This window comes from Neltuma alba, unplaced genomic scaffold, assembly GCF_004799145.2.
Source record: "Neltuma alba isolate B1F8T4 unplaced genomic scaffold, ASM479914v2 tig00002515_pilon, whole genome shotgun sequence".
Lineage (NCBI taxonomy): Eukaryota > Viridiplantae > Streptophyta > Magnoliopsida > Fabales > Fabaceae > Neltuma > Neltuma alba.
In genome coordinates, this window is record NW_021632893.1 from 1 (window position 1) to 72089 (window position 72089).

At 32.4% G+C, this 72089-nt stretch overlaps 5 protein-coding genes and 1 long non-coding RNA gene across 8 annotated transcripts; 4 read left to right on the plus strand and 2 right to left on the minus strand.

Moving 5' to 3' along the window:
• The first annotated feature begins 3304 nt into the window (after window positions 1-3304).
• LOC114730813 (caffeoylshikimate esterase-like) lies at window positions 3305-9346 on the plus strand. 2 transcript variants are annotated; one of them, XM_028917928.1, is made up of 8 exons: window positions 3305-3606; window positions 4697-4726; window positions 4910-5036; window positions 5131-5277; window positions 6118-6248; window positions 6688-6825; window positions 7152-7250; window positions 8790-9346. In XM_028917928.1, the coding sequence occupies exons 1-8, from the start codon at window positions 3463-3465 to the stop codon at window positions 9000-9002; spliced, it is 1029 nt and encodes a 342-aa protein (XP_028773761.1). In that variant the 5' UTR covers window positions 3305-3462; the 3' UTR covers window positions 9003-9346. The 2 variants fall into 2 exon arrangements, with proteins under 2 accessions (XP_028773761.1, XP_028773766.1); XM_028917933.1 differs by lacking the exon at window positions 4697-4726.
• Window positions 7868-13669, plus strand: LOC114730827 (protein ABA DEFICIENT 4, chloroplastic-like). Of its 2 annotated transcripts, XM_028917943.1 has the most exons (7): window positions 7868-7872; window positions 11295-11359; window positions 11693-11852; window positions 12081-12181; window positions 12962-13090; window positions 13193-13281; window positions 13380-13669. In XM_028917943.1, exons 2-7 carry the CDS (start codon window positions 11309-11311, stop codon window positions 13528-13530), a joined length of 681 nt encoding a protein of 226 aa, XP_028773776.1. In that variant the 5' UTR covers window positions 7868-7872; window positions 11295-11308; the 3' UTR covers window positions 13531-13669. The 2 variants fall into 2 exon arrangements, with proteins under 2 accessions (XP_028773776.1, XP_028773774.1); XM_028917941.1 differs by lacking the exon at window positions 7868-7872 and having other exon boundaries at window positions 11252-11359.
• Window positions 13670-16258: 2589 nt separating this feature from the next.
• LOC114730851 (uncharacterized) lies at window positions 16259-17205 on the plus strand. The gene is made up of 3 exons (XR_003738861.1): window positions 16259-16367; window positions 16719-16953; window positions 17034-17205. It is a non-coding gene; the product is annotated as an uncharacterized LOC114730851 (long non-coding RNA).
• Window positions 17206-32640: 15435 nt separating this feature from the next.
• LOC114730844 (40S ribosomal protein S7-like) lies at window positions 32641-34630 on the plus strand. Its single transcript, XM_028917954.1, has 5 exons — window positions 32641-32739; window positions 33498-33656; window positions 33746-33869; window positions 34057-34239; window positions 34328-34630. Exons 2-5 carry the CDS (start codon window positions 33508-33510, stop codon window positions 34445-34447), a joined length of 576 nt encoding a protein of 191 aa, XP_028773787.1. The 5' UTR covers window positions 32641-32739; window positions 33498-33507; the 3' UTR covers window positions 34448-34630.
• A 934-nt stretch (window positions 34631-35564) lies between these two features.
• On the minus strand, window positions 35565-39124 carry LOC114730802 (mannose-6-phosphate isomerase 1). Its single transcript, XM_028917920.1, has 5 exons — window positions 38660-39124; window positions 38400-38567; window positions 36709-36921; window positions 36212-36478; window positions 35565-35952 (listed from the first exon to the last, which is right to left on the minus strand). The coding sequence occupies exons 1-5, from the start codon at window positions 38951-38953 to the stop codon at window positions 35626-35628; spliced, it is 1269 nt and encodes a 422-aa protein (XP_028773753.1). The 5' UTR covers window positions 38954-39124; the 3' UTR covers window positions 35565-35625.
• A 7796-nt stretch (window positions 39125-46920) lies between these two features.
• On the minus strand, window positions 46921-47964 carry LOC114730793 (uncharacterized). The gene is made up of 2 exons (XM_028917908.1): window positions 47368-47964; window positions 46921-46989 (listed from the first exon to the last, which is right to left on the minus strand). Exons 1-2 carry the CDS (start codon window positions 47962-47964, stop codon window positions 46921-46923), a joined length of 666 nt encoding a protein of 221 aa, XP_028773741.1.
• Window positions 47965-72089: the final 24125 nt, after the last annotated feature.

Consider the following 72089-nt stretch of genomic DNA (forward strand, 5'->3'; position numbering starts at 1 on the left):
AGAGGGGAAGAGAATTTGTTTAATGTACAGAAAGGTGAATCTAAGCCTTGGCATTTCATTTGTCAAAAAAAGACCTTATTGAAAAGGGTACAAGGTGGCAAGTTAGGAGTGGTGAGATAGTGAGCTTCTTCAATGACTACTGGTTGTTCCAAGATACAAAAATTGGAGATATGTGTGTGAGACCTCTTACTATAGAGGAGGAAAGAAGCACAGTGGCTGAATGGGTGCTAAATGGCACCTGGGGTTATAATAGACTTGCAAATACAGTGAACTCCCAAGTTGTATAGCGGCTTATAGCCATTCTACCTCCTTTTGCAGCAACTGGGAATGATGTTATGACTTGAAAAGCGATTGCTCATGGTACTTTACACATAAAAAGTGCTCATGATTTAGTTGATTATAAGCCCTCTAATAATTTCACCTCTGTCTATAAATCTATTTGGAGTTGGAAAGGTGCAGAAAGAATTAGGGTCTTCTTGGATTGCCTTTTACAGTAAATTACCTACCAATGCTTGGAATTCATGGTCTTCTACTTCTGCTAATTGTTCTTACTGCGACAGAGGAGTGGAAAATGCTTTGCACATTTTACGTGATTGTTCATATGCAAAAAGGATGCGGTGCACTCTTGTCAAACCCAGGTATTTGTCTGTTTTTTTTCAGCTACTCTACGTGATTGCATAGCTCAAAATCTGTCAACTGAGTTAGCTGTTAAAATGGACTTTGGCTGGAACCTACTTTAGGGTGTATCAGTTTGGCTTCTTTGGAATTGGAGGAATAAGTTTTGCTTTGAAGTTGATTATAATAACCTATTGATCCTGTCTTTACTGTTCCGAGCTGTTGGAAGTCTTTTGTATGCATGAATGACCCTGTTCTTCTTAAACCAAATGATTCTATTTTAAAAGTTACCTCTTGGCAACCTCCACCGAATCAATGGGTTAAAGTAAATGTAGATGGTGCTGTTTCAGCTTCACGATGTGTAGCAGGTTGTGGGGATTAATTAGAAACCAAATGGGACAATGGATTGTGGGATTCACTCAAAAGGTTGGTTAATGTAATGTGTTTGAAGCTGAAGAATGGGCTGTGTTCAGAAGCCTCAAGTTAGCTTGGGATTATGGATTCAGGAGGGTCATTTTAGAAATGATTCCAAGACTCTAATAGACATGCTACTGAAAAACAAGACCGAAGAATCTTGCACTCTTATTTTTATGGACATACGGAGATTAATGTGCTTCTCTTAGGATCTGAAATTTCAGCATATTTCTAAAAAAATTAAACCATGTTGCTGCTGTTAGTTAAAGAGGTATCCACTTCTTTTAATTGTATTACAGCGCGGTGCATTTTAGAAATTTTGCTTGAAAGATAGTTTGGGAGATCCCTCTTTTAGATTAATTTCTTCTTTTTGTTTAGGTGTGTTGCTTTTTTTCATTGTGTCAAAAAAAATTATTTAAAAATTTAGTTATTAATTAATATAATGGCGTCATGCCCATTTCAAAATTCCTTACGGAAGGAAGGGCTCAAGCATTGCGATGCTTTCAAATCTTCCATATGAATACAGGTTGTAATTTCAAAGAAAAAACAATCGTGGAGACCGAATTGAGCAGCGAGCAAGATGCTACTTCCAATATGCATCTTAACAAGGCAGTCTTAGTTTTAGGGTAGTTTGGCACGAAAGGAAATAGAGCAGAGGGAGGAGAGAAAAATTTTAATAGGTTGATTTGAAAAATAAAAAAAGGGTTTAAAGCTTTTAAATATTTTTTTTACTTTTATCTTATATCTTTTTTTATTAAAATTTTATAACCTTACTTTTCTAATTTTTTTTAAATCAATTTATTAAAATTTTTCTTCCTATCCTCTTGTCTCCAATTTCTTCCTACCAAACATAGGCTATAGTCTTTCTTTTTAAGAAGTGCTCAAATTATATTGTGCTTTTCTTTAGGCCTAAAATATATGCAAAATTTTCATATTAACGATAACAAATTTTAATTTATTTTAAACTTTTTGAAAGTTGATATATTTAAATATCATAACTATTATATAAGGAATAATTGAAAAGGAAAATCTCAAAAAAATATCTTTAAAATTTTAAAATTTCAAATTAGGAATAATTACAAAAATGTGTTGTCATTTGTTTTTCAAATATTGTCAATTACTATTCCGGTATATAAACAATGTTTGATTTGAGAATTTGAGAAATTTCATAGTGATGTTTTTGGGATTTTCTAATTAAAAGTTTAACCCAAATAAATTCATTCGCAATTTAGTTTTTTGTAAAATTTAATTGTAATACTTTTGTTTGTTGCTTCGAGTATTCTTTCACCCGAATGGTAAATATTATATCTTAGGTATTATCAGGTGATATATTAAGGATACCTCCAATAATTTTTTCCATGCACACCGATTGAATCGGGATATGATGTTTAAAGTACCCAATTTATCTACTTAAGACCAATACTTGTTTTTTATTGCAAGAACTTTTAAAAGGATTAAAATGTTATTGGGGTTTTTACATTGTGATGTTTAATTCCTACAATTTCAAACTTCAAACTGAGGTTTAAAAGGAATTAGTTTGAATATAACTAATTATTGAATTTGTGATTTTTGCTCTATAATTTTAATATTTTTGATTTTTTTTTTGACCAAGTAATAAGTTTTGATTTGGATCTTTATATTTTAATAGGTTTTGATTTTGATTCCTATGCTTATTAAAAGTCTTATAGAAAACACAAAAACCACGATATGAAATTACACGCACTAAAATTTGATCAATTTTAAATGTAAAGAGAATAATATTAATTAAAAAAACTTTGAAGGGGAAATGACCCCACTCCGCGAAACAACCATGCCATCATCCTCTGTTGCTGTCGTTCTGGAAACTAGACTCCGGAGCATGATACAATTGATTTGAGCCGGACGAGCCAATAGAAAACGCTGTGAGCCTTACTCTGCGTCAGCAATGCATGACTTGTGGGAATCAGGGCATTCAATTTCCACTTAAAAAAACATAAAGCAAAGAGCCACACGCTTCTCACTTATTCTCGCAGGCAGCTCTCTTGTGTGAGACTATGACTGTTCGCTGCTGAGTCATCACCAGCCCCTTTATCATCTATCTTCTTTCCCACTGTACACGCTGCTGCTTACACACTACGTCCTGCTTCCCTGGTAAATATCTACTGTGGGGGAAGAAAATTCGTTTCTTTCTTGCTTGGGACCCACAAGACTTTGCTGGCGCGGGCGCCACCACTTGCTCGTGCTTTCATTAATTTGTTCTCATTGCTTCTATTATGATTCCCCAAACGCGGTGAAGTTGCTTGCTTTTTCTTTCTTTTTCCTTTCTTGGCTGTGTGTGATGTGACTTTCTTTCGATTCTGTTTCTGGGTGTATTAATTAAGCTAAACCCAAGTCTTGGAATGGTATTGTATAGTTGAAGGCTATTGAAGGAGCAAGCCGAGGAGAGAGCAAGTAATGGCCCCGAGGAAGAGGCTACCGGGAGTAGACGATGAATTGCAGAAGATTCTGGATGCTAAAATGGATCAAGTTCCCTCTAGAAGAAGGGCTCGTGAGGCCTTCAAGGATATTCAGCTTGGAATTGATCATATATTGTTTAAGGTGAGATTTTGGTTTTCTTTCCTTTTTTCCCCAAATATTTTAGAATTGATCAATAATTTGTTTCCTATTTTGAATCTTTATTTTTCATCTTTCTTCCTGGGGTATGAATACTGATATCTTTTTTCTATGATGAACTGTATTGATTCTATTTCTTTACTAATTGGGTATACTACTGATTGGTTCAGTGATGTTTAGTTGAACACCTGACATTGACATTGCAACTCTGAAAAGACTATTTGTGGACCTCAATATTGATATTTAATGTAGATATAGGTTGATAGATGAAAGGAGAGTTCCAGTCAATGCGTGAGTAAATGCCATACAACTGCCCAATAGTTTATGGAAGATTTCGTTGTGTTCTTGGGTTGATCCTTATAGTGAAAATAGGTAGGCCAAACCATAATTTTCTTTTTGTAGGATCCACATCTTATATACATGTGCATATATCTGTAAAGTAGTCTACATCAATCGTAATAAAGTAAGAATAGCAAAAAAAAAAAATTGTGGCCATGCAGCATTGATCTATAGGTAGGAAGCCATCCAATGACGTGCAAAGACGGAGTTGTACTTGTATGGTCTTTTGTGTGTCCTGATTTGTGGTACTACCAACATTCAGAATAATTTAGGAAATTACTGAGACGTTTCATATTTCTTGAAATGATCGGGTCCTTGTTTGCTCTTTTCCTGTTGACTTTAGTCTTATAGCCTTGTTACTCTGTTTTGCTCTCTGCATGATCACATGCAGAATCATGTGCAGTGGAGTTTGTACATTTCCCCCCTTGGCCATGCATTTAAAAACCCATGACGTCCAAAAGGATTAAACTTAAAGTAAATTTGCTTAGTTGTCTACTATCAAGTTTTCCAATGAAAATATAAGGCTGGAATTTGTTTAAGCATCCAAGTATTTGTTAGAGAACCTAATAACAAACACCTAAAGTCTATACCAATGTTTTGTCCTTTTTAATATCCCATGGTTTTAAGATTTCGCTGCAACTGTCATTATATCTAAGGGGGTTACAGCTCATGAAGTTGGCCATGTTTTATTTTATTAGAAAGTTAGAATTGATTTCTGTATGTTTGGCTGTTGCAGACTCCATGTGATCAAGTAAAAACGAAGGAGGTAAGGACTCTGGATTAGAGCAGTTCCATGAAAATTTGGTTTGTTTCTACAGCACTCTTAAGGGGGGGATTGGTATATATGTAATCTTAATCAGTGTAAACCCTAGCATTGTCCATTTTTGCTAGGCTGATTTTTTTTCCCCTCTTGATGCATGTGATGATCACCTGGTGTGTTTGGTAACAGTCATATGAGGTGAACTCAAGGGGTATAGAAATCTTTACTAAAAGTTGGCTTCCTAAGGCATCTAAGCCAAAGGCAACAGTGTTCTATTGTCATGGCTATGGAGACACTTGCACTTTTTTCTTTGAAGGCATGTATCTGATATTAAAAACTTGAAGATACGGGTATCTTTTCACATTTACATTGTAAATTACCAACTTGTGTTTACCATGAAATATTTACAGGAATAGCTAGAAAGCTAGCATTATCTGGTTTTGGAGTTTTTGCTATGGATTATCCAGGCTTTGGTCTTTCAGAAGGTCTTCATTGCCATATCCCTAGTTTCAACAGGCTTGTTGATGATGTCATTGAGCACTATTCGAAAGTCAAAGGTAATCAAACTCAACATTGATACCCTAGCTCAATACTTTTTGATTAACTTTGTCAGGAAATTCAAGTACTATTGTCTGTGTAGCTCGGCATTATGTTTCTTCATGTGAGTGCAACTTGGCGTTTTGTAGCATAGTAGACAGAAAGTTAAGGCATAGTGCTGTCAAATAGCTTCTGTGTATCTCATGTTTTCCTTCTAAAAATAGTTTATATGATTTGACTCGCCTTAAAATTAGAATTATGACATTAAAGGGATGGGAAAAAGACTTTTTTTGGTGATTTCGGTGGGAAAAGTAAATGTTTGACATTGAAAGTGTTGGCACACAAGGGAATTTTCTTTTCACTTCTGTTTTGTTTTTCGGTTGAGGGTGTGGGGAAGGAGGGGAGTTGTAATTCAGCAAATGTATGGTGGCTAAAGGGTTTGTTGTTTAACTTCTGGAAACTTTACCTGAAACTTTTTTAGGTTAAACTCGTGGTGATCTCAGTCACATTTTATGATAATCTCTGACAATGAATGATTGATGTTACTCCTGTAATTGCAAGAACGTAAAAGAGTAAGCAAGGAAATATTTTGATGACCCATTTAAAATCTTCTAGTTGTTTCTGATAATTTAATTATTTGAGCTTTCTTCCCAGAACTGTCATTATCTGTATTAACATGGAACTTGTATGATAAGGCCTGGAATTATAATCTTTACGCACAAAACAGTTAGTCTTCATTCTTCCCTAATGTTAAGCAAATGATCTGTTTATGTTTTCATGTTACACTTTAATCAACTTAAAGTGATTGGAGTGCGAATGTTTTTGTACTGTTGGAAAACTGTTCGCTTGCTTGATGACAGAAAACCCAGAGTTCCGTTCTCTTCGAAGCTTCCTTTTTGGACAGTCTATGGGTGGAGCCGTTGCTCTAAAGATACACCTGAAACAGCCTATGGCATGGGACGGTGCCATTCTTGTTGCACCTATGTGCAAAGTAAATTTTCCAAGAAACTCAGCTAGCTAAGGAGTTCTGGTGGGATCTTTTGTTTGGGGGAAGTACATTTATCCTTTCGAACTAAGGCCAAATGGGATAACTGGTGCATAAACTTAATGTAGAAAAACATCTCCATGAACTTTAAACTAAAATGAAAACATTAATCATAAGTTGAGGTTAACTGCTAGAGGCTGCCTCCTCACTTAAATTATTTAAAGACCAGCATTGGATTGGGATAAGCATGCTGGCATTGGAGGCTATGTGGCCTCTTGCAGTTAATTATAGCTGAAGTTTTAACATTTTCATTGTAGTCTCGGGTAGGTGTTTTGTTGAAGATTGAAGTTCATGTACCATTTTTCTATTTAGGCTCTAGTTCAAGGAGATAAAATGGAATATCCCCTTTTGCTTTAATCTCTTTTTGACCAGAAGCTCTCTATAGATTGCAGATGATATGGTTCCACCATGGTTGCTCACTCAGATTTTGATTGGCATGTCTTATATCCTTCCAAAGAGTAAGTTAGTTCCACAAAAGGATCTAGCTGAGGCAGCATTTAGAGATGTGAAGAAGAGAGAACTGGTTTGTACTTTGAACTTGAACAATCTCCTAAATTAACTAAATTTTAAGACCTTGATTAGTCTTATCAAGTCATCTTTTAATGCACTAATTTTAAGGTGCCTGAACTTTGTTGAATCTATCCTTCTTTTGTTTGTTAATTTGGCTTCAACTAGATCTAAATTTGGATCCTTCATCCTTGGAGATAACTCCAATACCAGTGAGCCAAAGCTCATTGGTGGTTTCTATCCTTTTGCCCCGGCTTTCAACTGCATTTCTATCCTTCAATTTTATGCAAACAACTAGCATATACCTTATGCTTCTGAAAATTTCCTAATATCTTTCTGCAGACAGCGTATAATGTTGTTGCCTACAAAGATAAACCACGCTTGCAGACTGCAGCAGAGATGCTTAAAACTACTCAAGAAATAGAACAGCACTTGGAAGAAGTATGTATGCTGAACTTGCAACTTGTCTTCTTTAGTTATTTAATATCCCAGTAAACTGCCACTATATGCACAAACTTTTCTTGACTGTGAAACCATCTTGGGAGACGTTTCATGCCTGGCATGAAAATGAGACACCAAAGGTCTGCTGCTTTTTCGTGAATTGGAGCGGCAATATCTGATATAGGAAAGTTTTACTGGTAGAAAAGCAGGAGTAAATATACAATGTGTTGTCCCTGAAAAATTTACCAGCATAAGCTTCAGTGGTAGGATTTATATTCCTATATACCAATTAGTCCCTCAAACTTCCTAACTTGTTACTCATGCATATTGAGTTAGTTTATTGTTGTAGAGTGAATATACAATTTGGACCAATGTAAGAATGAAGGTGCGGTGAGTTACAAAATCTAAAGGATTAAACTGCACAGAGGAACAAATCTAAGGACTTGAGGATATTAGAGGGGGCCAAGTTTTTTTTATTGTAGAAAGAAACCATGTTTGTTGTGGATCTGCCGTCACATGCGCGCTCTCTTTTCTGTCTTGTTCTGTCTATTCTACCCGATTCTTTCCTATTAGATTTTGATAACAGGTATTTCTTGATCTCTCTTATGTATCAAGTTCATTGGTCTATTTCCCCGCTCCATTTAGATCGGATAAGAAGTTTCAAGAGAGAAAAAAAGTTCGAAAAAGTAGTATATGATACGACTCGAATCTCCCTTTCACAATTGTTGTGTGCCAAAAATTATTTTTGCCTAGTGAAGGCCTAATTACATGATACTTCTTCGGTCCTTAATATAGGACCAGATTGGAAAATTGATGTTGGTCTTATATGTAAAACCTATTTTACATGTTTATCAATTTTTTCTACAAACTAACCCTATTGAAATTCCCCTAACAATAATAAAGTAGGAGAGGGACGGAGGGAATTAAGGGAGATGCTTAGGGTTATTTTAGAAAAAATATATCATGTTAACTAATTTAATTAACATCTTTAATCTACTCAAATTAGTTAATTATGTGTTAAATTAAGGACCAGAGGAGTATATAACAAAACACTCTTTTGAACTTTGGACTAAAATGAAAACGTTAAACTCTAGTTAAAATTAACTGCGAGATTTTAGGCGATCCTTTACATGTGCATTTTCATCCCACGTAATGCTGGTCCTTATTGGGTATTAGATTGAAGAAGCCGCAACCTCGTTTAAATTATCGTGTGCTTAAATTGACCAAATCTTATGAAACAATGCGGTGAACATATCTGCATGCTTCTTAGAATGCTGCAATTTAGTTGAACCCTTCGCCACACTCAACTATAACTTGCTTCTGTGATGTACAATAGATCAGTGTACTTACTGTAATTTCCATACCTTGCCACCAGATTGGCACCTGTAAAAATGTTAACTTGCTTAGGGCTTTTAATCCATATTCCAGTAAGTTCTAGTAATGAATGTTGTTTGAAAACTGAGATTGAAGCACAGCCTTGCTAATATAGTGTTGTAAATTTATTGATATTCACATATCAAAGGTGTAATTGCCTTGCAGGTTTCTTTGCCATTGTTAATTCTTCATGGGGAAGCTGATATTGTGACCGATCCTTCTGTGAGCAAAGCGTTGTATGAGAAAGCGAGCAGTTCAGACAAGACACTCAAACTTTACAAGGATGCTTACCATTCTCTTCTTGAGGGTGAGCCTGATGATATCATAATTCAAGTTTTCAATGACATCGTTTCTTGGCTTGACCAGCACTGCTCATAAAATCTTCATCTTCATCCATTTCTCTTTGTATCTCTTGATGCAATGGTAAATAATTACCCATTTGGAATGGGAGCATTATAATTTTCTCAGGTCCTTGGAAATCTGTATATATGAAAAACTCGGATGTGATCAAAAAGAGAGGGAAAAGAGAGAGGAAAATTAAAGAACAGGAGGTTGGCATGGTGTGAGATGAAGTATAATGCCAATTATTACAGCTTGTTTTATGACGGTTATTAGATCGTATTTGATGGGATAGTGGTCTTACGTTTGTATCTTTACGTGGGAAAAAAAAAAAAGATTATGGGTTGTGCGTTACATAGGATTTGAAGTGGAGTTATAGTACATATGAATAATGCCTTTTATATACTTATGGTGGGAGAAACAATAAAGCCTATCTGACAGTTCTTATGAAAATTTCCTTGACCCTTTCCTTTGAATGTACTCTTCTAGTCCTATTTATCAGACACTTCCAACATATTTATCAGACACTTCTAACATGTTTCATACAGACTAAAAAAATGTTAAACTGTAGTAACTCTCTATTAAAATATAGTAATTTTTCAACTTTATCCCTCTTTAATATATACGTTTTTAAAAAAAAAAATCTATACTATAATAAATGAATAAAAATAGTACATTCATGGTAAAAATTTAATAAAGTGACTTATAAATAGAATTAAAAAAAAACTTTCTTTCTTTGCTTATAAATAGGATCAGAAGAGGACGTTGGATATGCATAAACTTTTTTTTTTTTTTTGGTTAGCCGGATATTGTTTGATTGACATGGATAATGAATTTTATGCATGGAGAGATCCCAAATAATTTTCTCTTGGTTTATTCAGTGTGTTGAGAGCAAATGTTGTTAACATCAGATTACCCACTGAATTTGTAAAGACATTAATTCAGATTTTATACGATTAACCATAAAGTAGATGAAAATAGGGTTTTAAATTATTATCCTCTAATATCAATCTATTGATATAACTATTAATTATGTAATGATGCAATATTTTGGTCCTATTATTGTTTCCGATGGAGCATATAATACTATTCTGCTTTCAATAAAAGGAACAATGAGAAGTGTTTGCATGGAATAAAATATTTGTTATATAAAACATGAATATTGTATTTTGCTGTTGTATACTGGCTTGGACGGAACAACATAAAAATGAGGAGAGACGAGCAAAGGACTATAATACCTATGGTATAAAAATATGTTAAATATTTATCACTTGTTTTTTTTTTTTTTTTAAATGTTACTTAATTTAGTAAAAAAAACGCTGTAATGCAAACTCTTGAGGGGAAAATGTTTTTAATGTTTTATCAAGTTTAAAAACAATATTTTTAATTGTAATTTTAAAACCAAAATAAATTAAATAATACCCCTCTGGTTTTTAATGTAAGACTTAATTTGAGAGCTAATGTTGGTCCTATATGTAAGATTTATTTCACATGTTTATTAATTTTTTTTAAATTAATCCTAATGATATTTCCTGAATAATAATCAAGTAAGAAAGGAGGAAAGAAATTAAGGAAGGTGATTAGAGTGTTTAAAAAAATATTACATTAACTAATTTAACTAATATTTTTAATCTACTGAAATTAGTTAATTAAGTTTTATATTAAGAATAGAAGGAGTGCAATATGTTAAGGTCTCAATGTAAATTTCCATCCCGTTCCAAAGACTGCTCCTTTCCGTCAAAAGTTTATTTTTGGGCCTGAAACCATCAAAAGTTTGATGGAACCCACATTCCTGAACTTTTTTAATGTAGAAAATTGAAAACCAAACATACTTTTTTTTTTTTATTACAGAAAGCCAAACATGCTAATAGGTGGTGGAATCCACACTCCCATTCCTATCACATGCCTTCCATTATAATGATTCATGAACAAAACGGGGCCAAACAGTATGACTAAATTAGAAAAGATGTTTACTTATATTAATTGAATCAGGTCTACAAATATAAAAACTTGTGGTTGGGATGGGAAAAAAAAACGCTATTTTTTTCATGATTATGTTATTTTCCATTGTTAGCATTCACTCCAATCAAATATAGTGAAATTCAAAAGAGACAAAAGAAAAGGTGGGGTATGCAAGTGGGGCATAAAGGTTGCTTTGCTAAACTTGGTTAACTTTGCTTTCGGTGCTCTGTTTTCTCTTCCGTCCACTCAACTCCCACCATTTATGTAAGTGCCTATACACAACAAAATATATGAACTTTTAAAACACAACAAAAACACTTTCATTTTTCGACCTTAAAACTATGAACTTGTGGTGAAGTCTGTTATTAGTTTTTCCTTCAGTTATGGCCCTTTCTTCTTCTTCTTCCTTGTGCTATTCTCCATTAACATCAAAGGTACATTTTCCCTCATGCCAAGACTATGTTTTGAATGTTCTGTTTTCAATTCCCTGAGGTCTTTTGGATTTGGGTTCTTTCTTTTTCTTTAGGAATGGTTTTGGATGAATCTCTCTGGTTTATTTGAATCAGCTCTGCTTTTAAATTTGATTCATTGTAATAACAGTGTTCTTTTCCAGTATGCCATAAAGTATCTGATGTAACTAGAGTTAAAAAAACTATGAACAATATCAATCTTGTAAAAAGGATTTGAGTCATATGATAATTCTGTATGTGACTCTTTCTACAAATACATAATTATTTTACATACAAGTAAGGTTCTGTTTCTTGTAGATTGGTCATTTTGGTGCTGTAAGAAGTGGTGCTGAGTTCTGTAGAAGAAGGGTCAAGTTGGGAGGAGACTGGAGTTTCAGAGGAGGATCCAAAGTCATTTTGAAGCCAAAAGTTGTGACATCTAAACTTTGTCAAAAACATAGCGGAGTTTATGCTTCATGTAATCCTTTTCATACTTATCATCTACTTCTGATATATTATCTTTCATTCTTGATATAAGAGCTACTTAATTAATCTAGGTAGATTAGGAAGTTAGATAACAAACACGACATGATCTTCCTAAAATACCTCTGTGTAAAGTTAGATTATATATCAGTTTATAAATTAGATAAATTAGTTTGAGAAAAAATGAAAGTACAAGTTTATAACTAATGTTGAAATGTTGCAGGGTTGTCAAGCTCTGAACTTGCCAGCAATGTGTTTACAATGGGAACAACAGCAGTTCTTCCATATTACACACTCATGCTCTTAGCTCCCAAATCAGAGATAGTATGTTTCTTACCGTATTTCAGATTAAGCTATAAGAGAAAGATAGTGACTTTAGCTAGCTAGCTTATTGATAAGTGGAAGATAAGATCACATGGAGGCTTCATTGAAATAACTGGTGTGGCTCTCGTGCTTTTACAATTCATGGATAGTGCGATTTATTTCACTTTTTTATATTATGGTAGAGTCCAAACAGAGACAGAAAAGAAACAACACTGTCTCTGGCTTACTCTTCCTCCCAAGAAATGAAGTTAGAACCATAGGAACACAAGAAAACACACTCAAACTGAAACTAAAAATGATGAAGAAAGATGATCTTCCTCCACCCCCAGCTTGCAAAATAAGTCTCTCTCCTTCCCAGGATACACCAGTAGCTAATATAAGCCCCAAAAAGTGATTCACACAATTTTTTTTTTTGAAATCAAAGGGGCAAGTACTCACAGCTAGAAGTTACAAGTGGGATCAACCCCGACCTCCTATTACAGGAGAGTGTCAACCTTACTAGGCTAGAAAGCCTTTGGCTATTCACACAGTCTTCAATACATTCCTTTTTAGGTCAGACTCACATCAAGCCTAAAGCCTAAGGTACTCCAATGCTCGTTATCTTTCTCTGAGACAGAAGGAAACTTGCAGAGCAGAAAGTGATTTTCCTATTTGATGTATCTTGCTAATTTTCATTTTATAGGTCTAGCTAGCCAAAGCAATTCTATCATATTATATGAAGATATAGATATATATTAAGGGTATGGATGTTTAGTTGCTGCATGTGATTCATAAGTGCAGACCAAAAAGTCAATGGAAAGTGGAATACCGTTTGTGTTGCTTGGCCTTGTGTATGCATATTTGCTGTGCCTTTCTTGGACTCCTGAAACGATTCAACTCCTTTTTGCAAGCAAATACTTCTTACCGGAGGTCAGTCTTCATCAATCAATTTCAGTTTTTCCTTTTTCTTTTTAACTAGTTCTTCAGAGTCCTTATATCTCAAAAAAAATAGTGTTCCGTTTTTCTCAACAGCTGAGCAGTATAACAAAAATGTTCTCCAGTGAGATGACTTTAGCCTCTGCTTGGATTCACTTACTGGTTATAGACCTTTTTGCAGCCAGGTCCTTTCTTTCTTGCTATTTCCCTTTTTCCCCCTCTGATGATTCTTTCTTTCTTCATGCTCATCCTTACATTATTACATTATTACAAGTGAATGCAGGCAGGTTTTTCATGATGGACTGCAGAATCAAATTGAGACTCGCCATTCAGTTTCTCTTTGCCTCTTCTTCTGCCCTATTGGTGTTCTTTCCCATTTCATCACCAAACAAATCACCAAAAATGCCATCAAAGAAACACACAGAGAATCATAGTTGCGTACCTATTCACAAATTGTTACTCTCAGTACAGAAAAGTCTGCCTTCTGTTGCCAGAAGCTCTTCCATAACCCCATGATACAATTAGTACTTAATCACTTTGATTACAAGTTGAAAAAAGTATCGAACCCCTTCTTGTGTGGATCATGTCATTAATTAAAAGAAAATAACTGCTTTACTGGCACAATTAATACTTCCCCCCAGTTTTGGCATTGTCATGTATAACTAGAAGCCCTTTTCAAAATCTCATGCTTTAAGCTGAGTACCACTGTGAGCAGATGTGTGTGTATCCATCTACTTTGATTACTTATTCTAGCATATTTTATTAAACTAAGAAAGCCTTAAACCTCATAAACTTTACTTTAAAACTTAATAAATTTTCAATTTTATCCCTATTTAATATGTATACTTTTTGAAAAAATAACAATCTATATAATAATAAATAAAAGGAAAATAGTACATTTATATTAAAAATTTATTAATGTAACTTATAGTTATAAATAGAACAAAAAAAATATTATCTCTATATTTTATAAATAAGACCAGAGGAATGTATATATATAGCATATGCTTAATGGTTACTCAAACAGCTGTGCATTATCACGTGAGGAGACATTATTACTTCCCCTGCAGCTTGATTGCACATTATTACTGTTCCATAATCTTGTACTTATTGATACCATTAGAGTTTCAGTGAAGATAAATGCAAGTTTGTTCCCTATTCCCTAATAATTTAGTGCATCCAAATTCGAGTAAAGATAAATGCAAGCAAAGTTTCAAAACAAGTTAACTTGGATTGCGTCCTGTGTGTGTTCATATGGATCCATTTCGGATGGTTCTTTGTAAATACTACTCCCTCGTAATCTAAATATGTGATCTAAATGATTAATCCACACAGGTTAAGAAAATTAATTATATTAATTATTAGGAAATTTTACTCGATTTCAATTAAAAGATTTTTTTTTTTTTGGTGAATGCGAATCAAGAGAAATTGTTGCTGCAAAGTTTCAATCTTCAAATTAATGTCAGGTTCAAGGGACTCAGAGTGAAAGATAATTGTGAAAAGAACAATCACTTAAAAAAGTTCTCACATGTTTATTTCACGTACCATAAAATCACTTTTAAAAAGTTAATCTAAATATCTCCTTGGTAATAGACAAAGATCACAATTATGAAAAGATGCTCTTACCCTTGGTAATACACTGAACCTATTTGCCTGATGCCTGTTTGATAAGTAATGGTGCGGTGAAAATAACAAATCATGTGATGTATGATATTTGGCGATGGGGTAGTTGTGTTTTTACATAAAAAATCGCGATAAGTCATAAGCAAAAATTTGCTGCTTATAACTTTTCAACTGTGGTGAGAGAAAACATTTGTTAAAGACACATATATGATTTTCGGTTTTTAATATAAAGGCTAGATAACTACTAGTAATTTATAGATATTAAAAAATTAATCAAGTTGATTATTTGTAATAAATGAGTGTTGTCTTCGTAAAAATATATTTATTAATCATGTGTATTAAACTATTTATGAATGGGAATCCCTTAATATGTGCAATCACCATAAGGATTATTTAGGGATAAAATGAATAAATATAAGAGACAAAGATTAGATCTTATATTTAGAACCAAATTAAATCCACAACTGCCCTTATCTTGAAGATTTGAAATGGTATCATTTAATAAAATTCATATCTTTTTCATTTATTTTACAATTAAACTTGCTTGTTCAATAATAATTCAAATAATTGTTTTTTGTGTGACATAATTCAAACAATTTCTACTTTTACAAATTTGTTAATTTACAAAAACTAATTTAAATATAAATCAAATTATTTAATCTAACTTTCACCTAGCCCTAGGTTTCCAAAAGCCCAAGTGAAAATAGGGAAAATTTCAATAAATCCGTCAATAACTAATTAATTAAGATCAGTCAACCCAAAAAATTCTGGAACCCCATTGCACTTTTTGACCAAAAATTTGTGTGTGAGAAGACAAAAACATTTTTTTTATTTGAATTGCAAATTGCTGATTTCTTATTACAAGTATTCAGATTCTTATTGTAAATTATTGAATTTGAGTTGTTCATTCATTCATCCATAAAATTTACAAGGATTTACAACTCAAATTCAGATATTTACAACAAGAATTTAATTATTTGCAATATAAATTCAGTGATTTGCAATTCAAAGATATTTTTGTCTTTTCACATAAAAAATTTTGGTCAAAGAGCACTGTAAAATTTTAGAATTTTTTGAGCACTAACTGATACTACATCCAGTTTTTAATATAAGACCTTATTTGATTTTTATTTTGATCCTAATTATAAGATTTTAATTCATTTTGTCTCTCATATTTATGTATTCTTTTTCAAATAATCCCTCTAATAATGATAATTTTAACCAATAAATTTGATTATTAAGGATATTTTAAAAAAAACAATATCTATTTATTACAAATAACTAATTTAATTTTTTTTTAATCTCCTCGTATTAATCAATTAGTTATTATAATTAGAAGCGGGGAGATAGTATCGTCTCAATTGGCTATTAAGAGAGTCTTTTGAAATTCTTCCTTGGAAAGTTTGGAAACAAACGACTTTTTCTGCGCCAGTCCAAACGGCCCTCAAATTGTCCCCCTGTCTAAAAGCCTTTTCAGCACTCTCGAACCCTAACTTCAATGTCCGGTAACAGCAAATGCAATAACCGTGGCCATGGAAGCAAAGTCCCGTGAAGCAAGTAACCCTGGCCGTCCTTGTGGGAGAAGGAGAACTCGACACCGCAGTAATCTCTGGCTGACCTTGGCGACGCTCTGCTAAAGGCGAAACAGGTCGTCACTTTCTCTTCCGTCCTTGCCTGCTACTGTAGTTCCCATATATATATATGTGTGTGTGTGTGCATTTATTTCCCTTCGAACGAAGTCTTCTGCAAAAATCCATAGAAGGGAGAACTAATACAGAGAAATGTAAAAGAACTCTATTTGAAGAACAAGAACTAAATGGAAGGGAGATAGCCGAATAGTGTGTGCGCAAGAGCTTTGATTATGCCAAACAATTTATTTTTGTAGATATGGAAGATTTATTGATCGTGCTTGCGACCACTTCGAGTTCAGTTGAAAATGGTCTGCAGGTCTAAATGAGTTTTTTCCTTTGTTCTTTTTTTTTTTTTTTTATTTTTATAGGCAGCAGGTCTAAACGAGCTTGTGACCACTTTTTCTTACAACAAAGTAACGTGGGTGTCTACTGATTTCACTTGGCAAACCCCCTAGCAGACAATAGCATCATGGTTTATTGAGGGCAAGCTGAAGACTCGTGAAACTGGAGGAGGATCGCAATCAAGGGATGCTACGTGGTGTGAGTAACGTAGTTGGGCCTTCATCTAGCGACTTTAATCCAAAAACAATCTTAACTCACCCGGTAGGTAGGATAATGTTGAGCTTAGCTTGGTGTTTTATACAAGCTGACACATGATTAATTTAATTGTTATTATTTTTCAGGAAATAAAGAGAACTTATGATAGGTTTGTGTCCATGTTGGGAGAGGAACTGCTTTCCCTTCAGTCTAGGTTGTTGCATGGGAGTAAGAATGAAGAAGAGGAAGAAAATGTTGGATCAGAAAACTCAGAGAAAGAGGAAGATCAGGCTGGGTTAAAAAGGTCAGAGGAAGGGGGAAAAATGCAGAAATTGAGCAATCTGTGTGGGAGAAGTCAGAAGAAGAGGAAGAAAATGATCGAGTTGGATCAGAAAAGTCAGAAGAAGAGGAAGAAAATGATCAAGTTGGATCAGAAAAGTCAGAAGAAGAGGAAGAAGAGAGTGAATCGGAAGTAAAGGAAGTACTTACTTGGTGATCAAGTGTTGCCTTTACTACGTGGTAATTGGTGAAGCAAGAGGAAGAAATAGACCTCAACCATATATTTATTTTGTATTTTGAAACTTAACTGATAATCATTTTAATGACATCATTGTATAATCATCACTTTATAGTTCATGTGTATTAACATGACTCAGTGGTAAATGAAATATATTTTTTTTTGGGTGGTATTCATGTGTTCTGAAATGAATTTATGAAACCGTATTATATTAGCTTTTTTAGTATTAGCAATTGACAAGTGAATGGGCATGCATTGATAACTTATTGTGCAACAACCAACAAGTCAAAGCGCCACAAATGACAGCTCTATTTATGTGAAAATATTAGATCCACGTTATATGAAACTATAACCAAAATGTGTTATGCAACTGTAGTTAACTTGAAATCATGTATGGCCAGAATATGTAAACTGATATGAGATTATATGATAGATTTATGTTAGATTTTTTTTTTTTAGTCAAATGTGTGGACAGGTAAAAAGGCATGCTTTGACAGCTTGATATGCACCAATTGACAAGTCAGTCGTTTGCCAATGACAAGTCATGATACTAGTAATGGCAAGCGGTCAATTGAAATTGAGTAGTCCGTTTATATCAATGCAAATTCACATTCTATATAAACTACTGAAGGTACTTATAATCTTTGAGCCAATTATTATTCTCTCCTCAAGTAAATTGTTATTCAGAGCAGCATTGGTAATATAGGGAACCCATGAAAGGATACTATCAGTTTTGTGATCATGGTGCTTCTTTCAGCAATGACTTTCTATGATCTCTTGGTGAGTATAGTTGATTTAATTTGCTCCCCTGCATCTTGATTCTTCTGTCTCATTTTTTAAACACTTTTCATTTTGATTTTTCTGCGGAGAAGTGCCATGCACTACAGTCTACAGGGGCATCTCACATGCTTTTAGTACCATTTGTACTTTTGTAGAGAGGAGGGTTTTCTTGGCCTATATAAAGGACCTAGAGCAACATTGATGGTTTGCTTTCGTGGCTTTTTCAATAATTTGCCTTAATCTTGATTTTTTTTTTTTTTAAGCTCTTATAGCTATTACTTTTCGTGGTGCAGGGTGTTGGGCCTACCAGAGCTGCAAGTTTTTCTGTTCAGGCTCCTTCTGTCTGTCCCAAAGGTAAACTACAGATTCTGATAGGAGTTTGTATGGAACTTCTTTTAATGTGTCCGAACAAGGTTAAAGCAAATTATCATTGTTCTTGTTATTTCTGGTTCCTTCCTTTCCTTTCTCAGTCTATCTGGTATTGCATCGTCAACAGGTTGGTGAGATTGTGCACTTTCTGTTTGGCATCATGAGTTTAGGCTATTTTGTGGTTCCCATGCTTTCACGTACACATGGACAGGTAGGCTATTTTGTGCATTAGTTTAGTAGTAATTAAGATTTAATGCCCACCGTTTTAAAACTTGTGCATTTCCCTGTGTATTGAATGAAATATGACAAATAAGTTGTGCTATCTGTAATACCTCATTTCTTTCTTCTATATTTTAATGGTTTATTTCTTACTCCTGGGAAGAAGACAGGGACACAAAAAACAAATATGGGAGATTCATATTTGGACCACTTTGACATTTTTGTGGAGATGACATGGAAGTAGAGGGGGTTGTCTGCTTGAGGGACTCTGGATAAATGGGGTTGATGAGGGATGGTGAACATAGACTATTCACACCGGTGTTTGAAAAATATGCCAAATGATTTGTTCAAAAATAGTTATTTATACTCTTAAATATGAAGGGTAGAGTTTAATGAGTGGGCTGTATGTATATATATAGTCAATTATGTAAAATGGGTAGTCAATTGTTTGTATCAATCTTGTATGTGAAAGACAAAGAAGGATTAAAAATTTTGACTTTAGACGGCGATGAGGCCATTTTTATGAGTTGTTTCTTTAAAAAATATTAAAGTTTTCCCTTGGCCCAAAAAAAATTGAAGTTTTACATTTTCTAAGAATTTGTTTCAGATGTTTTAGATTTGAGATTATTTTATTTTTCATATTTCATATTTAAAAAATTTCAATTATCTTTTAATGATCAATAATGGAAAAGTAAATGTAAAAAATTTTGTGCACAGATATGTATCAGCATTGCTTTTTGAAGGTATAATTTTTTAGGTGAAAAGTACATGTTTAAACAATTTTTAAAATAAAGAATGGCATTTTAGTATATGCAAAATGTTTGCAAGTGACGAGTCAGTTTGTTATTAACTAACAAAATAACTAAAAGAAAAATGTAAGCGAAATTTTTAAAGTTACTTACGTTTAAAATGTACAAACAAAAAATTCATTAAACATACATCTACATAGCAATTAAGGCATAATAATTTTTTAAAGGTTAAACTTTCTTAAAATCTCTCAAAATTATCAAGGCATTTTACATATATAAGCATATCTCTTCAAATTGGGTTTGGATTATCTCTATCTCTACATTTGGAAAAAAAAAAAAAATCATCGCAATATCTTGGTTAATGCCATGGAAATAGATTTCTTTCTTAAGTATATTGGTTGAGCAGGATGAAACTCTATAGAAATGAAGGAGGAACCAGGAATAAAAGAGCATTGTGAAAAATATAGATTTCTAAAAAGTTAATATAATTTTTGGTCCCTTAAATTCATTTTCATTTTGACTTTAGTTTTTTAAATTTTAAACCATAGGTTTTAGTCTCTGAGGAAGCAAAATAGTTCAGATTTTTATTAAATTATAAGGACTAATATTTTAAATAAAAAGAAACTTAAAATTTTATAGTAATGCAAAGAGAGAATATCAGCTAAAATTTATCTATCAAGTTAAATTTTTAATACCATTATAACCACTAGATTAGGTAATTGATATTCTAAGAAATATTCATGCATGTGAATTTTTAACGAGGACTTGCCATTTTTTACATTGCTAATTATTGTCATAATCTTACAACTTTATAAATATTCAATAGAACCAATTCACATACTTACTCAAAATGATATGTTCTATCAAATTGAAAATATAGTAAAGAAAGCCAATCAAAGAGTATTTTAAAAATTAGAGAGAACGGAGAGCATAGAGAGTGGACAACAAGCGACGGAAGAGAGAGTGGCGATAGAGATCAAGGGGGAGGTCGTGAACATGATAAAGAAGGGGCTCATCTCTCGAGCCCTACAATCTTTGTCTTTGGTAAGTCTGATTCAAGGGAGTCTGGGGGAGACGGGAAGAGGTTGGCAACAACCGAAGATGGTGGTGAGGAGACAGCAACATTAGGAGGAGGACGGTGAGGGCAATGGTCTTATAAGGAGAAGTTACTTTCCCTAGGCTGTACCGGTTTTCTTGTAAAACATGACGAATAGGAAGATATCGTGAACGGATGGAAATCTTTTTTCACCAAGAAGAATGAAGACACTACGGTGACACAGGATAAGGAGGATGAGAATAAGAACGTGTGAGATGATGGCAATGGTAAAAGGAGGTATCCCGTACTATCCGTTTCGGTAGAGCAATACATGGCTTGGTGTCAACCATGGATGAACTCGCTCATTGTCAAAGTCTTAGGAACCCAAGTGCCTAAGAATATCTTGATAGATCGAATTAAAAGGATGTGGAAACCGAAGGAGGCTATGAAAGTGATACCTCTCAGTAATGGTTACTTTATTGTCTCATTTGCAAGTCGAGAGGATAGAGACTATGCGTTTCAGAAGGGACCCTAGATGATAGATGATCACTACCTATTGGTAACTAGCAAAGAAGATTTGCAGCATGGATTCGCATACCGAATTTGCCTATGGAATTCTACAATGTGGAATCACTTTGGATGATTGGTAATATGGTCGGTAAGACTCTTAAAGTGGACAGATCAACATGTATTTATGATAAAGGAGGTTTTGCCCGTATCTGTGTAGAAATTGACCTCCAACAACCCTTGCTACCAGCTTTCACAGCTTTTGGAGAGGATAAACAGATCAAGTACAAAGGTTGCACCAAGTGTGCTTTGAATGTGGTCTATACGGTCACGACAAACATGCATGCATCAAGTTGCAACCGGTGCAAAATACTGAGGAGGCTAATCACCGAAGGCATATTACTGTGACAAGTCGTGAGGGCAACGGTAACAAACAACCTACCCATCCTCCAAATAAAGAAAATGGAGACAGTGGGCAGTCAACGATGGTCAGAGAAGGAACGTCAATATCCGTCAAACATCTCGGTCGTCAAATGTTGGTGAAGAGAGATTTTTGCAGGGGAGTTATGCGAATAGATATGAAAGGATATGGACATAAAGAGGCGACTAAAAATCCGCATGGGATCATAAAAGGTGATGGCTCGAGATTTGGTATTGATTCGAGGGTATCTGGGAAGGATAAGGCTGAAAATATTGCGAAGGATCACGGAGTTGGAATTAGAAAGTTTGGGGCCGAGATTAATAATAATGAGTCTGGTTGGGTCAATGTGGGGACCAAGAGGAAGCAAGACGAGAAGCTCATTTGAAAAGGGAAGGAAAATATGAATGTTGCCAAATTAAAATACAAGAAGAAGGAGCTTAGCTTTAAGAGAGTTGGGCCGACTAAGGCCCAAAACTCATTTGAGGTTCTTCAGGCAAGCCTGTCAAATGAAGACAAACACGTTGAGGACCCTAAGCTAAAGAAAGTGGGCCAAAGCTAGACAATATGGATGTTAGTAACTCACAGGATCTATATATGCATCTAATGAACGATATGAGAGGTGTTGAGGAAGGTAATAGCCAAGATATGCACAAGGAAGTGGAGATATCGAATGCAAAGCTAAACCGAGAGCAACATGTGGATAACTTTAAGGTTGATGTCCAAATGGGGGATAGTAAAAACACATCACCTCTCGCATATGTTTCCTCATGAATTACATGGTACGGAATTCACGAGGTACCGGGTCAAAGGCATTTCCCAGCCTGGTACAAGAGCTATGAAAATTTTACCAATTAGACTTTCTAGCATTGCTTGAAACCAGATTGGATAAGGCGAAAACAAAAAAACAGATGGGAAGACTGGGTTTCCAGGACTACACATTCATAGATATGGTTGGCTTTAGCAACGGCATATGGTGTCTCTAAGGGGGTCGGGGTTTGATGAGTGGAGGTCATAGAATAGCACAGACAATTCATTCACTTGCAATTGGAAAATAGTCGGCGAGAAACTTGGTTCATGACTATCATCTATGTGTCTCTGCATGTCGGTTTAAGAAGAACTTTTTGGTTTGAGTTATCAAGACTAGGAGTGTTATCGCATAGTCCTTGGATTTTTAATGGCAACTTTAACGCCACGTTACTCGAATCTGAATAGAAGTCACCTGCCACTCACTGCGTATCCACAGACTAAGAGTTTTGTTTATGGTTCGATGAAATGCAAATGGAAGACCTGGGTTACGTGGGTCCTCAATTTACTTGGAAGCGGGGTGGTACAGAGGCACGATTGGACCATTTTTTGGCAAATGACAAGTGGTGCACACAGTTTCCACATGCACGTGTCTCACACTTACCTTTCTATAAATCTGATCATCAATCACTTCTCCTCCATCTCGACGGGTGCCAAACTAGGGAGAGAGCGCAATGCCCTTTCTGTTTCATAGCACCCTGGGTACTGCATGAGGAGTTTAGTAGTTTGGTGGAAGACAGGGGGAATACTTCCCTGGGTTGGAATGATAATATTGAACAATTCTCTCCAGTGTGCAATTAATGGAAAAGAGAGGTTTTTGGCCATATTGAAGGCCGTAAGCAGAAAATTCTACGTCAACTAGAAGGGGTAACCAGAGACATTGCATGGGGTGGGAACCAGAGCACTACGACGAGCTCCAAGCTGAATTGTAGAGAGAATTAGAAGGCACTCTTATGCAGGAGTCACTGTTATGGGCACAGAAAGCGAGATTGGAATGGAACTTGCAGGGTGACAGAAACACTAAACTCTTCCATGCTCACGCGAATGGGCGAAGGAAAATGAATAGGATTGATATTTTGAAGCTAGAGCACGGAGAGTGGTGCTATGATATCAATAGAATCAAGTCTAATGCCACAGCTTTCTTTTCAGCTCTGTTCACAGAAGAGATACCAAATCATCATGATATGTAGTGCAGTATCACTTTTCCTACGATGCATGAGGAGCATCTGAAGGGGTGCGGTCAGGAGGTTGAAGATGAAGAAATCAAAGATGCCTTGTTTAGCATGGGTGCCCTTAAATCGCCTAGACCAGATGGGTTCAATGCTCTCTTCTATCAAAGCCAGTGGAGTAGGGTTAGGGGTTTGGTTACGACAATGGTGAAGTACTTGTTCTCTCATTCGAGGGCAATCCGAGATATCAATGGCACCTTAATTGTGCTCATTCCTAAAAAGGACTCCCTGAAACCATCAAAGACCTTAGACCCATTAGCCTATGTAACGTCATCTATAAAGTGGTTACAAAAATTATTGCTAGTAGGATGAAGTTTTATATGCCTGACATTATTTCCCCTAACCAATGTGGTTTGTTACCAGGAAGACACAGCTCTGATGGCATAGGAGGTGGCCTATTCTATGGGAACCATACGGGGAAAGAAAGGCTACATGACTATTAATATTGATCTAGAAAAAGCTTACGACAGAGTCAACTAGAACTTTTTACTGGGATGCCTAGCAGAACTCAAACTTCCTTCTTCATTCGTCAAAGTGATTGACAACTACATTCGTACGGCAAACTTACAATTACTTTGGAATGGGAGTAAGGCAGATTGCTTTCATTCATCAAGAGGTGTTAGGCAAGGGGATCCTATGTCACCTTATCTCTTTGTTATCTGCATGGAGAAATTGGAGCATCTCATTCAGGAAAAGGTGTCGAGCAACCAATGGCGTCCTATCAAGCTTACTAGAATGAGTCCCCCAATTTCACATCTTTTCTTTGCCGATGACATCCTTCTTTTTGCGGAGGCTTCGGTAAGGCAAGCTGAACTTATTAAGGAGTGTCTAGATATTTTCTGTCAAAGCTTCGGCCTCAAAGTTAGTGCCCAAAAGACAAGAGTTCTTTTCTCCACAAACATTAACCACACACGTTGCAGTGAAATTAGTTCCATTTTGGGATTTACTCCAACCTCCAACTCGGGCAAATACCCGGGTGTTCCGCTACAAGACCGGTGAGTTAATAAAGAAACTTTTAGCGAGGCCATTGATAAGGTTAAGTCCCGAATGTCTAGATGGAAAACTTATTCAATCTCCCTAGCAAGAAGAGCAACGCTGATCTCCTCGGTATCTACGGCTATCTCAGGTTATGTCATACAGACCTCCTCTTTGCTTGTACACACTTGTGAAACTCTAGATAAGTGTAATCAGAGCTTCTTAAGAGGCAACACCGTAACCAACAAGAAGATACCACTAGTCGCATGGGAGGCGGTCTGTACAGGTAAGAGATATGGTGGACTTGGTTTAAGACATGCCAAATTACAGAATCAATCTTTGCTCATGAAGTTGGGTTGGAAGCTGGTAAAGAATAAAGAAGACTTTTGGGTTAGGGTTGTGAGGGATAAGTACAAATGTGGTGAGGACCTTATACCACAAATAGACTCATCACGATAGAGATTGAATGTGTGGAAGGGTATTAAAGAAAACTGGCCGAAGACTTAGTCTAGTCTTGAGTATAGTGCCGATTGTAACAATGTTCGTTGGAAATGGGAGAAGCATGGGAACTTTTCTGTGAAGTTGGCATATACGATGCTCTCTAGTGGAAGAACCGAGCCTAATGCATCTTGGGATAAACTCTGAAAATTATAGGTACCCCAGCGCTGCCGAACATTCATATGGCTTGTCTTACGTCAAAGTTTACTCACGAATGTTGCGCGTCACAAACGAGGCCTTAGCGACACTGACCTATGCCACATCTGCAGTCAGGGAGTGGAAGACCTCCTTCCCGTTCTCCGAGACTGCAGTAATACGAAGACTCTCTAGCACAAACTGCTCTACCCCTCATTGTGGTAACGCTTCTACTCCTTAAATCTACAAGACTAGTTGTGTTGGAACTTTCAAAACAAGGGATGTAGCAGAGATAACTGACCAAGTATCTTTACCATCACTTGCTGGTGGCTGTGACGAAGAAGGAATCTCCTTACTTTTGAATCAATTACATTACCAATGAGGATCTAATCTTGAGAGTTAAAGGCATAACGAGCACCTTGCAACAAACGTGGAGGAGCATAGTAGGATCCTCGCTGCCAGGTGCACTGCTACTGGGTGTCCCTGAGGCCTGGAAGCCACCCCTAGAGGGGTGGACTAAGTTAAACATCGATGGGGCCTGTTCTCATACCAATCACACTTGTGCTTGCGGTGGCTTGCTACGAGACCATCAAGGAAGGTTCTTAAAAGGTTTCATTTGCCATCTGGATTATGGGGATGCAATGACATCGGAGTTATGGGGATGTTTGCATGGCCTGAGACTAGCGTGGGATGGAGGCTATAGAAGAGTGATCATGGAGTTGGACTCAACTAACATCATTGAACTCCTATAGCACAGAGTTGAAGAGGAACACGATGATCACAGTCTTATTCAGGAGATACAGTCGATACTAAACAGAATGTGGGAAGTTTGCATTCGATACACGCAAAGAAATAGCAATAAGCCGACAGACTACTTGGCCAAGAGAGGTTTGGATGCATTGCATGGCTTCCACGTGGTTATTCACCCCCTGCAGATTTAGGTTCTTCATTGCTTAATGATTGTAATATTGCCACTCTAAGATAGGATGGTATTTAATTGAGGCGTCCTTTTGTTATAAAAAAATATAGTAAAGAAATATTGACAAGAAACTTAATAAAAATAATTCTTAATTAACTTATATTATATCCATACATTTTTATTTTTCCTTCTAGCTCTAATACCAACTGAAGGAGAGTGCTAAAAGGAAGAAAAAGAGGTATCAGAGCAATACAAGTCTTAAGACCTGTTTGCTTGAACGAACGGGAGGATAAAAGTAGCTTTCAAAGGCCAAAAGTTAGATTGAGTTATGTTATTGTGTTTGGCATCACTTTTGACTAGAAGTCATTTTATCTCAAAAAGCAATTTAAGTCATAAGTTAATTTTTATGGCTTATGGTTTATCTTGCTCATCTAAAAGTAATTTTTAAAATCAAAAAACATTTTTACTCCTATATTTATGTTATCCTATACTTCTCTCTACATATTCCTTATGCTTCTAATCAATTTTTACTTATTTATTTTTAATCCTCTTTTAAATTAAAATATTTTTTAGCAAAATTTTTATAATATTTTGATATTATTTTTCATTTTGTATATACATATAGAATATATCATCTAATTAATTATGTAATATTATTTGGTTAAAAAATTTTCACATTAATATAAATATATTTTATTCATTAAATAGAACTTCTTCCTATTATAATAATTTAAAATTATTATATTTTTATAAATTCATATTTTTAATCATTTTTTATCATTTAATAAAGGTCATACCCATTTTGGTCATTTTATAAACTAAACTTACTTATCCAATTATAATCTAAACAACTTTTTTACCTTACAAACTAACTTTTATAAAAGTGAATTCAAACATAAATCACATTACTCAATATATCTTTTGCCTAATCTCACTTTTTCAAAAGTCAGATTGAAAATAAGTTATTTTTCCTACCACCAATCCAAATGAATCCTTGATGGATTTTTTTGGAACAACAATGAGCATAACTATCCGTATAGATGGTTGCGAAAAAAACATGGAAGAATTAGAGATAAGGACCAATAAGAAATGATATTTATGAAAGACGATCACAAAAAATTAAAATTATTTAAAAGGACCAAATATTTAAATATAAATTTAAAAATAGCATATTATTCCTATTCAAACCTCCTACATTTTTTACTATGTTCCCTCCTATGTTTTATTTTTAAAATTAATACAAATTAATAAATTTTACTAAATTAAATATGGTTTCTCTCAAAATTTATAACCTACGTAAAAATCAATTAAAAAAATAAGCAAGCACTGTTCATGTAAAAAATAAAATTTTATTTTCTTTATAAAAATTGAAATTTTCTTTTCAAAATCAACACAGACTTTAATTTTGAATGTAAAAATTATATAATTTTACTAAAATTTGGATTATTATATCATTTATTATATAAAAATTTTTGAAAAATCAAAGAAAATGATTTCTTTAAATTTCTTAACATTACATGAATTTTTTTATTATATAATTAGGTGGCTTTTGTTAAATGATTTGAGGAGGGCTCTTATAAAATTATAATGAATAGTCTGAATTCGTCAAATTTCTCAAAATTACATCTATTTTTTATTTTAAAATCTGATATAAATTTCTTATAAAATAAAAAAGAAGTTATACAAAATTTCTTGGAATTTTTAAAATCGTGTATATGATAAATTATATAATAATCTAAATTTTAATAAAATATATAATTTTTATTTTTAATTAAAATCTGTGAAGGTTTTTTTTAATCTTTAATAAAGAAAATAAAAATTTAGTTTTTACATGAAGTAACAAAGTTTGCACATTTATTAAATTGATTTTTACACAGGTTGTAAACTTTGAGGGAAAGCAGATCTAATTTAGTAAAATTTGTTAATTTGAATTAGTTTTAAAAATAAAATGTAGGAGGGAATGTATGAGAAAATGTAAGAGGTTTGGATAAGGATAATATAGTATTTTTAAATTTATATTTGAATATTTAATCCTTTTAAATAATTTTAATTTTTATAATCCTCACCTATAAATATCACTCCTTATTAATCCTTGTCTCTAATTCTTCCAAAAAACATTATTAAGTCATTTGAAAAATTCTATGAGATTGTAGAGAAACTGGATGAAAATTAACTTAATTAATTTCATAGTATTCATTTGAAAAATTCAATTAACTTAATAATATTCATTTGAAAAATTCTATGAGAGTATAAAGAAGGGAGAATCCTGATTAAATCCGGTTAAAATATCAAAATCCAAATTAAGACCTATATTTTTAACAAATCCTATTTAGGCCAATAGGCCTTATTAGAAATTTTTAAATATTATTAAAAGACTAAATTCCCCTTTTATAATTTAAATATGAGAGTATAATATTATTTTGAAAAAAATTAAACCATGAAAACTTGACATTATATAGTATTTATTTATACAAAATTTCTTACATAAAAAATTTGGAAATACTAAGAGCAAAACATTGACAATACGTAATATAATATTTTATACTAATTTTGATATATTGATAAAATTTATGGGAATAGGGACTTTTTTTTAGTAATGGGAATAGGACTTTTTAATTACTTGATTCCAACACCATGAAATTAATAATTTTTTTGAAGAAATTTTTTTCCTTATAGTTGAAAAATCAGAATCTTATAGTATTAGTATATTTTAGCATCAAATTTGTTGTTTTTTTTAAGTGTTTTGTTATATCTGCCATAAAGATGTTCTTATCATGTTATGTCTTATAATTTTATTGTTAAAATTCTTACTAATAATTAATATGAGTTTATATAGAAATCTAAATAACTTTTCTAACATTTCATGGGACGGATGGAGTAATATGAATTTCTTAATATAAATTACACAAAAAAAATCATATATTTTACTCTTTTAACAACACATAGGGTAAGAATACGTGAAGTTGATGGTTCATTTAGCGACATCCAATGAACAAAAAACCGGACCGGACCGGCCGGTTCAGACCGGAAACTGGTGAACCGGTCAGTTGTCCGGTCTGGTTTAACAACAAAACCGGAAGAAAATCGAACCAGAAAGAACCGGTGCAAACCGGTTACAACCAGCCAGCCCGCTGGTTTTGATGGTTTAGCCGGGTTGTTTGAAAGAAGAAGAAGAAGCACTTGAGACTGTTTCCCGCACACAGACAAAAAAAATTGACCGAAGAAGAAGAAAAACAGAAATAAAAAAATGACTGTTTTCTTCAGTTCCTCTGGTCCTGCATGTTCGTTTTGTAAATAAAAATAAAATTTATTCTCACCCTTCTGGTTCTGCGACTACATCTGAACAGAGATAAGGAAGGATGAAGGTATGAGAATGAAACAAAGAAGAGGGGAACGATGAACGAAGAACGAAGAAGAAAGAAATACTGAAATGGAGAGAAGAAGGAGAGTAAGAGAGAAAGCTATAAGAGCATGTGAATGCCTGATCCATCACGTACAAGGTGTGAAAAGACTGAATAATGAAAGGAAATGATAAAAAATGTGAAGTGGTTCAACCGGAGAAGCAGATCTCGAGAAATGTGAAAACTTAAAATTGAAAGTTGAATAAAAAAATTAGATTTCCACGCGGTTCAAGTTTCCCACGGAAAACCATCCTACAGGAATAGATGGATTTGACTAATGAGTACTTCTACCATATTATTTACTATATATATAATTTCTTAAATATATATTTTATTTTATATATTTTTCTTCGTATCTTTATTTTAATTTCTATTTAAAGTAGTTAATATATAATTTAAAACATAGCATTTTAATTATTACCGGTTTGATTACGGGTTGATCCTGATTTAACCCATTAACCCTTAACCCAGTATCTCGACCGGTTTAATTACCGGTCCGGTTTTTTGTTCCTTGGCGACATCACAAAAAAAAAGAAAGAAGAATTTAAGTCATAAATTGATTAGACCAATTACCAATTTGTTACTTTAAATGGGTATTTTAGTCTTTTAACAACATTCAAAATTTCCTAATAAGGCCTCTTGGCCTAATTAATAATTTATTAAAAGTGTAAGCCTTAATTTGGATTTTGATATTTCAACTAGATTTAATCAGAATTCCCCCTATAAAGAAACTGCATGAAAATTAACTTAATAACATTGGATTAAAAGTAAAGATTTTATCACTTTCGCATAAATCAATAAATAAGCAGAAATATCAATTGCACAAAGTGTTTTTAATTTTTTTTCTCTATACTATTTTTTTTATCAATTCTTGTAATTTTTTTTCTTGATCTTGTTTTGTGTGTTAACATTACTAACAATTAAAACATTATTAAAATTAAGAGAATGAAAATTTTTAGATATAAAGATAAATTTAAAATTTTTCATTTATCTTATCATTTTGTTATTTTTAAAAAATTAAATTGTATTTATTCAAATCAATTAAAACATGTTTCTTAAATTTAACTATGTAATAATATATATGCATGTAGTAAAATAATTTATAAAACAAACAAACTAGAGTTTTTTGAAAAGATAGAGAGAATTTTTATTGAAACTCAAATAAAGACAAAGATAAAAATTAAATAAATATTTTCATTTCATTTTATATTTATTTTGATTTGATTTCAATAAATTTTGTTGCAAATATTTATGAAAAAAAGATTATGAATCATTTTAATAAAAACTAAGGAGATTATAAAAAAAAAATTCAATGGAAGGTGTGATGAGAGAAAATGTAAGAATTTAGTTAATGATAATTTAGTATTTTTAAAATGTTTGATTCTTAGAAATAATTGTAGTTTGTAGGATCTTTCTCAATAAATATTATTTTTTCTACTTTTTTCTTAATTAATAATTCTTAATACTTATATTATGTCAATATATTTATATTTTTCCTTCTAGTTCTGATACTGACTAAAGGAGAATACTAGAAGGAGAAAAAAGTAGTATCAAATTAATACAATTCTTAATCGATTTGATTGAAATCAAAATGGTTAAAAACAAAAAAATTTATTAGGTCATTTGAAAAATTATACAAGAATGTAAAGAAACTAAATGAAAATTATTTCAATAATCTAAGAATGAAGAATAATCTTTTGCATAATCTAGGAGAAATTCTTATATACTTCTATAGTGTCACGTCATCCATACTCTCTCTAATGAAAACGTTCCTATAATTATTTTTTCATGAGTATTTAAAATTTCTAACATAAGAGGTCATGAAGAGAGAAAAAATAATCAAGCGACATTTGTGAGCTATGGGAACCAGAAAAAGATTACTAGAATATTTTCATCAGAAAGAACATGCATGATGTGGTATTTTATGAACATATAAAAATTTCTCATAGTCTAATTATATATTTTGAGTGAGGCTATGTGAAGGAAGTTTTGTTCAATTTGATAATGAATAATTTGAAAGTGTTTTCAATATTAGTTGTTACAAATATAACCCTAATTTTAAAGTTAAATTTGATGAACCTTTCTCTCTTGAAAGAAAGGACAATCTAAAATAAATGTATATCTTTCCTTTTTTTATTCTTTCCGTATTTTTATTTTTTTATAATTTTTTTATTTTAATACTTTTATCCTCCATTTCATGGTATGCAAAATTGTTGAAGGCTTCCCTTAACAGTTTGAACATCTTGACTCACGTCTTTCACAACTGAATACACAATCTCCTAATAAACTAATTTTTGATGCATCCAGTAATAAGCATACTGTATACTACTCAAAAAATAATTTAAGGTGATAGATGTACTAAAAGTTAATAAATTTATGATAGTAAATAGTAATAAAAAATGTCGTAAGTTGATGGATATGTTAAAATTAATAAATTTAGAATACTGGTGTTACTGAACAAATATTTAGGATGCTAAAAAGTAATGAATTTAGGATATAAATGCTTGGTGAAAAATATTCGAAGGATAGGATGTAACTTAACCCAAATCATAAATCATAAAAAATAAAAAATTAATAAAATCATAAAAATCTCCTAATAAACTAATTTTTTATGCATCCTACTTTGTAGTAATAAACATACTGTATACAACTTAAAAAATAATTTAAGGTGCTGAAAAAATGTTGTAAGTTGATGATGTGCTAAAATTAATAAATTTAGAATACTGTTACTATTGAACAAATATTTAGGATACTAAAAACTAAAAAGTAATGAATTTAGGATGTAGGTGCTTGATGAAAAATATTTGAAGGGTGAGATACAACTTAACCCAAATCATAAAAAATAAAAAATGCGTACCTCATGCATCTTCTCATACGCCGTGCCTGATAAAGTGCTAATACATGCGGACCCATATATAACTTATAATTTTTAAAAAATAATTCTTGAAGAAAATAAAAGAATACAATAAAAAGTTTCGTCACTCAAAAAAAAATATAATAAAAAGTTTATAAAATTTTGTACCTTTTACTCTAATTGTATTTTTTTTGGGTAATTTTTTTGCATGTTACTTAAATTGTATTTGTAATTAATTAAATACATTAAACACAATAGACGAATTATGAATGAAAAAAAGGGGAGCCGTCAAGAGTTAGGGCAACCTTGGAGCGTATTCTAAAGTTGCTATATAAGCCTTGCGTTAACCTGCCCGGCGCCTCCTCTCACTCTGGATCGTGGAAGCCGAAGACTTGGAGCTAAGGTCGATCTGAACTCACCGGCTTCTGCTCATCTTTTGGTACGTTCGACGTTTCTCTCCTTTTCGTTGTTACATCCATTTTCCCGTGCCGGTGATATTTCCCTTCTCCTGTACTGAAGACTCAATTTTTTAGCTCATCTATTTGGGCTCTTTAAAATCCAAACTCAGACATATTCTACAATGCAACTGCTCCATGGAATTTTTTTTCCCCCCTCGATCTCCTTCGTGTATTAGTTTTAGTGGATTTGCGTTAACATTGAGAATGTCAGTTGATTATTTTGAAGTTTTTACCCTTTTTTTGTTTGCTCCCCAGTGTTTGAAAATTGAAGTGGTTTTAATGGGAGGCGTTTTATATTTTGTGGAAAAATTTAGAATAGAGTGACGATTTCACATTTTTCCTATTTATCATTTTGATTCCTCGTCAGTGGTAGTTTGAGATAATTGTATGTTTATTTTTATACAATTGATGTGCATTGTTATAGTATTCAATGATAGGGCAATTGATATTTTTCTGTGGAAGTATTCAAGAATAGGGCTGAAATTCCCATTTTACATTTATCTTCTGATTCTTCGTTAGTGAAAGTTTTGCAATGAGGGTTCTGTTTGATTGACTCTTTTTGTGCTATCAGAATAGTGTATGTTTTGATTAATTCTTGCTTACCTAAGCTGAGGAACCCAATGCAGACTGTCCAGTGACCTTTAGCAGCAGTTAGTTCAAGTTTATTCTGTTTCTATTACCATGGTTAAAATCATGAAAATAAATTTACCTAATAAGCAATTGTTTTGGCATAAAACAGATTGGCCAAAATGTACACTTCAAGAAAGAAAATCCACAAGGATAATGATGCTGAACCCACTGAATTTGAGGAGACAGTTGCACAGTACCTATTTGATTTGGAGAACACCAATCAGGAGCTGAAAAGTGACCTGAAGGATCTCTACATAAATCAAGCTGTGTAAGCATGTTGCTATAATCACTTGTGTAAGTCTAATTTTTTTTATTTTTTATTTTGGTCACAACTCACAAGAGCAAACCATTATGCAGTCAAATGGATGTTGCTGGGAACCGCAAAGCTGTTGTTATCTATGTACCTTACAGATTGAGGAAGGCATTCCGCAAGATTCATCTCAGACTTGTTAGGGAATTGGAAAAGAAATTCAGTGGAAAGGTTGTTGTCCACAATGCTAAACAATGTTTAGGAATTCATGTGCTGTCAAGCATCTCTCTCTCTCTCTCTCTGTGTTTGTTGTTTATAATGCAATGTACTGTGCCTACTGTGTCCCATTACACTTGGCTGTTTGAAAGTTTTCATGGATAACTAGAGTGCTTTTGCTGAAAATCATGCTGAATTGCAGGATGTTGTCGTGATTGCTACGAGAAGGATTTTGCGGCCACCAAAGAAAGGTTCTGCTGTTCAGCGACCTCGCACCCGCACCCTAACAGCTGTCCATGATGCCATGCTGGAGGATGTTGTGCATCCTGCTGAGATTGTTGGCAAGCGAGTCAGATATAGGGTTGATGGATCAAAAATAATGAAGGTGAGTTCTTTTTAATGCATATTTTGTCCTGCTTCTCTTTATATTATAGTGATCTTCTAATATTCATTTATGATATTTTTAAACTCAGGTATTCCTGGACCCTAAGGAGCGCAATAATACTGAATACAAGCTAGGAACTTTTTCTGGAGTTTACAGGAAGCTTACTGGGAAAGATGTAGTATTTGATTATCCAATCACTGAAGCCTGAAATGCTTCTTCGTTTGATGGAGTCTGTATTTTAGTGCAGTGTTTTATTTCTAGCAATATTACGAGTTTTGTTTTATGCCGTTCGAAATTTTGATTTTTGGACTTGGATTTCTCCGTCATCACATTGAAACAAAGAGTATTTAGTGATGCGCCTGAATTTAAAATTGAATTCTTTTTTGGGTAATCTTCCTGCTTGATAGTATGTTATGCTGGTGGTCCTGGCAATTTCGGATTTTCAGACTCTTATAATGTTTGTGCTTATTCAGAAGTTCTAAAACATCAAATATTTTTCCTTTGTAGCTCCTATGAGCAGATGATAATAAAAAAAATCTCAAGTTTTCGTTTTCCTCTTTATTGAAAGAATTTAAATTTTGGAGTAAACAAGTTGTCACATAATGGCTGAGGGAAAGACAAAGTGGAAAGCTGCAGTGACAATGGGTCTTTTCCATGCTCGTACTTTGTTGCAATATTACATATATTCAGTAATACTTTCCAACTACAATTTCATTGTGATTTGTTATAAATTCTATATTTCATATTAATATTGATATTATTGAGAGTAATATAAATTTCTGTGTTAAAAGGTTGTTTGGGTATTGTTGGCCAAAAAGGCGTATTATTTATCTTACAGGGGCATGAGAATCCCATGTTGCGAATGCACAGCTCATCATTATTTTGCAGAAATTACCATCCAACGCTGAAAAATTGTCTGGTAAAATCTATTTTCCCACAGTTGTCAGCATTAAGATTTGAAAATCACAGTTCGTGTTGTTTACATGCAACGAGTACTAGAGTATGTGGCATGTCATATTTTTAATCTAATGATTGTAGGTCCAAAGTGGCGTCCGCTTAGGCCTTTTCTCATACCTGGAGCTTCACCATTACTATACAGCATGTTTGGCCCGTTGATCTGTGAAGTTATTCGATAGAAAACTATAAACATAACTAGATCAGTTTAATCCAACACTTTCCAGAAAAAAAATATGAACAAACAAGTTCAATGGAAGTATACATATGAAGATATTGGCTATATGCTATCTTTTATTGGAAACTAACCAATTTTTTTCCCAATATACTACTACATTACTATGTTGTGATCACAGTGCTTTTTCCTGTATACCTCTTGTCACTCTGAAAAACCAAACTCAGAATTCCAGACTTGGCTGACAGAAGGCTTTCCTAAGCCTCGGAAGCTTCAAAGAATTCACCATTAACCCCAGCCCTATACAGAATCAAGTCTGATGCTTCACTTATACAAACTACGGTGTTTGCAGCAGCCAAAATGACATCTCCTTCGGCAGCAATATAGACTCTGAGTGATCCTCCAACTTTTATAATCGCTTCCCCATCAACGACCAGAAAGATGGAAGGACCTGGGACTGCTGGGAAGGTCACTGATTCACCTTGAGGGACAACACAGCGATCAATCTCAAATTCATCGAATGGTGGGAGGTACCTTGTTACATGTGAATTTATGGGAATTCCTCGCAGGATCTCAGGGGGCCCCTGCAAGAGAAGATGGCTTCAGATCCTTTAGTCTTACATATTCATGCCATTGCCATTACTACAGGTCAATCCATTCCTCAAAAAGTCAAACCTATCACATGATTGATGTTCCTGTTTCTTCCCCTTCCCGTCAAAGGAAGGAAGACGCATCACTTTTCCATTATTCTATTCTATCATGAAAAATCATGGGGAAAAAAAAATTAAAACAAAACAAAATGGCAGTCTCCACATGCTAGAGCATTCATCATGTATCACTTACCTGCTTGTATGTGAGCATGGAACAAAGAGTCTGGACATCTCTGTGTTTAGGAGTAAGGCCAGCTCGCACGACATTGTCTGAAGTTGCCATGCATTCGATGCACTCACCACTTATATAAGCATGTGGCTCATTTGGCCCAAGGCTCAGGGCTTCACCGGGATTGAGTTTCATGTAGTTCAGTAAGAAGGCTGCTATGACACCAATATCACTAGGATACTGCTTTTCTAACCTCAGCGCTAGTTTCTCCTTATCTGTCAACTCCCTCACCTGATTAAAAGTGAAACCGTTATTATTTATATATATATATTTATATATACTGAATTGATTTTGAGGAACAATAACATGAAGTGAAAAATAAATTTGCTTTTTAAGAAGTCATTGCAACTCGGACCGATGGATAGACTGTTGGATATCGAAGGGTAGCTACAATAGTAAACAATTCAAAGGGGAAATAAACATAACAATGATCAGACGACTTTCAAAAGTAATCACCCAACCTGACTTTCTTTGATCAGACGACTTATCAATCTGCCTACTGATTCAGTGACTTCCTTTTTATCTGCGAACATGAGCCGGGTAAACACTGCCGCCAATTCACGTTTTATAGTCTCTTCGTTATCTTGATCAGTGAGTCCAAAGATTGGTAATGCATCTCCAAAGCCAACCAGTTCCATAACCTCAGGTACAGTACGAATCACAACCTTCAGCTCCTGAGTAAAAATAACACCGAAGATTGCTTACTTGGTTCACTGATGACAATGCTCCAAAGACAATAAAACAACATTTTTTATTTGCATCTACCAAAAGGCCAGGTCCAGACATCGGGAAACTCTTCGAATTACACAAAAATGAAAGCTCTGAATATGTAGTAAGATCAAAGCATATGTATTACAACTTTTTGAGTCATAAGTTAGATGAAGTATTATATATGCGAATATTCCAGAGGATAGCAGATTCCATAAGCTTTCAGAACAATTAAAAAAAAAAAAAGTATAATTCACTGAAAGGAGAAAGAGAAGAAGACAAAAAGCATTGGCTTCTCTTCTGTAATTCTATAGTCATATATGAATAACAATTAAAATTCATGGAGCTCGAGTTTTGCTAATGTTTGAAACAAAAAATTTTCAACTCGCGTTTGAAAATGATGCTTCATGAACAGCCTAATATGTCAACTTTCGGAATCATTTTTCAACCAATAACACATATTTTTCTGAAAAAAATTAACTTCCGCGAACCCAACCCCATATCATATTACGGGCTCTAAATTGACTACTGTAAGAACAATAAAAGCTTGGAAAGTGATTAACTCAAAACTCGTCAAGTGTAGTCAGATTGTAACTGAAGGTTTTGAATCTCAGACAATCAATAGTAGCTTAGACCTGCATGCTGATCTCAACGATTTGTATATGCAAAGCGAGTTTTAAAAAAATTAAAATAACAGCGGCAAAGCCAATATCGTTTACTCCTAATTTGTATATTATAAACGATTGTCATTGATCTTTTCACATGATTCTCCTCATCATTAATTGGCCATCACTGGTACGCTCAGATAGAATCCTGTGAACAAGGAGTTACGAGATTAAATTGACTGTGAAAATCACAGAATGGTCCAAATTAAAATTTTATTAATTAAATCCTCTAAAATAATTTAAAAATCAAAATTTTTAATATCTGTTTTTAAATTTTCTAATGTGATAAAGTCAACTGTGATTTTCTTTGGCTTAAAAAAGAAAAAGAAAACCGTAAATTCCGCAAAAAATATGTTAAAAAAAAAAAAACTTCTGTAACAACATTACGGAAGTCTACCCAACAAGGGAGTTATTTTTCCAAAAAAGCAAAAACTGAAGTGCAAAACTACCGAATTTAAAAATGGATGATTAATCACCCAAAAACACAGAAGATTAAAATATTAATTTCTTAATAAATCCAAGCAGACTTTAAATTTTCCAATCACCATCAATAGCGATACTTTCTGACTTCTGAGAAAAGGCTCAAGATATTCCGACTCACTTATCTTATAGTTCATATGAAGGAATTAAGGATCAAACATAAGAAAACAAATTTCTCCGACAAACAGATAAAGAATTGTTTATGACAGCGTCACTGAATAACATATCAGTTTTAATTTCCCCTGATACCCAAACTCAATGAAAGTAAAATAAAAGATTTGACGAAATACAATGAGTACCTCCAGAGAGATAAACCCACACAGAGCTTCAAACTCGGTCATTGCCAAAGCCATCTCAGGTTTGTGATTCCCGTCCTTATACAGATCAGGATACAATTTATGCAAAGTTCTGGCTAACTCTTTATCTGGATGAGCCTGTATGGACAACGCCTTTGCCACCGAGAGTACCTAAAACACAAAGAACCACCACAAGAAGTTCACAATTCAATACCATTCTTTAATTTCATATCTAGACCTCGAATTGGAGTTATCATATATACCTTGAACAAGAAAGGGAGATCACAGCCCCATTTTCCAAGAACCTTCTCGCCAAGAGCATTAGGATTCTTCGACAGCCACGACTTAAGGGTCATATTTTCATCACCAGAGAGCAGGAAAGATGGGCCAGAGTCATGCGTACCCATCCAAAACTCAGCGTAAGGCTTGTCGGGTTCGGGTTCGGATCCGGAATTCAGCGAAAAGAGCCTTGCGACTTGAGAGTCTCCGGCCAGTCGGCCCCAATCGTAGTTCTTAACGGAGCATCGGAGCATCAGAAGCTTATCCTCCGTTTCCATTATTGCGAGAACAGAAACTTCCACACGGAATTGCAAGGAAGTGAGGAATCGAACTTAAGGTGAGGGAATGGAGAAAAGGGAAGTGAATGCGAATTGCGAAGGTGGGTATGTGACCGTCCCCGCTTATGCTTGCTGCTATTTGAAGCGTTTGGGATGGCACCTCCAGGGACAGAGAGGAAGACGAAGAGAGAGAGAGAGAGATAACGACGAGTAAGGAAGACGTTAGAGAGAGAAAAAGAGAGGCAAGTGGGGTATGATTCTGTTTTTGCAGTTTCGTTTCTTATCCTCAAGCGAGTCGTTCTCGAAGAGCACGAAATTTCTCAATCTGGAAGGAAACTCAAGTTTTCATACTTTTTTAAAGCAGAGAAACTCATTTTTCTTCCAAATACGGCTGTAATAAATAAACGAAAATTTATATATAATAAATTATATAAATAAACAATATATAAAAATAGGACCAGGAAAAAAACTTGGAAAAAAAGGGAAGAAGATAATTTTCAGCAGAAAATAAAGTATGTTCCATGTAAATCGTTCACACACAAACACTGCATCACAAAACCAGAATTATATTATATGTTATCCTTTTATATTTAATTCAATTATACTTACGTTTTTCATTTCAAAAAATTACATTCCGTATTCAAGTCTATTTTATGTTATTAATAAAATCCTCTACAGTACAGCGTATAGATGTCACAACATAAGTAAAAAAAATTAATTTAGTTATATTGTTAATTATATAAGAATAAAGGTAGGAAATTTATGGGGGTTAAAATTTTTTAACATGCTAATTAAATATAATAACATAAAAATTTAAAAGGTAGTTTTAAATTTTTTACATTAGGCAGCATAAAAATGCTTTTGCGACCAACAAGCACGGGATGCTTTATGAATTTTCAAGTTAGTCATAGAATTATTATATTTATACGGTCGAGTTAAAATTAAGAAAATAAATAAAGCAAGTGAGTTTTGGGAAAAAGGGATTGTGACCCCAGAAAGGTTTGTTATGGAAGGCCAGCCACGTCTGATAGACAGAGGCACGTGAAATGCATTATTTTAATGTGCCTGAAACGACAAAGTAGAGCCCCGTTTTCTCGTAAAGAGAACCGAAGAGGTGATGCTAAACGACGTCGTCATTTCAGGCGCCGCCCGGACCGTCTGGGAGAGGTTGCATTAGCCTAGCAGGCGCCCATAGCGTGACAGAGTGGGTCCCATTCCCCTTCCCGGCAACAGACAACAGAACCTGTTTAACGCGACATGGAGACTAGTATTAATTTCTGATAAGGGCTGCATAAAAGCTCAAAAAAATAATTATTAAATTTTAAAATTTTAAATTAAAAATTATTATAAAAATATGTTGTTATTTACTTTTCAAGTGTATTAATTTTTTTACAAATATAATAATCAATACTGATTTAAAATATTAAAATTTAACAGTTATTTTTTTTTAGATTTTTTCCAACTCATTTTGAAAGGTCAAAGAACCTAGATAAATTGATTAATTATAATAAATGTATGTTAATTTTTTAAACTACTTTTTTAATTACATGTAGTATTGGAACTATTTTTTTGATATAATTCTTAATAATTAATATATTTTTAAAAAAATTAATTAAAATTTTATATTTAGGATCAGATCTAATTTCGAACTAAGTCTAATATTAACCACTGGATGCTTTGGATCAAAGCTTCTTAGTAAATTCAATTGGCAGACTATCAAACAGTGAAAAAGAAAAACTATCTTCTGAGGCTTTGGTTTGGAAGTATTTAAAGAAATAAAAAATTCTAAAAATTCTGAATCAATACCTCAAATTTCAATAATTTCAAATCAGTCCTTATGCTAAAACGAAAATTCGAAATGTCTGTATTTTACAATATTATTTCTTTATCTTTGGAAGCGGAAAAAAAGAAGAAGAAGAAGAAGCTACCTTAGAACCCCCAACCAGCAACTGGGATTTATTTTGGCAAATTGGCTAATGAATTGAAGTGTTATCAATATCCTGAAATAAAAGCCTTTTTTATTGTTGTCATTTGTTAATCAAGCATAATAAGCAGTGAATGAATTGTATCAAACAGCAAAGTATAAAATGCATATTGACAAAATATATTTTCAAATTTCACATCAAAATGTTTCAAGATATTTTACATCATTTTATTAGTTATTTATTGCATTTTATTTGGTCCAAAATATAATAATTTAATCTATTTTGTCTCCCAAATTTATAATTTTTTCCCTACTATTCATATTGATTATACATGTTAAAAAGGTATGAATAATTTCAACACAAATAATTAAAAAGAATATTTTAAAAAACCAAGACTTATTTTATATAAATAACTAATTTTTTAAATCTTCACGAATTAGTTTTTTAGCTCTTGCATCATAATTTGGAGCAAGTATTATCTTTTTTAAGACTAATGTAATATTGTATTCTTTTAATCACCAACATTAGTTTAATTGTTTTGTGTAAATCTGGAAGCTTTTTTTAACAGTAAATATTAAATAAAAGCAATGTAACACCAATTTTCAAAAGATTGCGTTACCACGACTCTCACTTTTCTAAGATCCTCATAACTCTTTTAGCATGTACTTTCAAAACAAAAGTGCGTATTTAAAGTATAAATACACGTACAAATATATCTCAGTTTCAGTCCCACGTTTAAGACCTAGCTCGTTCTAACATGACGAGTGATGTTTATAACGCTCCACCTCCAGATATAGATACTTGTTAGTTGATGTAAGCTAGTTTGTATTTTCTTATTGAACTTTTATATTTTGGATCAAATTAAATATCAAATCAGTTGTTATATTAAAAATCAGAGAAGGTAATATTTCTTATATGATTTGACAATAACTTTTATATTCCCAAATTGTGATTACTAGTCAGTTGATAGTTGAAAATGTTATATTTCAAAATTTCAATGACAATAGCTTCTTTTCCTGGTGGAGAGCTTGGAGCCCTTTCCTTTTAGGTTCTGTGTACTCTGTTGGTTTTTGACTCAATAAAACGATATTTCTAGGCTGAATAAGAAAAAAAATCCAGGATGGAAAAGAATAATCTAACACAGCATAAAAAGACCCTGTGGGCAAGTCAATCTCAACATAAACATGGGGCCAAGTCAATGTTTTAACGTAAAAAATGGTGTCAGCAACAAGAGAAAATAATGTTAAGAGGACAAACTCCTAAAAATAGTAAAAAAATTTCTTATTTTGAGAATTTAATTATAGTTAATTTAATAGTATTTTTTAAAATATATTATTCTCTCTTCGGCCTTTTTTTTATGAATAAATAAAAAAGACAAAATAAACTGGAATTTTATATTTAAAGTCAAATTAAATGTTAAATTAATTCTTATATTAGGGACCAGCTAATTCAGCTAGTAAAATGCCATTCTATCTTAACTTGTAACTCATTCTTGTATATCAAGAAAATTATTAAATTGACAAGATTTTCTAATTTTATTTTCATTAATTTTTTTTCTTTCTCTATATTTACAAACCGTTCTCATATCTCTCACCTCTTTCTCTCTTTTCAATGACTTATATTAAATATTAAATATTGTATTTAGAATTAAATCTTTTTATTACATTTAAAAACAGAATGGTATTATTCAATGTTTATCTCATAGTACTATTTATAGAAAGAAGAAGAAAAATCAAAATATAACAATTAATGCACAGGAAATAAGAGGCCAGGTGGAGACGGGAAAGGGAGCGTCAAATACATCACAGTCATAAATTATGAGCTGATAACTAAGCCAGTGACGATAAGATAACATCAATCGCAATTGAGTGCGCATTGGCGTGGGACCCCTATCTCATGGTAACGACTCGGGGGTCGTTTTATCTGGAAAAAGAAGAGAAGGAAAAAAAAACCATGTGTCTTTGATGAGATAAGTATTTGCGTCATCTCATTTATAAATTATTTTTAATATATTTTTTAAAATAAAAATAAATGAATTTGTCATCTCATTTTTAATCTTATTTCTCACCGATTAAAAAATATTCACTCCCGTTCACGGTATAAGCTTCTTCTAAAAAATGATTTAATCCAACATATAAATCATTAATACTTATTTGTCAATTTTGTTTTTATAATTAACGATTAATGTAACTTTGTGTTTTTCTCTTTCCTTTAGAATCTCATTTTATATGGGAAAAGTTTAAAAAAAATTAATTTTTAATTTAAAACAAATTTAATGAGCAAACTACCATTTTTTTTGGGTTCAAGGCATTGTGTCGGTAACTATCATGTTTTCTTTATACTGATAAATTAGTTAAAATGATTTTTATTTTTGCTAAAGTATAGGTATTCTCTTGTTAGCAGCAATCTTATTCAAGGCACTATTATGCACTAAATGTGGGTAACTCTCCCAATAGTGATTGAAATCTTAATTTACCATATTGTAAAGGACTAACACCTTCTATTAGATCCAACTCCCGTTGATTAGTTAAAATGATTTTTATCGTAGATGGGGGCTACATTCCAATTGCACAAGCTGGTCAAGTCTATGGCCCAATGTTATGGGACAGACTACGATTGTGCATATTTTTCAAAAACTCAAGGCATGGCAAAGCTTCTTAAGAGTTAAGAGGCCCTGAAAATATCCAGTTTCAAGTACTATACATGGTTCAGGTCCAAAAAAAAAAACAAAAGGTACTATACATGGTGCTCCAATCAAAACCTGTGATCTTGAGTCACATTGAATCATTGCTTAATAATTTAAGTAGTTAATACTGTGAAAGTAACAACATAGTAGTATTACCAAAAAAAAAAGCTCATAACATTGTAGACAATTCTGTTTACAACACTGTCGAGTATTAAACGTGGACACCTCTCTCACTAAAAATTTGAACATTAATTCATCACAATCTCTTTTGCTAAACCCAACCTCTTATTGCTTATCGTTTTATTATTATGAATAGTGATATTGATCTCCAATTTGCAGGCAATACAGCTTATATATAGTGATGTGATTTTTTAAGGACTCTGATGTCTTCATGACTTACATTTTAAACGTATATGACAAATAAAGTACTAGTATATGGCAATACGGTTTTTTTCTTTTTTAATTTACACGTGTACGTATCCCACAGTTACGCCAAAGTTTATACTTTCCAATCGAAAGTCTTTGTGATAAATGAAAGGGAAAATGACAATTAAGTCCCACTCAAGAAAATTAAATACAAAAAGGTCCTTTGAAATCATGAAATTATTTTGAAGTCCCAAAATTTTTTTTTGCATTAAATTTATTTGTTTACTTACCAAATTACCCTTCTTTTTTTTTTAAAAAAAAGTTTACATTGATAACTGAAAGAACAGTGATTGACAACTCAGGGTACAGAGATTGACAACTATCGCGGCTGGTTTGACAACTTATGATGTAATATGCTGAGAAGATGTGTTGTCAAACCAGCGGCGATAGTTGTCAATCTTTGCATCTTGAGTTGTCAACCATTGCTTTTTCAGTTGTCAATACAAAGTTAAAAAAAGAAGAAGAGTAATTTGATAATTAAACAAATAAAATTTATTGCAAAAAGGTCCCTTGAGACTTAGAATAATTCCATGATTTTAAAGGACCTTTTTGCATTTAATTCCCTTAACTAGGACCTAATTGCAATTCTCCCTAAACGAAATGGCTTAGGACTTGTTTGGAGCTCCGTTCAAAACAGGCTTTTAAGTAAGTTCACGTAAGCCGAGACAAAACTCTCCTCACATACTTACCTCGTATTCCGTAAATCACGTTTGAAAAACTACTTATAAGTCAATCCAAACAAGCCCTTAGGTGTTCACCGATGGGCACATAATAAGCACAATGCATAACTATTTTGTTCACTGAATTTTAGTCTAACGAGTATAATTTTTGAAAGATTATTGTATTAAATTGAGATATATATATATATAATAATTATTTTTTATATTTATTATCCATCTCTTTTTCTTATTACTTTATTTAGAAATACAAATACAAATACTCCTCCGATCCTTAATATAAGATCCATTTAACTAGTTTGATTAGATTAAGGAAGTTAGGTAAGTTAGTTAATTATAAGAAAAGTGACACATTTTTCCTAAAACACCATAATTATCTTTCTTAATACCCCTCTCCCTCATTCACTTGATTATGGTTGAGATAGTATTTATAGGGGTAATTTAGAGAAAATTGATAAATAAAAAAAGTGAGTCTTATATTTAAGACAAAAATCAATTCAAGAATTGGATCTTATATCAAGAACCGGAGGAGTACCATTTTTTAAATTTAATTTTTCATCAATTACTTTTTATTCTCTGTGCGTATCAAATATATACAATACAACCCATATGGCTGATTTGACATTTTAAAAAAAAAGATGGCTGAATTGATAATTACCGAGATAGTGAGAAATTTCATGACTTGTAAATTAGTAATAGATCAAATTAATTATTGATAAACATACTAGCCTATTGACGCACTTTCCAATGCGCAGAGAAAATGCATAGTACGCAACAATCTTTTTTTTTTTTAACCTGGACACGCAACAATCTTTTTTTTTTTTTACCTGGACACGCAACAATCTTTTCAAACATACAAAACCCTAATGTAATTGAACAGCAATGCTGCTCTGTATGAAAAAGAATGACTAATAATTAGAAAATTGACAAACAATATCTTACAATGACCTATTTACAGTTAATAATAAGGTTAAGGGCATAAACTGAAAAAAACCACAAAAAGGTGGCTTCTATACGTAATGGTAATATTGTCCAAACAATCTTGTTTTTATCATGTCTGATTTATTACCAGAAAAATGAATATCACACAAAATTTCATAAAAGTGGAAATTTCCATGGGTTTTGTTGGACTGGGCTGGGCCCAAGATGGATTAAAATGTATAGATTGGCCCAAACGTTAGATTTGAGCTGAGCTAAAGGTCACTATGTTGGTTCAAGTATGCCCATCAACATTCTCCTTATACAGGATCAAAGGAATTTACTATTTAAGGGACAAACAATAATTTCCAGTAACCTTGAGAGAAGAAATCTTGCAAGAGGGCCAAGAAGTTCTTTGTTCTGTTGTTTACTCCTTGCATCAACTTCTGCAGTTGCATTTTGGGATTCTTCAGGAGCCGACTTGGTCTTAGTGACATGTTTATGTATGTGTAGCAGTCTTCAAGACCGTAAATTCAATACTAAAAAAAGAAGAAAAAACATGGTGGGGTTTTGCAATTCTGATTGAGGAGTGGAGGAGAGTAAGCGACGGCAACTGGGTTTCTGTGAAAAGGCCCACAAAGACGATATGGTTAGGGTTGGGTAACTTATTGGGTGATTTTGAAAAGGATTAGAAATTTTGAAAGATGAAATATGAAATGAAAATTTGAAGGGAAAAGTGAAGGAAACTAGCATCTCAGGAAGGGAAGACTTTATTGGCACATTTAAAAATATGTGTGGACGCAAGAATCAAAACAACTATGAGTGAGTCACTTGCTTAATCGAGAAGAGATTTCAGAACATTAATGACAGAGAATCAAATTGCAGTGCAAGTTTGATAACCACCACAGAGGAACACCTAGTAGAATTTTAAGAATGATAACGCAAAAGCTCTTGATGTGCAGCAATAATATGTAAGCTCCATGACGTAGTTTACATTTGATTGATTGATATTTGATAATTTGATCGTTTATCATCAGCATGGTAAAAATCAAAACTTCAATTACTTGCTAGAAAGCATTAAACCTCATAGCTAGGACAATTACTTAAATTCGTATTTACCTTGTTGATATTTGAGTTTCAATAACAAGTCTTGCAAGAAGTAAATTGAAACCCACCAGTATAGTCAATCTCCTAACCAATGTAAATCTATGATTTGAAAATTATCATAGACTTTTATTCCCAAAAAAAAAGAAGAGAAAATGATCATAGACTAAAGTCTCAACATTTTGACATTTACAAGAGATTCCTCTTCGTTCACTTTATTAGTCTTCCATGCTAGTGGAGGAAAACATTTGTCAAAACATGATTATTGTGCTGGAGTGAGGCCTTGAGCAATTTGATACCCTGGCAGGAAAAAACAAAAAAAACAAAAAACAACAGTAGTCAGCGGACTTACATAAATAATTATCAATGACAAATGAAGATAGAAAAATCCTAATTAAATTCAATTAAAAAAATAAAATTCAGATTTGAGCACACACTGTTAGCAAATTTCTCTTTAGGCTAAGAAGGGGAACTAGGCAGAATTTTGATAAATGACCATATTGCCCCTCACTTTTTTTCACCTCTTTCTCTCCCTTAAAGCCACTTCAGAATTTATGCTTGAATTTCGATTTTGGTTTTTCATCAGTGGGATTTAATTGGGATTTTCCCAATTAATTAGATCAATAAAACATAATTATTTTCAAGTCAAATACCATACTATCTCTACTTTCAACTTACCTCGTCAGTCCCCAGCTCAACGACCCTTTTTTGTATGCCACTAACATCTTCAATGTTGAACTTTTCCAGTAGGGTGAAGTAATAAATGGGAGACATGGGCTGAACTTCAAGATCATCCATCACCATGTAAGTCTCAACTCCTCCACCCTTACTAGAAGAAGAATCTGTCATCACTTCCCTAGCCTTCTTAGTCACAAATTGCAGTGTAACTGCCATTTCACGGTTGCAAGATGGACATAGAGTTCCTTCTGAGTTTGTAACAAAATTCTCACAGCGCTTTGGGCACATGTACAAAGTTGAAGGCAGAAGACATCCAGAGACAGCAGCAATTGGCTTCAGCAAAAGGTCAATATCTCTGTTTGGATTTACCATATAATAATCATTGAGATTCTGAATGCTTTTATAGAATTTGCCTAATGAACCCACCATGCCTTCATTGGTAATGAGACTTGTGAATGTACCGATAGGCATGCGATACAGGTTGAAGAGTAAGTCGATAAAATCCTTGGTTGCTTCAGCAAACAGAACTCTTTCAGTATTTGTGTCTATCAGAAGCTTTAAGCTAACCTTTTTGGGTGATGATGAGGATGAAGACATTGCGGAGGACCGATTTGATTGCTTTTTATATTGTCTGCACAAGGAAAAAAAAAAGAGCTAATCTTTTTATTTATGATTATAAATTATGAGCACGAATTAATACCATGAATAACTGGTAATAACTAAGCTAACCATCTGTCAAAACGAAATAGATCCCCTAAAGTATTTTATGTGGAATGAACTGAAAAGAAATGGGATGAATAATATAGAGATCCAACTTTATGTTTCTGTATCTCTCTATTTAACTATAATAAGGTGCTCTAGGGGATCAAAATTCAGTCAAGACAAGATACCAGTTCAATCTATTTATAGTAATAATAATTATCTAGACAAGTTTGTTTTTCATCTGAAAGAAAGATTATCTTGGTTTTTTTCTGAGTTATTCTCGGAAGTATCTCCTTTCTCTTTTTCTCTGACTGCTATCTGCTAGCTTTTGCTTCTAGAAACCTCTAATTTGAGAAAGAATTACGACAAGAAGTCTAAAACGATTCGAATTTTATCCCCCCAGTACCTACAAAATTTGAATTTTGAATACAGACTATCAAGAAACGGACTTAAAAAAGAAACAGCAAATATTCAGAGCAGGGGCGCAGCAGAAAGAAAATGATAACAATAGGAATGACAAGAATGACAAGTAATGTGTATCGCAATCGATTTGTGTGTTCTAATTTAATCGGACTAAAAAGAAGCAGCAAATCTTCACTCCCTTTTTGAGTCTTGACGACGATTCAACCCACATTGTTCAAACATCATATCGAAAAATGTATCGCAATCGATTTGTATGTTCTAATTGAATCGCATGTCAGTATTTAGAGGGTTTGACGAAAGAAAGACAAGAACAGATTGAAAGAGGAACAGAGAGATGATCGGACCTTTCAGGTTCGACGGCGTCGATGGTCTTCGTCTGTCACTAAGCTTGAGATCGTCGGAGAAATGGAGATGAAGTTTGAATTCAACGGGAGGACTGCCCTTAAATAGGAAGCAAGGATCATGGAATTTTTTTTTTTGAGGTGCTTTTCAATTCTTTTTCGCCCTCAATTTTCCCGCGTAATTCTGGTATTTCTATCAAGCGAGCAAGTGGGCTGATGGGTAACTGATCATGAGGGTTATAATGGCCTCATGACCATTTTACCCTTCAGCTTTTCGTTTTTTTTTTGCAATTTTTTTTTGGACCAGCATTGCAATTTCGTCCTTTGCTTAATATGCTGAAATTATGAAATAATTTCTAGAAATCAATCTTTACCATATCGTTAAGACTTTCTTCCTTAATTAGCTTCTTTAGACCATAAGGTAATTTCTAACATTTTCGGACTAAAATTTTTGAGGTTTTATTACCTTAACAAAGGTTTCAAAACTAAAGATATTACAATACACATTTTATTATATTTTATTGCAGAAGAAACAAGTTATATTTGATATATAAATACTTAACTTAATAAATATAAGCAACTTGATTTAAATGTTGTCCATATATATGTATATGAATATATTATATTTTATTGCAGAAGAAAGAAATTACTCCTCCGGTCCTAAATATAAGACACATTTTATAATGTAATTTACACTACAAAATAAGTCTTATATTTAGGACTAGAGGACTATTTTTTTTATGTGCAAAACAAAAAGGGATTTAAAAAAAATTAAAGGATTATTTCGTTTCTGATAGTTATTTATTTAATTAGTAGATAGGAACATACTCTGGATTATAATTGAGGGGAGTACTGTCTTATTTTTTTGTAAGAACTTAAAGCCCCAATTCGTATTCTTTTTATATTATGCAGAAATGCACATATTAAAAGAACTGAATATTTTCACTTATCACGTATTCAACAGCAACTCTTATTATGAACACTTTAATTTAGAGCCTATGCTTTTTCCTTTTGTTGGCTTGCTGAATGACCAAAGAAACAATATCCAAGTTTAATTTAATTTATTTACTTTTTATATATCTATAATTATATTGTTGGGAAAAAAAATCTATAATTAACACCTTTTGTTTTTGCAGCTATAAGTGACTGGTCATATTATGGCGTCCCTAAATAGCGACGCCTCGTGTTGCTTTGGCTTTAATAAATAAAATGATATTTAAATTTAAATTAATTAAAAATAATCAGAAGAATTTGAAGTTCATTGCGTTAGCAGTGTAAAGAAACAATAACCCTATTATCTGGTCAAATAGAAGCTTTAAAAACACCACAAATAATTAACGTAACACAAAGCAATTTTGTGATATTAATATACCAACGAAAACTATTACATCATCGATCAAAAGCAATTCTGTGATATTAATCTGTTGGGTGAATGCCCGGTGATGAACTAATAATCAAAATAACTTCAAGGGTAACACTAAGATAATGTAAATAATTCTATTTGCAAAAACTTAACTCCTAGAGCAAACATCATCGAGTCCTAATAATGTTTCAAGGACCTTCTCTCGTACTTCTCCTCCTTTAATTTATCGCCACTCGCTTTCATATTTCGGAGCAAAACACTCGTCAAAACATTCTTGCATTGGAGGGAGGCCTGCAATAGTTGGATGCCCTACCAAAAACATAGGAAATAATAACAACATTAAAAAAAAATTCAACTAAACTAGTTTCAATGAAAAATAAGGATTCAGATAAAAAAAAATGAAAAATAAATACACACACACACACACAAGTTTGCACACGTGCGCGTGGGGTGCAGCGGGCTTGTTTTTGGGTGCTCATCAAGAGTAATAAGCACCCATTAAAATAATTTTTTTAAAAAAATAAAGTAAAAAGGAAATTAAATATGGATCATCGGAACGGGTTTAGATTCCCAAACCCATTCCTCCTTGTGTGTGTGAACTTTATTCCAACCCAAAAACATGAACAAGAAAGTGAGGGTACTTTTAAATCTCACCTGATCCATCCCCAAGTGAACGACCTTTTCTTGCAAAGAAGCAATGTCATTGATGTTGTACTTAGAGAGTGAAGTGATAGTAGAAATGGCAGACAAAGGAAAACTTGTAAATTATCCATCACAACATAAGTCACAACCCCTTTCACAAATCCACCCTCACTACCAAAAGAACATGTCACCGCTGTATTATTCTTGCCAACATAATTTGATGGCCCGATCGATAATCCACTTGGTCGGCCGACGTTCGCCGGTAGAAGATAGCCGAAGTTTAATGAACTAGTGGTTGGGTTGAGCAAAGCGTCTTTGTCTTGCTTTGGATTCAACAAGTAAGCATCTTTAAGATTCTCAACACTTTCATAGAGTTCAGCCATGCAACCCACCATGCCATTCTTGGTTAAGATCCTTATGATTGATCCAAGCGGTAAACGAAGCCGATTGAAAAGGAAGTCTATGAACTCCTTTGAAGCTTCTGCGAAGATAACCCTTTTGTTCTTTGTGTCGATCAAAAAGCTTTAAGCCTACTTTATTAACTTTGGTTGATGTTGATGATGAAGCCATCATAAAATTCATAACCCTTTTGCATGCAATAATATATAAGCTTCAGTAAGATGAGTAAAGATAGTGCAGGTAATAGAGGTATTATATAATAGTCAAAAAATTTATATAATACCTCCGGTCCTAATTATAAGAGTTAGCTGACTAATTGGAGAAAATTAAAAAAATAAGTTAAGTTAGTTTTTTGCAATAAACAAGTATTGTCTTTCCTAAAATATTCTTACCAATCAAGTGTAGTAGTTAGAACTACTATTATTAGAATGATTACCTTAGGAAAAAAAACATAAATACTAGAGACAAAGTGAATTGGGATACTATAATTAGGACCAAAATAAAAGTTAAACAAAGTCTTATATTAAGGGGTAGAGGTGGTATCATAAAATTAATAAATAAATTTCGAGTTAAATGGGCAAATTACGAGACAAAGCATTTAATTAATTATTAGGTGATAGGCGATATGGCAACATTTGAATGCGGGTCATTGTATTGTCTCGGGATTTGGACACACTGATTTAATTTGGGAGGATGGACTGAACCAAAATTATGTTTAATTCGGCAAAAAGATAATATAGATACGAGCGCGTAGTAAAGTAGATGATTATTTGAAAAAAAAAAAGAGTAGGTCGTAATTTAGACCTTGTTTGTTTTCTTATTTAAAAAAAAATGTTTGGCTACTTGATTTTAGTTAAGTGTTTTAAAAAAATAAAAGAACAGAAAATTGTTTTGAAAAGTTAAAAACCAAAAAGTTGCATACTTATTACATCTCTTGTTTTTATGTTGCTAATAAAAAAGAAATAGATACCTAGAAAACAAGTAAGACTCATCAACAGACTCTCACTACTCGCTTTTTCCATTTAACTGTTTTATGTTCATTCTAGGATAACAAGATAGCTAGAAATCCTTTATTTTCTCAACCCAATCGCTCTTTTGATTTTGGAGGGGAAAAAAAAAACCTTACCTCAAAACAGAAGTAAAAAGTCTTTTTTGTGTTTGTGTGTTCACCTCCTCCAAGCTCATTCACTCTTTATTGTAGCAATTAGTATTAGATGCAGTAATAATTCAATAGTGAGGTTTAAAGATCCAGGCTTCAGTACTACCCATATGAGAGTGAATAAAGTGAAACAAGTGATCTTACGTCTGGGGTATGGGAAGTGAAAGAGGAGTGAATAATCATCTTTAAATTACAACTCAATGATTGAGATATATAAATACGAAATTATCTTACTATATATTTTTTTAATATATATTTTTGGATTTTGGGACACAAATTGATGCAACAAATTGAAGAAATATGAGAGAGAAAAATTTGAACAAATAACGATCTATTAATTGAATAAATAAAGACATATACAAACCGTAGACTAGGAATTTCATTGGCTAACTAATTACACAATCACTTACTATGGACAAGAAACAAAAGTTAACATTTCACAATGCCATATATAAGCTTCGCAAGTTCCATCAAAGACTTCCAATATATACAATATTGGAAGCCTTTGAGAGAACTTGGAAGCTTAATCTAATGTTAATTGCGCTACGAGAAACAAAGTGTAGGTCATGGCTTTTTATATATAAAGCTTTTAATTCGCTGTAACAAATTAATAAAGGAATCTAATCCCATTTTGGCAAAGTCAAAAGAAATATAATCTACTCATCTCATTTTTCCAGATTCGGTTATCGATTGGTATTTATCTTAATTGTTGATTTTGACTTGTCTTTGTCGTTGACATATGGAGGGAATAAGTATGAGAGAGTAAGCTGACTTTTCTTCTTGGTCAAAAGAATATTAGGCTGACTTTCTATTTATAGTATCATAAAAATTCAATTATTCTTCTAGTAATTCTTTTGTGGGAAAAATTATTTATTTACAATTAATTATAAAGACTGAAAAGTATAGCACATAAGTGAAAACTAGATATCACAAAAATTGTTTAAATGATAATATGTATATTGCTAATAAAATGATAACACGTGCAGGCTTGAGCTTTCTAAGCCATTCCAACATCATTTTATTCCTATGATTCTTAGTATAAAAGCTTGATAATTAATTTACATAGATTAAAAAAATTAGTTAAACTAATTATTTATTAAAAAATGTGTTAGTTTATCTAAAACATCTTCCCTAATAATTTGCATTTGAATTATTCCCTGGCAGAAACTCTCTCAGCGTATACATTTAATTGGGATAATTTAAAAAATATTACAAATTTGATAGATAAAATGGATCGAGGGTTTACGTTTGGTGATATCTTTAACTAGCTAACTCATACATTTATGATCGAGAAAGAATAATTGAGGTGTTGGCAAGTTGTTGGGTAAGCTTCCTTTGTCGACTACTTTTCCTAATTGACTTCAAAGTCCTTAAGTTTCCCTGTAAACATTTAACGTTTGTGTTCTCGATGAATAAGTTGCTTAACTGCAAGTGCACAACTTGTATATATTCATTATATACCGTCCTCCAATGGAGCCAGAGGTCATAATAAATGGATGCATTTTTTCCTTAAAAGAGAAGGCAAATTGGGAGAAAAATTAATAAACTGATTTTGGAGTCATTTTGATTGGAAGATTGAAAAAAGATTTATGAGTTAAGACCTCTGAAAACTTATGGCTACACCATATGAGTTGACCTGTGGGTTCAAAGTGTTGACTTTTTAGCAAATGAAATTTTTTAACTCTCACCGCCTAACTTATAACCCGTCGTGGGTTAGTGACCAATCCGCAGGCTATCCCTCATTTATCATTATTATTACTTCAATTTTATTAATTATTATAATTATATAACTATATTTTATATCCTATTTAAAAAGTTTTAAAAATACTTATATCATTTATTTGGTGTTTTCAATCAGGTATTTGAAGAGGAAAAAAAAACTCCATTATATTTTGTCTATATTGTATTAAAAAATATTTAAAAAGAAGAAGAAAATAATAGTTGGCAGGTTGGTATAGGTCAATCTGTCAACCCACCATAGTTAGTTAGCGTTTGCTAAAAACCAACATGTCATTACATGGTTTTTTTTTTTTTAACTCGCATTGCCTAAGCCTAACCCTACAAGTTGGCCTGTATTATCACCCGTACAAGTTTTTCTTTTTTATTTAACAGATAATGGTCGTAAATTTCTGAAATAATTCTACAAGAGCAATGTCCTTTTTAAAAATAATAAAGATGTGTGATGACTGAAATGTCTATATATAAATTTTTTTGATAATAATGCATTGGAAATTTAGTTTTAATTTTGAGAATTCTCCATATATGTGACTATGGAATTATTTCTTTCGTATTAGCGCTGATAAATGCCCTCCGTGACTAGAAAATGAAGTTAATTATTTTTCTCATGAGTATTTAAGTTGTTACACATCTTTTCTAGTTTTCGAAAAGGACCTAGCTAGTGCTTTAGTTTAAATAACGAATAAACGAATAAGTTTAATAAATATGTGAATAAGTTTAATAAGCGTGTTTGAAAATTTTAGAATTATAAAGAAATCAAATTTATATTTTTTAAGTTAATCTTTGAAAGTTAATTTTCTATCCGATGTATCATAGGAACATTTTCTAATTTTATAAGGTAGTTAAAATTTAGTATACATGCATTAAAATAATTTTGATTTTGGCCAACTAAATTTTTTAAACTGTTGTTAAATAATATCTATGTTAAATAGGGGTTACTTCTAGTCCAAAATCAGTTTAATACTATGATTTAATGACAAGTTAATCGATTGAACGAATATAAATAACATATTTAAAATAAAGGGTAGATTTGATTAACACAGTTCTTTTATTTCAAAGAAGGTAGGATTTTTGCAACGAAGATAAAATATACGGAAGGTTAATGTATTTTACTTAAACCTTTTTTAAAAATGAATTTATAAGTATACGACTATATGGCAATTAAAAAAACAAAGAGATTGTTCCATCAATTTTCAGCCACCCTGCAAATGTTTTATGATGCATGATTATTCATGAGAAAGCCTGAAATATCCCACCTTTAACCTTTCAGAGTACGTATTTGGAAGCGTTATGGTTCAAGCGGATCACGAAAGAAGCCTGTAGATTGAGAATTTGCAATTGGTTCTCGGGTTACTATTCACTGTTTAAACTTCAGATTACAAGTCCAACTTCGGGAGGGCTTAACTCTTAGCACACACATCCGTTTTAAGTGATCAACTACTTGTTTTAAAACTCAGGATGTGTACTTTAATCATGCCAAATTTCATAGGCATAGTCAATCATTTGCCATACTTCTAGCCTGTCACTATCTTGTTACTCAATTAGGGATAGCTTATCCCATAACTTGCACTAACAATTCATGATTAAAACTTTCCATACATAATACCGTTCCATTCATACTCTAATCATTCCCATACATTATCGTTTGGGGGATGCACATTCTAAAGAAGTTAATAATTATGATCTATTTTGTGTTCTTGGTTTTGTGCTGTATAACATATGCATGCTTGCAACATACTGGTCTAGAAATGCATCTAGCCCGTGACAATGGTTTAGAGGACAAAAATAATAATTCGAACAAATAACATATTGATTAGTTGACATCAGACATTTTTCTTAAATGTAAAGTTATGAATTTGATCTCTTTGTAAATAATATAATAAGGAATTATGACCAAAAGTTCTTTTGTTTACCATTGTAAATTCTAAAAGAAAATCTCCAATATTATATAAGCTAGACTTGTTCCAATTCCTCTCTTGATTTAACGTAAATTACTGGTGGGAAACAACACACACACACCCGTACTATCCACTACAAATTAAATGCGGATCAAACAAATAAACTATTCTTGATTGAATATGGTGTTGTTCTAAATTTAATGCAAAATCTATAGGCATAACTTACATATCATAATTTTAGTACTATATATGACTGGTGAAAGATATACGTATATATAACTTGCTGTGAATATTATATATTTTTATATTTTTGTCGGTATTTTTTTTGTTGGTATTGATGATATTGATATTGAACTTTTATAAGGAAATCTTAGTCACTAAAAATGTAACAAAAATTTACGAACCAAACACACTTATGAACATTGACCATAGTTGTGTTAATTAAAATTTTAACTTATAACTAGACAACTTTATCATTAATTGTGAATAATATATTTTGCCATAATATTATATATTGAAATTGATAGATTGGCAATCATATTTTTCTTGGTTGGCAAAAAAAAAGATAATTATATTTTTCCAAGGTATATATAATAAAAGGTTGTATATAATAAAAGTTGTACACATATCTTATAAAAAGCAAATAAAACAAAAAATGTCATCTTTATATTGTCGTGCAATTCTCACATTAATATTGTGTGCGCGCGCGCGCATCTGAAAAATGATAAAGCCTGAAAACCTGGAAAAGTAGTGAAGCTATTCATATATATATGCCTGCCGCATATTTTCTCAATGCGCAAGATCAAACCCATAAGTCTCTTATATATATATATATATAGCCAATAGAATTTCAAGAGAATAGATCAAAAAGAATTGACAGAAATTAAATTATGTATATAATTAAATATACAATATGTAAACGATTCTTTACACATCTGATGTTCTTAATTAATCTAGAGGCTAATACTTATATAACCCTCAGGCCAAAATGGAAGCCACAATCGAAAAACAAAACAAATAGGAAACCACAATAGAGACATATATAGCTTACAGATGAGAAGCCAGAGAAGGGAGGCCCAGGAATTGAGAAAGAAAATTAAAATAAATAATATATAAGCTCCTCAAGATCGCTCAAGTGCTTCTAGCATTTCACAATACTGGAAGCCTTTGAGGAACTTGATTAAGAGCTTAATTAATTGGTATTCATCTTCCTCAAGGCTCTTAATTATGAGAAACCTTGTGCTTCTTGTGCTTTATATAGAGAGATTGTCACTGCCTTGGAATCCCACGTGTTCAAGTTCAACAGTGTCATATCCCACATTCAAGAAAACACATGTTCCTTATTCGATTCTCCATTATTATTTTGCACTGTGATAAATTACTTTCTCTGATTTGTCTTTATCTAAATAAGACTTATTCATTTAGAATATATCAACAGTTGACTTATTGCCCATAATCATTTATACATGCAGACCAGCTTCTTAAATTTGAAGTGATAATCTCTGTTTTATTCATGATTGAGACAAGTCATGTAGAACATGATTAGTGCATTATTAATATATGATTACAAAAAAAAGAGGTTAAGATGATCTAAACTAAATTCAAATTGACCCGGTGCGCCTTGTACACTCCCTGCGGTCAAAATTTTATGGGCACTGAACCCATTTTCGTATTGGGAAGCAAATCCAAAAACGATATACATTGCAAGGGATTTGCTTGCCTCACTTCTAAATTCATAATATTATTTGGAGTATATATGCTTCTTTATATATACTTCTCTCTCTGTTTTTTTTTGTTTTTTTTTGGAACAACAAGGATAAAAACCTGGTTATTTAGATATTTTAGAGCTATTGGTTAAACTAGTTTAGACTCTCTGTAGTCCAATAGTTTAGAGTTAATTAGCTCCCACTCCATATCTATTATGAAGACTATGACACATGGATAGAAAGAATTTTTAATTAATATAATATATTACTATGTACAATGATTAAGGAATGAATTTAGTTGCTCATCACTTTTGATGAGCACCCTGAACTCATATCAGATCTTAACCATTTAGATTAATTTCTTTTTTATTTTTATTTTTTACAATAATTATTTTAATGGGTATAGAATAAAAAATAAAGATAATTTCTTAATAATCATATTTTTAAAAATAAATTGTTATTTAAAAAATGAATTAAAAATATTAAATCTGAACCGTCCAGATCTAATCTAAACGTACGGTTCAGATTGCTCAATAGGTGATGAGTATCGTCCTTGATTAGAACACTCAGTCAATTTCCAAAACAACAAAAGTTTTAAAGTAAAATAAAAAATTAAAATAATACATATGCCATGGAGGATATACAATTGTTGATCCGTCCGAGATTTTTAAGTTGGACAAAATATAAAGTCTAAAACTCTTGGCATATCACTTAACATGGTTTGTGCCAAAAAAAAAAAACCAATAATTCAAGTACTGGTGGGAATTGGAAAAAAAAAAAGCAAATAAGAATAAAAGATCTCATTAAAAAGAATTCATGGGAAAGCATTTTTAGTTTTGATTCTTAAGCCCTGAACATAGAGTATCAATTTGTAGTTTCCTCTATTAAAGTCATATATATGTATATGAGCGTGCGCCCGCTTCTCCAATATTATTCCTCCTTGTGACATTTTGTTGCATCCCACTTGACCTCTTGTTACTCTTATCCAAGTTCTTTTCTTTCTTACATACAACTAGCATTTAATATATTAGCATATAAAGGAAGATAAATAATACACGATAAAGTAGAAAAATAAGCAAGTAATGAAATGATATAATAATAGAGAGAGAGAGATCGAGAAAACTTATGGGAACTACATGGAACAGTCGATATTGGCCTTCTGTTTTGATAACAATCATTGGTGACTGCTATTTTTCTTCCCCATTAACAATTTCCTCAATCCTCCAAAAAAATTCGATGAAAGCATTCCAATCCACATTGTTATTGTTGAATATATTATATGAATTTCTCTCATATTTTTCAATTTATACGGCATCTCCGTTTTTTAAAGAAAGAATTATGTATACTTCTCTTCAGGCAATAAATAAATTGCATAGATTTTGATTGAATTTCGATCAATTACGTAAACATTTCTTTTATTTTGAAATCCCCAGCAACATCGATCTGTTGAAAATGAAAACTATACACATCTCTTTTAAAATTTATTCGAAATAGAAACCATATAAGTATGATTTTAACAAAACCAGAGATATTCTTGTACTTTAATTATTTTCCTTCTCAGGAGGTTATTTGCATAGGTCTTTTATTTGCGTTTAATTAATATAAAAATTAGGTTTGAACCTAGACTTGTAAGGCTCCTCTGGTGCAAAATATAATGAAAATGAGAATGACAAATCTCTCTTCCATAAATATGATAACTTCTTTCCGTGACAAAGTCACCGTGTCATTTTCTAAATATAATAAAAAAAATTTCTCACACATATATTTCCTTTCTTTGAAGAATTTTTCCATGTGCCAAAGTTCTCTATGTCCAATGTGGGATATATGATCGATGGCCATAGTGACCAACTTGAAGAAGCTCCAAGTCAATAGATAGAGACAAATATTCCAATGTCAATTATTAGTAATTTAGATTCTGGATTGATAAGCTTGCTTTTAGTGATGATTAAGACAAGCCATAATGAAGCACAATTCAAAATTTATAAAGAATGGAATATGTAAAGGCAGACGTGAGAATTAATTTGTTGAACAATATATATTTGGTTTTTTTTTTCATGGGGAAATTAAATTTAGGGAGAATTATTCTCTAAAAGATAAGGACTATTTATTGCTTGTCAAGACTTCGAAATTTAAATTAAATTTGCTAATATCTACAAATTGTGAATCTCAAAAGGCCCACGGTAACTTATTTTTTTTTAGTGTATATGTGTAGAAATCTTGGGCATGACATTTAGGTTAATTATATAAATATAAATATTTTATAATCGATGTGAGAATCCCCAAAGACTATTTGTAAATTGATTCTTTCAATTTTGAAAAAGCAAAGTTTAAATTCTGATGTACTTCATTTGTAAATTTCTAAATGCTAGTAATAATAAATATGTCAAAAGCAAATCATATAATCCTAAAGACCCATTAAATTAAAAATGATTCTTTAACTATGCAAAAACCTATAGTGCATGACGCTTAAAAATTAGTTGTAAACATGCTATACATTAAGGCTTAACGGTGGAGGGAGAAAGGAATGGTGGCAAGAAAAAATACCAAGGGGCACTTAAAAAATTTAACCTTGAGTGATGACTTTTGCCTCCGTTAAAAGTCAATTATTTTGTAGTGAGGATAGGCAATTTGGAGCTGTGTTTAGATTATTCATTTCATTAAAGAACTTATTTTCTCTGGTCCTAATCTTAAGAATTAGAGGGTTTGCTTTAATTTTGAATGCAAGACCTTAATTCATTTGATTTTCATAATATATAAATCTTCTTTAAATCATCTCTATTGATTGCATATATATGTTAAGGAAATTTTCATTAAGGGATATAATTTCAATACAAAATAATTAAAAATTATATTTTAGAGAAATAAACACAATTTTCTTGCGAATAACTAATTTATCAAATTTTCTTAATTTCATTTTTTTGTCAGATAATTTTCTTAATCTTAATACATTGGTTATCTATCTCTTGCATTGTTAAAAATCAAGGGAGTAGTATTCATTAATGATAGTTCTTTAATTGTTTTTTATTACATGTTAATTCTTCAACTTAAGAGTTCCACTTTCAATAGGTCCCTTAGTTGTTATTCTCCCTAATATTTATCATCTTAAACTAAAGAATAATTATAAAATTATCCGTACTATGACGTTAAAATTAACAATAAAATAAATATATTTAGTAATTTTGACATAAAAATATAAACACATTTCATATTCTGGATAAATTAAGGGTAGAATATAATGTGTATACGGTTCTCACTTCAACTCCTGTCACGTACGCCCTCGCTTAAGTTTAGTGTGCCTTGTTACCAAGAACTGGTGATTAGAGATTTTATTCAAGTCTGAGGATTTTTTTTTTTGGTAATTAGGACTTGAATTATTCAAAATACTTACCTGAATTATTCCAAATACTTACTATAGATGATAAACAAAAATTAACTTAAATAATCACATATATACGTTGTGTGTGTGTGTGTGTGTGTAGTTCCTGAAGTCCCCTCAACCACCTCCAATATAACAATAATATTGGAAGCCTTTGAGAAAACTTGGAAACTATATCTTAATCCACTGGATATTCATATTTGCAATCAAGTTCTCTCAACCACCTCCAATATAACTCCTTATTTTCATTTAGAAAATAACCAAATACATATAAACTCCTCAAGTTCCGTCAAAGACTTCAAATATAACAATATTGGAAGCCTTTGAGAGAACTTGGAAGCTTAACTAATCCCTCATCAACATATTGGCTTATGATGAGAAACAAAGGCTAGCTAGCTAGTGCGTTTTATATAGATTTATTAGCCGTGACAAAGGAATCTAACTTTATTTCTTACAAATCTTCTATTTTGTCAAATTTTCGAGATTCGTCTATCTATATGGCATTTATCTTCATTGTAGTCATTGATATGTCTTCAACATTGACATGGGGTGGGATTATGTATTGGAGATTTGGTGGGCTTCCTACGTGTAATTTATTAATCACTCCCTTTGATTCTTAATATAGAAGCCTAGTTAAAGTTGACCTTTGCCCAAAATGTAAGATATATTTATTTTATTTATCATATTTATCGATTTTTTCAAACTAATTTATTTAATTCATAAACTGATATAACCTAATGTTACCTATAGGTATTTTAGGAGATCAACTCACATTTGTTATAATTAACTAATTTATCTAACACACTTAATATATCCATTTTAATAAACCCTTATATTTGAGCATTAGTTGTAATGTCAATTAATTAATGTCCTAAGGACTCAAATTTCCTCCGTATATTATTTAAAATAAATTACGCATAAGTTTAATTTATTGCTCAAATGTAACTTTAGTGAACAAAAACTTATATAATATTTTTCATTAAGCATTGCGAAAAGGGAAAAGAAGTACTCATAAGTTAAAACTACAATATAAATCACCATATGCAATAAATAGTAGTAATTTCTAATAAAATGAGGAAAAGACGCATAATAAAGCTTAACATGTTGACAAAAATGAAAAAATGAGCAACTACATGAGATGTTGCTAGTAAATTAAGCCCCCAGCATTGTAGACTTCTTTCCCCAAACCGTTTCAAAGCATTTGAGATTCTCCATGTATATTTACAGAATATATGTTTTACTTTTTGTGGTAGCTCATAAATCAGGTTTGCATCTGGTCAAAACAAATCAAGTTTGCAAACCAAGAATATATTGGTAAACGGTTATAATGCACAACTTACACACTCACACACAGTGATCCAATGACCTTCACAAAATTGCATTATAAGAAGGGCAAACAGCGAACATCAGTTTTTAAAAAAGTATGTAATTGAATTATCTCTTTCTCTCTACACACACACACACACACATATGTATGTATTACCATGAAAATGATAAAATTTAGTGTTGCTAATAAAATGATAAGATATATAGCTTTAAGGTTCTAACACGTTGACAAAAATGAATAATAAGAAACTTATTTGGATTCCTTTTTATAGTATCATTGACTTCTTTCCCTATAACTCATCATTTCGAGGTCTTTGATATTCCCTCACTATAAGGCCAAAAAAAGAAGAAGAAGAAGATATTACCTCACTATGCATAAAGAATGTATGTATTACTTTTGTGCTTATTGAATATATATAGGCCAATTACAATGGTGCACAACTCATATTATGCTCCATTATATATATTGACTTTTTTAAAACTACAATTAGATACTAAATATACAGAGTAAAAATATATATATATATAAATCGTATTCTCTACATCTTAATAATATGATTTATTATCAAAATTTGTATTTTACTAGAGAGGTGGGCTCCATCATGTGTTTCATGGAGTTTTAAGGAAAGAACCACATTGTTGATAAAAATGTGCCGTGAATTTTACTTTTTATATTAATAACACATTCTTTTTAAATATTTTTATACTTAAAATAAAATAACTCAAAAATATGAAATACTTAGAAAACCGTTTATTCTTAAATTTAAAAGTATAAAATATTTAAATTTACATAACAAATGCCAAATATTATTTTTTAAATGATATGAAATGTAATTAAAAATATAAAAATTATGACATGTAAAAAACTGTTAACTTTAACGTTAATTTTATTGGCAGGGGGGTTGATAACCAAAACATGACATATTAAAATCCTTAGTTTAAACTTTTAAAGATTATAGAGGTGATTTGCATTTGACCCAAAGTTCGGGAGTTTTGTGTATCTTAACTAATAAATAAATTTTTTTAAGAAAATTCAAATTCAAATTAATGACATTTCCTATCATGTTATAGTCACTACAATAACAAAAGCAAATTGCGACATAAATCAAGAAAAATCTAATACAACTTGATTTTGTGAATGCTTGGTAAAATATAAAGGCTTGCAAAATTTTTTGCAGTGGTTTTTCCAACAAATTCCTATATATAATTAGAAATGGATGACACTGTGATTTATTTTAATATATACAGAATTTGAATAAAGATAATACTTTGATTACCTACTTTTCAAAAAAAAAAAATCTCAAAAGTTATGGGTAAACGTGCAATTTTACTCTTGATCTTATTTCTTAGATATATACATCACTCTGATTTTTTTGTGGTGCAATTTTACACATTTTGTGTAATTTCATCCCTGATATTTAGTTGCAAGTTTGCAAGTTTACCCCTGATTGCAAAGGATAAAAAAAGATCATGGATAATTGCACCATTAAAAAGATCAGAGTGTTGAGTGAGAAATAAGATCAGGAGTAAATTTGCACCTTTACCCAAAAATTATTAGTTAAAATTTTTAAATCTGAATCATTAAAATTATATTTGAACTATATAAATCTCACTGCAACTCCGATTCTGCTGGAAAGTACGGTCGGCAAAAGTTATATATCAAATATCAAAAAGTTATGATAAATAGGAGGCCATGAAAAAGAAGCATCGGAAATAAAAATTTTATTTAGGATTAGTATATGATTTAACAATATCTGACAAACTTAGCAAATGATTAACTAGGTCACTTAAACATATATTATCAGGAATTACACCATCCACCACATTTGGATGACATCCCAAGTTCGAGCCCAACGTTAATATGTTTGTGTGCATTTGTGTGTTTAAATTGTTTAAAAAAAAAAAAAAACAGTTCAGGGCACGTGACCTACGTTGTAATCCTATTTAAAAATTTAATTGAATCTTAATTAAGTACATTATATGAAAAACTAAATTTTAGCATTATTCTTGGCTTAGCAGAGTGTGTTGTGGGTTATTTCATACTTTTATTTTTTTTATTATATTATGTGCAGTTGCCAAAAATTTTGATTCTCACAGACATTATTTATCGGTAACATATTGGAGGAATCCCAATTGAAGGGGCACATAAGTAACAAAAATTATTCGACGGTCTTCAATCATTCCTTCGTATATATTTATAGTCAGAAATCCTTAATTTCCATTCTTTTGCGACGGTGACTTAAATTTGCAATGGAAAGCTGAAAATCAATTATTTTCCAAAATCTAGAATTAAAGAAATTATTACGTTAAAGGTTAAAGTGAATTTTTGTTAACTTTTTGAAAAAACAAAAGCATTGAGTATCCTAAACTACCATGTTCTGCAATATATACATATACATCCCTAAAACTCAAAAAGAAAAAGAAAAGTGCAATGTAGTAACCATCACTACAAAAAACAAAAGACTTTAGTAGACGACTTTTAGCAGCGACAAAAGAAATCGTTGTTGAAAGTCCACTTTCAACGGTGACACCAAAAAGTCGCCGCTAAAACTAAGACTTTCAACGGCAATTTTTTTCGTCGCCACTAAAAGTATACCTTTGAGAATCATTGGGTTCACTTTCAGCAGTGACTATTAGTGTCGCCGCTGATGGTCTGACTTTCAGTGGCCACTATTGGTGTCGCCGCTGAAGGTTTGACTTTCAGCGGTGACCATAGAATGTTGCTGTTAAAAATATACTTTTGAGCGGAAGGTGATGTAATCATTGGGTTCACTTTCAGAGGCAACATTCTATGGTCGCCACTGAAAGTAAACTTTCGGCTGCGACTATTAGTGTCACCACTAAAGGTCTGACTTTCAGCAGTGACTTTATAATATCACCGCTGAAAGTATAATATAATAATATATATTTTATTTTATAATATTAATAAACAAATTTAATTTGGCTCAGCGGCAAGAAGATTGAACACGAAAGGAGGTGGTCACGAGTTCGAACCTTAAAGAAGACACATTTAAGGTGAAAATATTTGGACGATGATGTGGCGGGGAGGAGTGATGTGGCAATGACGTGGAGGTGGCTAGTGATGACGTGGCGGCCGGCGGTGATGACGTGGTGTTAGTAAAGCCAATTCTTCTTAGGCATCACAAATGTCACTGTTGAAACTTTTAAAAGTCGCCGCTAAAAGTGTCTTTCAGTGATGACCTTTTTAGTCGCCGCTGAAAGTTTTCAACCATGGATGCTATGATAACGACTTTTCAGCACCGACAAGTCGCCACTGAAAACTTTTAGCGGTGACTTTTATACTTTCAAAAGTCACCGTTGAAAGTCAATTTTTTTGTAGTGAATATTGGATTGGAAGAAATTGTCTTCAACCTTATTGGGAGAATTATTGTGAGGTCTAAAAAAAGAAGATAATTACTAAAAAGTATCAATGACAAGTGAACAGTTGAAACTTCTTATTATTTCCTACTCTAAAACTTGTCATTACATGTTGCTCAATTGTTATGAAATTTTTTTGTAAATATGTTTCTTCTTCGGGACCTTATTGCAATTTTCCCAACTTTACTCTATCATGGCTCATCTGCTGTTGCCCTGCAGCATCATCCCACCTCTTCTATCATCTTCTTCCCAACTGTCCAAAAGTCAACTTTGCATGGCAATTGATTATTAAGCAACGAAAACAACCATAAAATGAACCAGTTGATCCTAAAACCATAAAAAAAAAATTAAAAAAGGCTGAAAATCAAAGCAACGGATCTTCAATTTGTGGTTCTGTTTCCCTTTTCTTTTTCTTTTATTCGCAGTTTCTTTAATCTACAATTCTTTTTAACAGTATAGGACAAAGGTATGAGTTTCAAATAACCATCCTGAAGTTAACTCACCTTAAGAAATCAAAGTCATAATCTGATTCACAACATAAAACTAGTTGCCTGATAGATGTAAATCCACACGCGCTTGCGCGCACGCACACCCACACATGCACACAAACCCAGAACTAATGAAACTAACTTGAAGATATATTTTACACATTTATTGCTCTTAGCTAAGATTTTGAACTGTGTGATTTTGGTAGTTGTTTCTTATGAAAAGAAATAGAGAGAGTACAACTGAGTATGTTTGTGTGTGTGTGTGTGTGTTGTTCATGCAGAAGATATAGAAGAAAGGACCATATAGCTGACATACGCATCAGAATCAGAAGCAGAAGATGGGTACGTGCTTGTGAGTTGTTGGTTGGAAAGCGCCTCAAGTTCACTCAAGGGCTCCAATACTGCACAATATTGGAAGCCTTTGAGAAACTTGCATGCAGAGCTTTAATATGTTTGTCTTATTGGATTAATTGTGAGAAAATCAGAAGCTGAAGAAGTGAGCTTTATATAGAGATTATAATGAGTCACAATTGTCACAAACAGAATTAAGGAATCCCATGTTGCGAATGTTGTCTCGTTCTAGATTCTTCCCTTTTCCAATTGTAGAAAAGGAAGCTTATCAATTCCGAATCTAATTATTTATCAGTGGTTGACATCTATATATGAATTTGTTTATCTGGGAATATGATATAGAGTCGTGATCTTATGCATGTCAATCATTATTCTATCATCTTTATTATTAATATTGTCCTTCTCTTTCAAAAATTTATCTACGGTCAATTATTTTAATTTAGTTTATTCTCTTTTAATTTGCTTCCTTTCGTTCCATTTCTATTCTTTTTAATAATCAAAGGAGCATTCTGTTTCCAATTTCTGTTCATGGAGTTCTACCTAGCTTCGTTTTATTTTTTTGCACTTGATATGTTAAATTTTGAAGTTTATTAAAACATGCTGAGTGATTATATTTTCCAAATTGTTTTTGTCTTAAAAATACTATGTTCTTTCTTTCGACATGTAATACTATGATTCTTTCTTTTAAAACAAAAATGCACATTTACTCATATAACTTTATACAATGTTTTGATTTAACCCTTAATTTTATAAAATACATTTTTGGTTTTCTAATCATAATACCATTAGTTTCAAATGATAATTTTTTAAGCAACTGTTATTGTTTTGAAAATTAAACTTAATAGGTGAGTCTTTGGAAAAAATTTTAACACTTAAAATGTCAATTTCAACATTTTTGTTAACAGTAATGTTATCGTTAAAAAGACTTTGTAAAATTAAAGGATCAAAATAAAACCCAACTTGTGTAAAGTTAAAGACTAAAATTATAATTTTTCCTTCTTTTAATCAATAAATCTAAAGAGAAATCTTTGATTTCACATTTCCTGCCTTGTAAAAGTACAGTTCAAAATTTGCTTGGGAAATATTTCATAATGGAGGTTATAATTGAGGAACTTTAATTGATATGCAAATAGTAATGACATATATGGAAATTAATTCCACATGTCATTAAGAGGAGAAAAGGAGGGGATATAAAGAAGCATGTCATGAGAAGAAATTGAAGGAAGCAAGTTGTCCAAACACAAAGCTTTCCAATTCAAGAATAACTCATGGGTGGCATCCACTAATATTGAAGGCATAAACGTGGCGATCAAACAAATATACATAGAAGGATTTGCATAAACATTTCATGGAGAACAAGTGATCAAATTAAAGCAAATCAGATAATAATGACACCGTGCACTGAATAAGAGAGCATCTATTGGTTTGACTGGGGCAAGTATCAACCAAGAAAATAAAGGAGAAGAAAATGAGCGAAAAAATAATGAAATTTTGTGATGTAAAGATCAATATTTTTGGGAAAAACTCTATACTATCCATTCCTTAATATGAGAGCTAGTTTAACATTCAATTTGTTTTTAAATATAAAACTTCGATCTACTTTATCTCTCATATTTATCCATTTTTTAAATTAGTCTTTGTAGTAGTTACGCATGTTAAATGTTTCATTAAATGATAATTTTAGTTAGTACACATGATTGGTAAAAGTATTTTGGGGAAGACATCATCAATTTATGACAAATAATTAATTTAACTAATTTTTATAATCTACTTAGATTAGTTTACTAGTTCTTATATTAAAGACAGGAGGTGGTATTTTTTTAAAGTTGAGTGAGCTTGACTTAATTAAGACCCTCTGTGTAATTGCCTTCATGTTAATTAGTTTGAAGTATACAAAACCCTAGGGCATGTGACATGATTATATAAGGGTAAAAGTGTAATTTTAGTCCTCTAATGATGTGCGAATTAGTTATATATGACTTATAATTAATGAGAAAAAGTTTGCAATGTACTCCTCCCTCCATTAATTAATACCAGACCTAATTGAAGAGTTGATCGTAGTTATAAATTTAAGGCCTATTTAGTGCATTTATTATATTTTTCTTAAATTATTCTATTGTACAATGATAACCAAGTAGGAGAGAGGGAGAATTAAGGAGGATGATTGGGGTGTTTTAAGAAAAAACGTCATATTTATTATAACTAACAAATATGTATTACATTAAGAACCAGGAGTATAATTTTTTCACCGCCAATTATATAAGGCTCAAATTCCTCACTTACGACATTTAGTTATGGTTAATTGTAAGAGGTTGTATGCTCAACCTTCATGGTTGTGATGGGTATGTGAGTTACTTCATTGGGTGAAAGATGTAAAAGAGGGAAAAAAATACTGAGGTCCCAAGGAGGAAGAAATGTAATCCTAGAAAGCTTCATAACAATATAACAACATGCAATGACAATTTTTAGTGCATGAAATGACAATAGGTTTATGACGCTCATTTATCATTAGGATTTCTGTTTACCACATTTCTTCCTTCGGACTTGTAGTAATAATTCTCCCAAAAAAATTCCTCTCTTCCCAAATCTTTGTGATATTTATAACTATTGCTGAAATTTTAAGTCAGGGAGGTTAATTGGCGATCTTTCAAGTTTTATGAAAAAGATAGAGAGGAAGTATGGCAAATGATAGGGAAGGGTCCCTTATGTGATTGTTTATAATTAACTTTATTTTTGTTGACGAGATCCATTAGGTGATTAGGGTTAAAACCTATTCTGTATTCTATCTAGATTTGTGCTGATTACAAAATTTTACAACTGACCTGCGGCTTTGTATTTAATAGTAACTTACATGTTGTTTGTTTATTCTATATTCACATCAGCTCTATAATTAACATATAAGGACTGATAAAAGTTCAGCATCAATAGTATGGTGGAAACTCTCTTTGACAGTAGCGATGACAACTTGGAGGATGGTGATCTGACGAGACGCCAACCAAAGAAGTTCAAGAGAATCAATAAAGAAAATCAATCTGGATCTAATGAGGATCAGAACAAGGAGAAATCTGGCTCCTTCAAAGACCATTTGATGGGTATGGAGCAAGGCGTGAGCTCTAGTAACAAACAGGGAAGTCGGGTGTTTGATGATGATTGGAACGACTATCTTGACAGTCTAAAAGCCTACTTTTGGGATGGTTTAGTGTCACTCCTCCTTTATTACCAATTGACAATTGGAACCATTATAATTCATTTCCCATAGCTCAAGAATGAAAATTTTCAAGTTTAAAATTTTTCATTTCCGTACTGTCGGTACACTATTCACAGCAATTTAGGTCAATTTTGAAAATTCATAACTAATTCTAGAAAAATAAAAATGAGGTGGTTCTAATTTTTTCTTGAAGCTTGCTAAGAGTTCTTTAGAGAAAAAATGTTCGTTGGACTCAATTCTATTCAGAACGACACCAGAAAATTCGATAAAGTGCACTGTTCATATGGTCAATTTTCGAATTTATAGTATTTTAGCCCAACTTTGAGAGGGCATAACTCTTAGCACACAAATCCAAATTTAATGATCTACCACTTTATTTAAGGTAAAAATGATTTCTTCATGTCTGTAAAATTTCAGATCCAAATTCATCTATTTGCGTATTATTTTATGTATCACAAGATTGCCCCTGTTTTCGGCATTTTATCCCCTAACCTTATTTTTCTTGAATTTTGTTTCCTTCTTCCTTGCATTACTTCATTCTACCGTTCCAACACCCATAATTCCAGCATTAGGGCATATCATACAAATATGATTACATCATAATACCATCCGTAAGTCATTACAATATTGTCATAGAGTTCAACAAAACATTACAAAATATTTCACAAAGTTGTGAAAACTATAAAACTTCTCTATCCCAACACTATTTCTTCGCCTTGACCAATACATGAGCCATCTCCTATTTGGTATATGCATTGACATAGGAGAAATGAGATTTCATAGAAATCTCAGTAGCATTTGAACTATAATCCTCATGTAAATCAAACAATGCATAATGTGATATGTCATACAACCTCAAGACATTCTTAAGTCATATAAAATCATGTTATGCATTATACCACGAGAGGGAATCATCAAAATCTCACAATAATATATTATTATGCATTTGGCCAAATCATATCAAGTGTCATAAAATCAATAAATCTCCACAATATAAATCCATTAAATCAAAGCAATCAACATAACACATCAAACAAGCTAGATAAACAATCAAATTATAAGTTCAATACTACCTCTTAAACTTAAACCAATTCGGCCTCTTCAAGGAATTTGGATTCTCCTTGATTCTCCTCTACAAAAGCTATCAATTCAAGTATAATTGCAAGCCATATTAACAATTATACAACTTCAACACAATACCTTAACTTTAACCTACACACTTTCCTTCTTTTCTTTGATTCTTAACAAAATTCTTCCTCTTTTAGAATCAATAATCTCTTGGCTCATTCCTACACAATTTTTCATGAGAAATTCAAATATCCAATTGGATTTTTAAAAATCAAACCCCTCCCCCTTCAAATTGTCTTGGCCGAATAAGGGGTATATCTTTTCCAAAAATTTCATTTTTGATTCTAATGATTTTAAACACTTCCCAATAGTATACTCCTACACAAAAACATATTTTAAACTCATTAGAATTATCAAATCAAACTAAAACAATTTCCACCAGCATGAACAGTAGCTGGTTGAATTGCTCCTCTAAAATCTTAACTTGGTTTTCTTCCAAAAATCAATCTATACACCACTTATAAATGCTTATTCCACTTGATATTTAAGGTCTCTATCCTTCCCTAAACATCACATAATCATACCAAAATTTGGCAGCATATACACTTGATTTTTCAATTCAAAACCCTAACTAAATTAGTGTAAAACTTAGGAATAAGGAGGCTTAAGCATACCTTGATGTTTTCCTAATATAAACTAAATGATTCCTTGCTCAAAACCTCCACAAATTCAGTCTCCCTTGGTCTAAAATGAAAATGGTAGCACCTCCCCTCTTTTCTCCAATTTTTCCAACATTTTCTCGTATTTTAGGAGGGGCTATTTATAGGAAAACCAAGCTGCCTTCCCCTCTAATTTTTTTGAACATCCAAAATGGCTGAAATAAGGTGAGTTGGCAGCCATCCAATGCCACATAGCTTCAGATCTAACCATGTGTCTGAGCTCTAGATTATTCCAACATTTATCCCTTAATTTGCATTTTATTTTAATTAAATATGGAGCTATCTAGAAGCCACACAAAATTGGGCCCTTATTGGGCTCAATGTGGACCCCACAAATGGTCTAGGCTGGCCCAAAAAGACGGCCCACAATCCAAATTAAAATCATAAACCAATTTGAAACTTTATCAGTTACTATTCACTAGTAACATTCCACAATAT

Coding starts and splice junctions, on each gene's coding strand:
- LOC114730813 (XM_028917928.1), top strand. CDS start 3,463: ATGGCCCCGAGGAAGAGGCTACCGGGAGTAGACGATGAATTGCAGAAG. Junction 3,607..4,696: donor TTGATCATATATTGTTTAAG/GTGAGATTTTGG, acceptor TGGCTGTTGCAG/ACTCCATGTGATCAAGTAAA. Junction 7,251..8,789: donor TAGAACAGCACTTGGAAGAA/GTATGTATGCTG, acceptor ATTGCCTTGCAG/GTTTCTTTGCCATTGTTAAT.
- LOC114730827 (XM_028917943.1), top strand. CDS start 11,309: ATGGCCCTTTCTTCTTCTTCTTCCTTGTGCTATTCTCCATTAACATCA. Junction 11,360..11,692: donor ATTCTCCATTAACATCAAAG/GTACATTTTCCC, acceptor TGTTTCTTGTAG/ATTGGTCATTTTGGTGCTGT. Junction 12,182..12,961: donor TAGCTCCCAAATCAGAGATA/GTATGTTTCTTA, acceptor TCATAAGTGCAG/ACCAAAAAGTCAATGGAAAG.
- LOC114730844 (XM_028917954.1), top strand. CDS start 33,508: ATGTACACTTCAAGAAAGAAAATCCACAAGGATAATGATGCTGAACCC. Junction 33,657..33,745: donor CTCTACATAAATCAAGCTGT/GTAAGCATGTTG, acceptor ACCATTATGCAG/TCAAATGGATGTTGCTGGGA. Junction 34,240..34,327: donor ATGGATCAAAAATAATGAAG/GTGAGTTCTTTT, acceptor TTTTAAACTCAG/GTATTCCTGGACCCTAAGGA.
- LOC114730802 (XM_028917920.1), bottom strand. CDS start 38,953: ATGGAAACGGAGGATAAGCTTCTGATGCTCCGATGCTCCGTTAAGAAC. Junction 36,922..38,399: donor GTGGGTTTATCTCTCTGGAG/GTACTCATTGTA, acceptor ATTTTTACTCAG/GAGCTGAAGGTTGTGATTCG. Junction 35,953..36,211: donor CCATGCTCACATACAAGCAG/GTAAGTGATACA, acceptor CTTCTCTTGCAG/GGGCCCCCTGAGATCCTGCG.
- LOC114730793 (XM_028917908.1), bottom strand. CDS start 47,964: ATGTCTTCATCCTCATCATCACCCAAAAAGGTTAGCTTAAAGCTTCTG. Junction 46,990..47,367: donor TTGAGCTGGGGACTGACGAG/GTAAGTTGAAAG, acceptor TTTTCCTGCCAG/GGTATCAAATTGCTCAAGGC.